Below are 70,383 nucleotides of genomic sequence, written 5' to 3'. Positions count from 1 at the left end.
ACACGATTCTTTGCTTCCCTTGGAAACTCTCCCAAATCCCCACTACCTTCACTCTCTTTCTTCTCTGCTTCTTTCTCTTTTCTCCAATTTCGGATTTTTCTCTCTCTTCTCTGAGATCTCGTTTCGCCGTTTGGGGTTATCTCGGTGGAACCGGAAGCTGCGAACTTTCTCCGCGTGTTGGTTGATTCGAGAGAAGGAGAAGGAGTATGGAAAAGTACGAGCTGGTGAAGGATATAGGATCTGGGAATTTCGGGGTGGCAAGGCTTATGCGCCACAAAGAGACCAAGGAGCTTGTTGCTATGAAATACATTGAAAGGGGTCACAAGGTTTGTCCTCAAAAATCTTCTCTTTATTTAAAAATTATAAAATCATAACATGAAATAGCCACTAGCATTATTTTGAAGCGGTACTTCACATTTCAAGAAGCTAAATTTACTCTAGGAAAGAAAAAGCATGTCAGCATGTGTATCTTGGGCTTTGATTTATTCTGTCAGGTGTGTTTGCTGTGCCTGTGGAGATCACTATAAAAAAAATTGATGCTTTTGCAGATTGATGAAAATGTTGCAAGGGAAATCATAAACCACAGAAGCCTTCGCCACCCGAATATCATTCGGTTCAAGGAGGTCTGTGAGATTGAATTGTGTAGTGTTCATAAATTGTATAATATTCATAGTTCAGGTTGTTTAATAGTGGATTTTAACTTTGCAGGTGGTTTTGACTCCTACACATCTTGGAATAGTGATGGAGTATGCAGCTGGAGGAGAGCTATTCGAGCGAATTTGCAATGCTGGAAGATTTAGTGAAGATGAGGTTTGCACTCTTCTAAAATTCAGAGCTCCATATTTCAATTGTCATAAATCTTAATCTTTAACCATTGTTTAGTGAGTGTAGGATAAGAGCATCAAGGTGTTTGGCCAACTTTAAATCCCACTAAGTATGGGAAGAATCTACGAACTGTTTCTCGTTGTTGTTGACTTGTTGCATCTTTCAAATTTTTAGGCTCGGTATTTCTTCCAGCAGCTCATCTCTGGAGTTAGCTACTGCCATTCCATGGTAAATGAAATAATTATTCTAATTGGTTGTTTGATTTGGTATGTGTTATAATGTTTTGTTGACACCTCTTTGGGGTCTATAGTATTTAACTTCATTACTCTTGCAGCAAATTTGCCATCGAGACTTGAAGCTGGAGAATACCTTACTGGATGGCAGCCCTGCCCCTCGTCTGAAGATTTGTGACTTTGGTTATTCCAAGGTTCAATTATGGAGTGATATCATACCCAAATGTTTTAGATAAATTATTAAAAGCATAAATTTTGCTTATGATAACCTTTCTTTTTCTAGTCATCTCTGCTTCATTCAAGGCCTAAATCAACAGTGGGAACTCCTGCCTACATTGCACCAGAGGTTCTTCAACGAAGAGAGTATGATGGAAAGGTAATCTGGTTGATTAAGATCCAGATTGTGATGGAATGGTTCAATACACATGTGCCTCTCTTTGTCATATGAAAGATAAGAAATAAAATGGTTGTTAATTAGTTCTCTTGGCGCAAGGCCATCAAGCAACATGGTTCATGCAATTGAGTCACAAGTAATTCTTGATGTGCATCAGGTTTGATGGCATGATGCTTCAATATTTCAGTTGTGGAATAATATGGATAAATTTAATGTGTGAATTTGGTAGTTTGGAATGCGAGGTCCTAATTTTATGAAGTCCAAGTGCCTTATGATGAATTCTTTTAATTTTCAAAATGGTTGTTCAAAATTTAGCCATCCAAGGAAAGGGCCATGATTGTGTTTGTTCTGCATTTTGGCTTACACATTTCACATTACCACCTACTATACCCACTTTTACATGGCAAAATCTGGAGCTGTGTTTATATAAAATATTTAGGAAGTGTTGTATAACTTCTGTTGATTTTTTATTGTGGATGCTTCAATGACTCTGTAACCTCTTTTACAAATGTCAGAGCTAGAAAAAAACACTTGACACTGAGAGAACTTTGAGAGAGCCACACCACAAAAGCTATTTATTGTGATTGGACCGAGAGAGTCACACCACAAAAGCTATTTATTGTGATTGGAAAGTCCTATACCTTATAAACCCACACTTCACCAGGATTTAACTCTAGGATTTAACCCTATAAAGAATAAATCTTGCTTGATGAATTTTCTGTGCATTATATGCCAATGGTGTTCATTTTTTTATTATTCTATTCTATTTTGTGTTTGTTCAGTTGGCAGATGTATGGTCATGTGGAGTGACTCTTTATGTAATGCTAGTTGGAGCATACCCATTTGAGGACCAAGAGGATCCCAAAAATTTCAGGAAAACCATAAATGTAATATTCGTTTTAATGGCGCTAGTTGACAGATTTAAAGTCGACACTTCTTACTCATTATATTCTTAATCTTATGCAGCGAATTATGGCTGTCCAATATATGATCCCAGACTATGTTCACATATCTCAAGACTGTAGGCATCTTCTATCTCGCATTTTTGTGGCTAATCCAGCTAGGGTATGTACATACTTTGCTGCTAAATATCATCTGAGGCCGAATTTGCTTTTTTATGTATCTATTGACCGAGATGTATTTAATTAATTTTGTCGAATTTAAAGCTATGCCTTGTTAAATCCACAAGATTCTTAATCATAGTTTTATGTTGTATTTTTTGTTGTAATTTCAAACATGGACTAATAAGAGTCATGCACCAATTTGAGGAGTGTAAGGCTGCTAGGCCAACTCCAGTGGATTTTGGGAAATGAGTTATCATTCTATTGTGATTTACTGCAGAGAATCACCATTAAGGAGATCAAGTCACACCCATGGTTCTTAAAGAACTTGCCTAGGGAATTGACAGAAATGGCTCAAGCTGTCTACTATAGAAAAGAAAACCCGACCTTTTCTCTTCAGAGTATAGAGGACATCATGAAAATTGTCGAGGAGGCCAAAACTCCTCCGCCAGCTTCCAGGTCAGTTGGAGGATTTGGATGGGGGGGAGAAGAGGAGGAAGATGAAGCAAAAGAAGAAGCCGAGGTAGAAGAAGACGAATATGAAAAAAGGGTCAAGGAGGCACAAGCTAGTGGAGAGTTTCATGTTAGTTAAAAGTAAACAGTTTGATTCTTGGATAGTAGAATAGATTCCTGGTTCCCTTTGCTCTTGGTTAAGTCAACTAAGTACAAAAGTGTTTTTGCCCATGTGTATAAAATTCAGTTTTCACCATAGGACACAGTTGAATAATGGCTGTAGAACCCCCCCCCCCCCCTTTTTTTTCTTTCTTTCTTTCCTTTCCCCCTCCCCCTTTTAATATTTGTACAAGGTTGTTAATTATGACCGTGTTATATCTTATGAAGTTGTGTTTAGATTTTTTGGTTTGTTATGAAGTGTCTCCTAGCTTAAAAATACTGCTTTAGTTGTACGATTGGTTTGTGAAAAAATTAAACTTAATTTTCCCCTCAGACACAGCATGCTCTCCTCACGTCAATTAGTCATCTAAAGAGTGAGCGAGTATTCAATCAATGGTGTTTGCAGATACTTTAACTTTAAAAATGTGTGAGTTGTGAAAAGTGATGGCAAGAGTGGGGATAACAAGAAAAGAACGAGAATGTTAGCATGGAAAAGCCAACTAACCTTTCTGCCTTTTGGAGAAGTGGGAATGACAAGGTAGCAAGGGAATGACTCTTTATTTTGTTGAAAGAACAAAACTAGTTTTCTATTTGGTTAGGCAGCTAATTACTTCTCAGTAGTTGTCTAATTATTTTCAGTAAAGAATGCAATTTATGCCACAAATTTGTTTTACTTCCCTAGAACTTCAAAATGTATAATCGGATGCATTAAACTGCAATATTATTCAACCTATAATGGCATGGACATCTAACAAGTAACAAGGACAATTAATGTACCTGCAAATATATATATTGTGTTGGCCCACTATGCTTTCATAATGCGTTTCATTATTTTTGAAATCTGCATTTACAAATTTAGCCTGAGCCATAAAGATTCTGCAGCTATTTAGTTCCATTATAGGTGAAAGCAACTGGGCCCTATTCTAACCAATCCTTTTATACAGAATGCCGTATGTCTTCAGTTTACCGACAATGCTGCCCCACTTACCACAGAGTGCAAGTTCCTTGTCTCGGTTAAAATGCATTCTCTATCGAATAAAGCCGAAACAACAGCAACACCTTTAAGATTTGGTAGACCAAGTTCCATGACATCATGAGCATTTGAAAGACCAATGCCACCAATTGCCACCACAGGAAGTTTAGAGGCCTTACATACCTCCATCAATCCATCCAAGCCTATGGTGCGGTTGTTTGCCTTTGTGCTGGTGGGATATACACCACCACAACCAATGTAATCAGCACCATTGATCCATGCTTGTTCGGCCTGCTCCGGTGTCTTGCATGATACTCCGATAATCTTTTCAGGGCCTAGGAGCCTTCTAGCAAGACGTGCAGGCATATCAGATTGACCAACATGAACACCATCAGCATCACAAGCAAGGGCCACATCTATGCGATCATTTATAAGTAGAGGTACTCCATAGGAATGACATATTTTAAGACATGCTTTGGCTGACTCAATAAACTCCCTTGTCTCAGCATCCTTTTCCCTGAATTACAAAAGTAAAGCCAGGTTTAGGTGATTAGTGGCCATGATCAAGTCCTAACAACTATGCATCAAATGACACTTAATTAAAGAGGGGAAGAGGCCACAACAAACGTGTCTAAATTTACAAGCACGAGCGACCACCAAAAAAAATTGGGGCAAGCAATCTTTGACCTGGAATTTCACCTTACACATATTAATGAAGCCATAACAGAATTACTATGGAGACTGGGAAATAAATAATAACACAGAGGATAGCCTTATGCAAATATTTAATGCTTCCCTTTAGAGGATGGCCTCATGTTGATTGAATTTTGAGACATGGGTAGAAATTATAAGGAACAAATATATAAATATTGCAAGAAACATACTGCAAAAAGAACTTTCATAATTAAAAAAAAATTATATTTGCATTTCTTTAGGATGGTTGGCTTAGCATATCATCATAATACAAAGGCAAGCAAAGGAGATTTTGAAAAAACAAACCTTAATTGAATGATGGTAGCACCTCCTTCTACAGCAGCTTTAACGGCTTCAGCAATGGAGCGACCCCACTTCTTATTCATGTTTGAATCCGTTACAGCATATACTAACAAGTCATTTGGATTAAACAACCTCTCCTGCCTATAAGAACTTCGATTGATATTCTTAAGTGCCAAAAGAGGGTCAAAAGGTCCTTGGGGTCCATTTCCAATGACCAAGTCTTTACTGTAATCCAAGGCAGTCTCAATAAAACGTTTAGCTACCTGTCAACATCCATATATGTAGATATCTTATCATATTAGCATATGTCATCTATATGTTCTTTTATATATTTTCAGTTTCTGCTTCTTAATTTTATCTACAAAGGAAAATAAAATGGAGAAAGGGATAGATGGATATTGTCAAATGAGGTACTATTAATGTGAACTCAGACAGCTGGACAAACCTTAACTGCTGACAACATTGACGATCCTTTAGCCAGCTCTGCTGCTATGCATGATGCCAAAGTACAACCAGTACCGTGTGTATTGCAGGTTTTTACACGCGATGAACACAGCTCATAAAATTCCTCACCTGCAAAACTCAAAACCAAGATGGAGCTCATTTTTAAAGTGGATGGAACATACATTAGGAAGATGTAAAGGAAACAAGTTGTTGAGTCTTGTATAGTTTAGTTTTTATTTGGCTGTTACGTAAATAGATTCAAAGACTTAATCTTACCATCAAAGAAAACATCAATAGCATCTAATGAAGCATGAAGATCACCACCTTTGATGAGTACATTCCTGCAATGAAAATTAATTATCAGAAGTTCACTTAAGTTAAACACTTCAATAACCTAAATTCTCAGCTCAGATATACCGCTCAGGCTTTCAGGGCCAACCAGATATTCAATTAAAAATCACTTTATTTCCCACATGCAATGCAATTTTTCAGAAGAGTTTGCAAAAAAAGAACTCTCTAAATCCATATTCCTGATACAGTATGAGTCATTTAGATAAAAATATTACCAAGTGTATGTTTCCCTCCAACGAAAGAAATCAATGTAATGCTACTATAATACAATCAGATGTTGTTACAATTATGTCTGGTGTAAGATGTTTTGACTATGAAGGTTCACCTTCAGCCCAAAATTCATAGCCATACATACAATTTCTGGATGTTTATCTCACTATAAATGAAATATAGGCTTCCTTAAGTTACTTAAAGCATAGGCAAATGAATGGTAATCAGTATGGGAGACAAACCACCATAATGCAAGTAAAATATGATTTTACTTTGCTTGGAAGTTCAAACAATAACAAACCTCGGACCCATATCATGTATCAGTTTTGCAGCTCTACGCATATCAGAAACTGATTTCAATGGCACATCACCAAGTAAGACTGATGCCTCCTTTATATTTGGGGTTACAATATCAGCCATGGGAAAGAGTTCCCTGCATACAGAAACCAAGCAATAAAAGGAAATCAAATAGTGATATTCATTTGAAATCTTGTTTTGAATACAAATGACTGTCCTAGGATGTTTCATACTTCAGTTTCTAAAACACATACCGAAATCCAGCAAGAACAGAAGGACCGACAAGTACATCTGCACTGGTAGATACCATGACAGGATCAACCACAATAGCTGCCTTCAGCAAAAAATAGTTAGAATGGCAGTTATTCTCATTGGCAATTGAACACACATTAGATTTTTGCTACAGGTGCATACCTTTCACTGGAAATTTCCTAAGGCTCTGACATAGGACCTTCACTACACTAAGGGAAGGCAACATTCCAGTTTTGACCTAGGGACATGACAATAATAATTAGCTCAGGAGCAAAAAAATACGTTAGCAACTATTGAGAAGCAAAACCTCAGGGTATATCCAAGAGAACAACATGTAAGGAGGAATGATAATGAGTGATATTTGCCTATTTCTCCACTTTATAGTAATACATATATAAAATTTTCACAATACCACAATCCAGGGCCATCATCTCTCCCTAAAAATTGAGCACGTTTCAGTTCCTCACATTAATAACTAGCACTTGTATTCAGATATTATTTCATGAGATGCGGATTCCTATTTCAACTTACCACGTCAACATGCATATCAGAGAGCACAGACTTCAATTGCTCAGCCACAACATCATCAGGCAATATCTCCACTCCCTGGCAATCGTCACATATATGAGAAATGAGAAGACAATCACCAAAAGGAATGCAAAGCTCAAGTAATCATTAGCATTACTGTTAAAATCAGAATGATAATTGACTATCCATGAAAATAAAAGTAGGTAAAAGTTCATTTTCAACCTAGAGAACTTAATGCTTTGTTTTGACCAAAATAAAAAAAATTAAAGTCAACACCCTAATAGAGATAGAGTCTAATTAAGATTAGTTAGTGCAGTGACTTGACAATCAACTCCATAAACAGAATCAGTTTTCAGGTTGTTGAGATCATATATGATAGTGACTTAGTATAACATAATACATAAACTTAATTGGACTCTATCTCTATTAAATTCATTCAAGACTGTTATATGAAAATGAACCTGGACTCCAACAGTGTTTTGTGCAGTAACAGCCGTTATGACAGTTGAACAGAAGACATGGCGGGAGGCGCAAGCTTTAAGGTCCGCTTGGATTCCGGCACCGGCCCCTGAATCAGAGCCGGCGACAGTGAGCACATGCGGAATTTTGGCGTCAGAAATCTGCGTGGTTCCACTCCCGATCCCAGAAACACACTGGGAGTGCTGCATGTTCAAAAAAACGTGCCTTTGATTCTTTCTATCCAAATCCGAAAACAGAGGAGTCAAAATCCTAACTTGTTTGAAACCTAAAATTGGAGCAACCTGTGGTGAATGCCAAGAGTTCTACACACAACAAAGTATAAAACATTTCAAAAAAAAAAAGCAGCAGAACAAAGACGAATAGCGTGAATGCATTAATAAATTAGTAGAAGGAAAGAAAGTCAGTCAAAGTTCACAGATATTTTATTGATACTTTGAGTAATATGTGAGTGAAATTAGTAGGTGGATAATCCGTGAAGATGTGGTGTGTTGTAGAAGAAGATTGGTTGAGGATATATTGAATAACAAAAATGTGTAGAATTGTGTTGAATCAAATGAAGAGAGGAGAGAGAGTAGAGTGTACCACGAAAGTGCAGGAAGCCATTAACGGCAAAACTTCAACATGCAAGTTGCAAGCTATGTCAGCTTAGCTCTGTTTCTCACTTCAACAACCCGACCCGATCGGAACCAATTGGCTATTTTTTTTTTTTTGTTAAGATTGAGATTCGAATTTAAAATTTCTAGTTAAAGAAATGAGATTATATTATTTGAGTTATAATTTGTTGATTTTTTTAATTTTATTTTAAATTAGTGTAATTTATTATATTAATTTGTTTTTTATATGTTAAATATATAAATTTATAATAAATATATATTAGTTAAATTTTAGAATAAAATTTTTAAAAGTGTAAAATATTCTTCTAGTATAAGCTAAAAAATAAATTGAATCTTTAATATTTATAAAATAAGTAATATAATCAAAATAAAATATAAATGTAATAAATATATGGTAGCTGATTTTAAGTTTACGAAAAAATTTATTATGTTATGGTCAAAAAGTTTGATTATCTTTTAAAAAAAGTATAGTTGATTATTTAAAAAAAAAATATATATATATATATATATATTGTTTAATTATTCTATTAGTTTCTATAGTTTCACCAAATTTTTAATTAGGTCTTTATATTTTTTTTAATTAAGTCTCTACACTGCTTTTAATTTTGTAATTACGTCTTTTTTATGTTAAAAATGTTAAAATTAACACAATATTTTTACCAAAATACATGCAGTCAACCTTTTAATTAAGTTTTTATTTATAAATACATTCAATTTGCGAAGAAATATTCAATTAATTCTAATATTTTTTACACTAAAAAAGACTTAATTACAAAATTAAAGCAGTGTAAGAACTCAATTGAAAAGAAAAAAAAATATAGGAACATAATTAAAAATTTAATAAAACTATAAAGAACAACAGAATAATTAAACCTAAATATATATAAGAATGCAATAATTTATTCTAGTATATATATATATATATATAAAATCAAAGAAAAAATTTATTGATATGATTATATGAATAACAGTTTAAGTAAAGACCATTTGTCAACAAGTTATAGTTCAAGTAACATAATTTTTTTTATACTTATTTAAAAAATTGTAAATTCGAATCTTCCTATTTTCGATAAAAAAAAAAAACTAAGGGCCATTTAAGCCAATAATAATAGCAACAATGAGATTTTTCATCAAAATTTAACTACAAGTCTACAACCAACTTTTGAGATTCTAAATCTGACAGAAAAATATTTAACAAAATTTCTATTACGAACAATGTAAAATAACATTTTTATTAAAAAATAGTAAGAAACTAGTAAATTTTTACTTTTTATTTTTCTATGAAATGAAAAGTTAGGAATTTCATAGCAAGGAAAATGAGCAAATATAATTAATTTGAATTGGTGAATTAATTAGTTTGTTCGTCTATTAAAATAAAATAAGTGTAAGAAATTTAAATCTTAATCAATAATAAATTTTAAATAAATTCTATAATATGTGGGCATGTGGCAAATTGATCTTTAACTAAATGGTTGATTAAATATTATTAAAGAAGCCTCAATCATTTACCGCAATAATGAGTTAGCTCTCACTTTAAAAATGGTTAAACCTCTTTCATGGGTTGAACTCTCCTTTGGCTGTAAAACTTCATAGAAGTTAGGAAGTATAGTTACCATCCATTTAACACGAGAGCATAATATACCGTATATTAATCATAAGAGTAAACATTAATATTGATTTTAAAGAAATTTTAAATTAATTAAAAAAATTAATTTAAAAAATAGTTTTACAATAAAAAATATATTTTTATATTCTTCTTTACTTCTCTTCTTTTCTCTCGTATCTCTTCTTCTAATTCGAATTACGGCTATTTCAACTTCTCAAAAATCAAGAAACTAAAAGATACTTATAGATATTTAGAAAGTTTTATCCCTCTTTTTGATTGTGCCATTTTTTCAATAATTTTATATATTTTTATTTATTTTTAGATTTTTTTAAAAAAATTTAAATTAATTAAAAAAATCCTAATTTAAAAATTAGTTTTACAATAAAAAATATATATTTTTTATCGTTATCAGTGGCTAAGAGAAGGGGGTCGAATCTTAGCCCCTTTTTATTGAGAACACTTTCTATCTTTTTAGAAAAACCTTAGGAGATATTTTTGCTTTTTGTCTCGTCACTGGTCAAGAGACATTTTCTTTTTGTCTCGGTGAAGAGATATTTTTTAATTTTGTCTCCTAAGCAACAGAAATAATAATGGAGTAGAAGAGAAAGAAAGAATCACACCAAGATGTATCCTAGTTCAGCTGCTAAGTGCAATGCAGCCTACGTCCAGTCTCCATCACAACAGTGACGGAATTTTACTATAATCAAACAGATTACATACACCAATTTTTCCTGGGAACTACCCTTCCTATCCGGAACAAGTTCAGAATCTATCCCTAATCCTGAACTTGACTTGGTCACCTACCAAGCTTTCAACTGCTAAGTGCTAACCCAACTTGTAAGAGAATTCCCACAGAATTATGATACACAATACATATATGTACAAAGGACTTCTAAGACACCTATGGCTTTTTCTTTAATTTTGTACACTCTGTCTTTTTTTTTCTCACTGGCTTTTTCTTACAAACCTCACTGTTTGCCTTTTTTCACCATGAGACTCAAACGGACAAAACTTAAAGAAAATACAAAATGAAACACATTGAAGGAGAATAACTTCTGTTAGTTTGGGTAGATATGAGAACTCTATGCTTTTTCTCCTTATCTCAAACCTTGGCCGTTCACCCTTATTATAGAAGGAGAAACTTCCAAGGTTGAAACAGTTCAACCGAGCCTTCTTCTTCTTTAACACCAAAAATCAGTTCGGACAAAGAGAGGAGAGAGGAGAGAGGAACCGAAAGCAAAAATCAACATGTAATTACCTCTCTCTCGTCCCTTCTCATCAAATTTCATCTTGACTTGGTTTCCTAGAAGGATTTCTGACCCTTGATGATCACTTGATCTTTGACAGCTCTATCTGCTCTACTTCTGCTTCCTCCTCCACGTAGTACAGTACCTGCCTTTTGTGATGGATGAACAAAAAGTAGAAACGAGCCATACTACAGGGATCTTCTTCTCTGACCGAATTGGATTGCTACCATTTTTAGGCATGGAGATCTTGAGGCTTATTCACCACATCTTGTCATTAGTAGTAAAGATCTCAGCCATGCTATACTGTAGATCTTCTTTTTGCAAGAGCCATCATCACTTTTGCTGCTTGCTTCTTTCTAACTTCTGTTTCTTCTTCTGATAACTTGGTTCTATAATCTTCTTTCCTGACAAATGAAGTGACTGAACATAAAGAGAGAAAAGAGAAAAGTTTTTAATGAAAGTAATGAATAAAATTAAAATTAATTAAAATTTATGTCCCATCTTCTCTTTGATTTTTACTTATAGCTTCTTCCATCTTCATCTCTGATAACTTGTTTTTGCTTCTTTTTTGATTGATATATATGACAAAAACAAAGAGAGAAAAAAGAGAAGAGAGAGAGAATAATAAAATTTTTGGTGAAAACTTTAAAGGAAATTAAACTCAATTTAATTTCTAATTTCAATTACCAAGAGGTAGAGTAACCTATGGAATTTGTGTTACTTGAGAAATGTGTTACTTTAACCGTGGAAGTAATTAATTGAATTGAATTTTGAATTACAGAAACCAAGACATGAAGACTTTTCAATGAGACCCAAGAATTTGAAATCACCGTATGGACTTTTGGTCTCTTGAAGAGATTGCATTGTGATCATTGAAAGGCTTCCTCCAAGGCTTTGAACTACTTTATTCTTTCTTTAATTTATGATGGGTTTTGATGGATTTGGGCCTCCTTGGATTTCTTTCTTTCTTTAAACAAACAGCCACTAACATTTGAGTTATTTTTGCTCAAAGCTGAATTTGTTCAAAAATTAATTTGGGCTCGTGTAACTTTAACCCAATAGAAAACTAATTTTCCTTCCTGCACACTAACAAATATATCAAACAATCCTTTGGAAGCAATGTAAACAAATAACAATTTAATTAATATTTTAATAATATTTGATCATCATTTTAATTAGATATAAAATTTTCAAACTCAACTGTTTTTACATTCTTTTTTACTTCTTTTCTTTTTTTCTTTGTACCTCTTCTTCTAATTTGGATTACTACTATTTTCACTTCTCCAAAATTGAAAAGCTAAAAAATATTGACAGAGATATTAGAAAATTCTATCCCTCTCTTTTAATTGTGACATTTTTTCAATAATTTTAGATATTTTTTCTTATTCATTTTTTTATATTTTTTTAGGTTTTTATTTGATTATTTTAATAGTTTTGGATTTAAAAAAAAATAACATCCAAAACTTAACAGAAAAAACATTTAAAATTATAGAAAAATAACATAAAAAATCTAACAAAATAAAACATCTAAAATTATAGAAAAATAATTCTCAATCTTCTAAAATTTAAACATTTGAAATTTAAAGGTATTGTTTATTTTTCATTATTTTTTAATGTACATTCTCATAAAAAAAATAAAAAATCTCTAAAATATAAACATCTAAAATCTAGGTATAAAAAATATATGAAACGTGTTTTCGTTTCTAATAATTTGCTTTCATTTAATTTTAATTATATACTCATAGAAAAATATTCAAAATCTCTAAAAATTAAACATTTGAAATTCATATATAAAACCTTCCAAAATTAAGCTTTTTTCTCTTTAAATAGTTTGTTACTTTGCTTTTATTTACTTTTAATGGTATATTTTTAGAAAAAATATAAAATCTTTAAAATTTAAACATCCAAAATTTAGATGTAAGAAATATCTAAAAGTAATGTATTTTTTTACCCTAATTAAAATAGTTTTTATTGTATTCAAATTTTTGAACATTTTTTAGTTAGGTTTTAGAAGTTATTTTATAATAATTTCATATGTTTTTTTTGTTATATTTAGGATACTTTTTTATTAGGTTTTGATTATTCTTTTTATAATAATTTTAGATGTTTACTTTTTATTTAGTTTTAAATATTTTTTTGGTTATATTTTAGAATTTTTTGTTTGGATGTTTCTTTTTTTTCTTTAAATTTTAGATATTTCTTTTCAATTGATTTTTTTTTTTTAAGTTGATTGTAGTCCAACTAATAGTTTACTATTGCTTTTTTGGTTACCTAGCATGATTATAAAAATAAAGAGTTAAGTATAATTTTAGTTACTAAGGTATAGACTAAAAAAATTTTTCATCACGAATCTTTTTCTGCATATAAAATTCATCCTAAGATCTAACTTGGTTTTAATATCGTCCTTACCTAGAGACCAAAATTGTATGGGGGTGGCGATGGAAGTAAAAGAAAAGGTGGATCGTGGACAGTTTCTTTTTCTTCTATCCTTTTTTCTTCTTCTTCTTTCCTTCCCCTTTATAGAAACACTCTCTTTTTCTTATTTTTTTATTTTATAATTTTTGTTATGAATAATTTGTCCCAAAATTTTAATATTTAAGTAAAAATAATATTTTTAAAACTTGATTTTAAACGGATAAAAATTTTTGTTATGGAAGATAGAGGTGTGCAATCCAAATTTGTTGGGGTGCATGTGATTTTATTTTGATATGGGATTAAGTAATCGCAGGGTCGATTACTTTGTAAATTAAATTTTAAAAATTTTTTAATATCAAATCGGAGGGTTCGATTTGTTTGTTGTGATTTAAAAAAAAAATTCATAAATCGGATGGTCCGATTTGTTTGTTGTGATTTAAAAAAAAAAAATTCACAAATCGAGGATCCGATTTATTTGTTGTGATTTTTTTAAAAAAAAATTCATAATACTAATAAATCGCATGGTCCGATTTTTATTCCCAAAATAATCGGAGGGTCCGATTTCCATATTTTAAATAAAAAAGTTCCACATTTGAGAATAACACCTTTAACATCCATACTTCTAAAAAACACCATTTCTACTCCAATATCAAAAATAATTTGCGATTTTAAATTTTAGGGACAATTTTGTACGTAAAAAAAAATTGGAAACAAAAAAATATTTGGCCTATATCTTAGGTAGCGTTTGTTTTCAGAGACAGGACACGGAGACATGGACAGCACATTCTTAAAAAGCGTTTGGAAGCAAAGACATGAACACTGAACATATTGTCTCCGGGACAGTTTTTTATACTTTTGTGTCCACTCTCTTACGAAGGACAATGATGGACACGGGATTTGGAAGATGGACATAGACTGTTTTTATGAATTTTTTCTTTTTTGTCCATGGTGCTATTTTTTATTATTCCACTGTTACCCCTTCTTATTTTTCCTATTTTTCGTTGTTCTCAGAAAGTATTTTTTTTACTCCATGCTCTTTTTCTATCTCTACGTTCTTTTTCTTTCTCTTTTTTTCTCAAGTACTCTCTCCTTTTTATAAAATTTTTTATTGAACTGGATAATTTCTTTTTTTTTATCATTCTTACTTCAACATCATTTTAACCTTATATTATATTATTTGATTTGTAATAAAAATAATAACAAAAACAATTAGAATGGAGACTTTTAAAAGATAAATATTATAAAGGTAAAATTGATATTTTAAAATGCTAAAAAATAATTTATAAATTGTAATTGATTTTATATAATTTAAAGAAAAATTAATTTTTTGAAAAGAAAAATAAAATTTTAGATAAAAAAAATTAATTTTCTAAATAAAAATAGATTTTTATGTGCAAAAATTAATTTTTTTCCATTTAAAAATGGATTCTTTTTTTAAAATTGATTTTGTATTTAAAATTAATTTGGCTTATTAACCTAAATGAAATTTTTTATTAATCAAACTTAGATTTTTTTTGTTAATATTAACCATATGTATTCCTACATATTAATAATAAATTTTAAAAAATAATTATATTTATAAATTTTATTTTAATATAAATACTATTATATAATTTTTTATTAAAATTTTTTACTGCTTCAAATATTTTTTTCAAGTTCCCACTGTCTGTACTCTTATTACGTACTCTCATTATTTATTAAATTAGTTTATACTAAAAAATTTGGAATCATATGGCTATTTTAGTCATTTTATATAATATTTTAGTCTTGTCCATGTGTATCCAAACATAATACTGGACATTACATTAGTGTCCTATCCATCGTATCCAAACACGATACACAAAACATAATTTTTAATGTCTCTGTCCTATTGTCTTTGTCTCAGTGTCCTGTTCTGTCGTGTCTCTACAAATAAACGCTACCTTAGAGACTAAAATTGTACTTAATCCTAAAGATAAATATATTTTGTATTAAAATGATACACATAAAAATAAGAATAAATAGGTATGTTTTGTTTTTAAAATAAATGTGTATTTATATTGAAATGAATTATGGATGTGCTTTTCTACTAGTACAAATGGATGTTTTAAAAATAATGAAATAGAAAATCCCGCCAACGCTGAACCGGCGGGCTACAATTCGAGCAGCGCGATCTCTTTCTCCCTTTCCCTTTTCCGCCGCCTGTGGCTGTTGCCGCTGGGATTCGCCGATCTCATCTCTTCATTCGTCTCACAAACATCACTTGAGCTCAGCTTCATCACTTCCCCGCTTGCATTCGGTTAATTTCTCTTCTCAATCTCTCTCTCTTCTCTCTGTTCATTTCTAGGGTTTTCATATTCCACTCGCCCAAACCTGCATTACTACACTTTATCTTTTCAATACAGAATGGTGTTTCTACTGCAATGACATTATCCTCTGTTATTTGTGTTTATGTCATTTCAGCTTCGTGCTCTCCGTTTCCAGTTCTAATGATGTTCCAATGGACGCTCAACAAACTACCAACAGAATGTGTTCTATAACTCAAATGAAGCAATTGTAATTTCTACTTACTTTTCTCACCCTTTCAATATGCTTGATTCATCATTTTGTAGTTAGTCATTAACAATGCTTGAGTTTAAAACATTCACAGCCAATCAAATTCTGCGGGTGGTCTTCATTGTCAAGGTAAAAGGCCAAGTGTCAATTGGTCGCAACATGCCGAAGCACATCAAAACTTTTCCTGCCAGCTCAAGTTCTTGAGCTCCAATTTCCTATTCTCTTTGCCAACACAGAAGCCTCAAAATGGAGAACCAACGGATGGGAGGTAATCCTCTTGTTGCAAGAGACATTTTCCATCTTATTTTGGTACAAATATAATAACTTGATGTAATTTCTAGTTCTTAGAGAACGGATCGTAGGATTTTACCTACAATAATTAGGAACGGAGGCTTCATTATATCTTATGTGAATGTGAATATACAGTTCTTCTTGGAGAGAGAGAGAGAGGGGGTCGAAATTGCAAGATAAGCATTTTTGTCTGTCTGTCTATCATTTCATTTGCTTCAGTTCAGAGTTATTATCTTGGTACAAGTTGTTTTTCATCCACTTCTTAATCAACACAGACATAGTTTGGTGAATATTTCCCTGTTTCTTTCATCAGCTGTAACATTCCTATTACTATGGAACTTGGTAGATCACTGGTCTGACGTCCAAATTTGACTACACTTTCAACTTGGTCTCTAACACCTTTTAATTCTTTCAGGTTTGTAATCAATCAGAATCCAAATATTCAGACTTCACAGAGGGCACAAGTTGAGAAGGTATAATTGTAATGAATGCTATGATAACCTTAGCAGTCCTTTCAGATTACTCGGACTGAACCTGGATTTGACTATCTTTTGTTTAGACTTAGAACCCATATACAGTTTTTGCATCTGATATTTATATAATTCAGCAGTGACATCAGTTCAAACAAATCTTGACAGGCTTGGCTTGCTCTTTCAAGTCTCCAGAATTCTAGCAGGAGCTATCCCCAACCTGGAAAAACTGTTCAAGTTACTCCTCGGCACCATGAAGACAGGCGAATGAACCCCTTACAAAGGACCCATGAGAACGATAAGCTTAAGCCTCCTGATGTTACCACAACTCCAATTGTTACTAATCATAATTCACAAGTTTTGGACAGTTCAGTGAACAAGCATATCAAGCATGCTGGCCAAATCAACGAGGCATCAACAGGCATGGTTGTTGACATTGATGATGATGACATACTTGAGGTAATATAGTAAGCCAGTCTAGTTGATCTAAACAAGTTTAATTATTATTATTTTATAACAAAGCTTGTATGTCTAACAGTATGAAATACCATTGTGTTTTGACATGGTTGATTTTTATTTTTTATTTTTGGCTATTGACAGGATTGATTTTAACTTGGTAGAAGGAAACAACTACAATATTGAATGTCTTACTAATGTTATTAATTACATGTAAAGATTCAATTTGAGTTACTTTAACTGTCAACTACTTTACCAATGAATTTTATTTGATATAGTCTATACAATTTTTTCTTTCCAAGTGGAAACTAGTTAGGAGGTTAGACAGTTCTAATGGTTTTGTGGTCCAGATTTTATTCTCTTTTGTAGGTGTTCTTGCTGCATTGTTTCCTTTTCTTTCAGTGTTTTCCCCTCAGTCCATTAATTAAATTTATCTTTGCTGTTCCCCAACATATAGATGCTGAATTCTCACTTCATTTATGTGCTGCTATGTTTGTCTTTTAGACCATTGATATTGATCAAATAGTGGAGAACTATCAGTCATCTTCCACACCCAAACCTCCAATTTCCAAATTCCCTCATATTACACCAACTGCAGATACAAATAATTTTGCTAGAGAGGGGGGTAACTGTTTGCCACCAGAACTGTGTATAGATTGCAATCATGGTTACAAGGTATCCACTGGAAATTTGTTCTTTAATGAGTATCTCATTTTTATTTGTCAGATCATTATGCCTAATCCTGAATGTTCCATGCAGTTAGGGCTTTGTCCTGAAGCAACAAGTCATTTGCAGGAATTTAAGGATAATCTGATTGCTATTTCTAATGAACTACTTGACAATGTTGACAACCTTACTTCTTTGCAGTTGGCAAAGCTTCGGCAAGATAGGTGTGACTTCCTCTCCCACTTGGGATTATTTCCTGCTTATGACATTTTCATTCTCAATATACAATAATGCAAACATAAGGAAAATTTTCAAAACCTGTATCTTTTGTAACTTGTTCTACTTGCTGATGCTAGGTCACAGCTGAATATGAAAATTCAGCAGCTTGAAAAATATATTCATTCCAATAATCTTGAGGACAGGAAAAAGTCAAATTTGTTTGCATCCACAGCACCTACATCATTTGTATATGAAACTCCTCAGCAGACTCTCCACAGTAATGCAACAAAGACATATGAATCTCAGGATTATGTGGGTAATGGGACATGTGGGTCATTGTTCCAGTCTCTTTCATTCTCTTGTGCAGATACATATGGCGTGTCATCAGGTCCAGTGTCGAGGGAAGCTTTCATCCCAAAGATTATTGAAGTAAATTACATTGAAGGTTCTGGAGACAAGCGCTGGAGCAGTAAGGATTTTCCTTGGACAAAACAGTTGGAGGTGTTTAACTGCTTCATTGCCTGTTCCCACTGCATATACCTTTATAGCTATCATCATTATAATTTTCCTTTTATGTTCAGGTTAATAATAAAAAAGTTTTTGGAAATCACTCATTCCGCCCCAATCAAAGAGAGATCATTAATGCCACAATGAGTGGATGTGATGTTTTTGTTTTGATGCCCACTGGTGGAGGAAAAAGTCTGACCTATCAGGTACTTACAATTTATCAAGTGACCTTTTGACTTATGGCTTTTTCAAGTAGACTGCGGATACCTTTTAATGATAGATTCTTTTTATAATTTTCAATTACAATTTAATTTATTTGGTACAGTGTCTATAACATATTGTATGACAAATATACAATATCACTTGTGTCAAATGGCTCAGTCAAAGTGATGCTATACAATATGAATTTCCGTTATTTTATATACTTCCATTTTGTTCTTATTAACTTACAACTTTAGATGGTCTTGTTCGCAGCTGCCAGCTCTTATCTGTCCTGGTATAACATTAGTAATTTCTCCCCTTGTGTCCCTTATTCAAGATCAAATTATGCATCTACTACAGGTGCTGCTAATTTTCTATTAACGTATTCCATTTTTTTATTGTGCTTTTCTGATAGATATATGCTTACATTCTCCTTTTTACTTGCCATATAGGCAAATATATCCGCTGCTTACTTAAGTGCTAATATGGAATGGACTGAACAGCAAGAGATCTTTAGAGAACTTAATTCCGAATATTGTAATTATAAGTTGTTGTATGTAACACCAGAAAAGATTGCCAAGTGAGTGCCATTATGCTCTCCCACCCCCTTAAATTTATTTATTTTTTCTTGATAAGCAAATATTGCTTTTTAATTGAGAAGCATATTCTTCATTTTCGATTTTCGATGAAGTTCTTTAGTTTTTAATGTGACTGCAGAAGTGACGTGCTTTTACGAAACCTGGAGAGTTTACATGCTCGAGAATTGCTTGCAAGAATTGTAATTGATGAGGCTCACTGTGTGAGTCAATGGGGGCATGATTTTAGACCAGATTATCAGGTTGGAGCTAATTTTACCTTTCAAATTGATGTTGCATGATATATCATATAAATTTTAATCGATGTTGTGACTTGCACAGGGACTTGGCATATTGAAACAGAAATTCCCAAATACTCCTGTTTTAGCTTTAACAGCTACTGCAACAGCTAGTGTCAAAGAGGACGTTGTGCAAGCATTAGGACTTGTTAACTGCATTATTTTCCGGCAGAGTTTTAATCGCCCAAACTTAAGGTTTGTCAAATGGAGACCTACTTCTTACTAGACTTTGAAAGTATGAATCATTACTCATTTTGAATGTTGCAGGTATTCTGTCCTTCCCAAGACCAAAAAGTGTTTGGAAGACGTTGACAAATTCATTAGGGAAAACCATTTTGATGAGTGTGGCATTATATATTGCCTTTCTCGAATGGACTGTGAAAAGGTTGCTGAAAAGTTGCAGGTTGGTCATCTGACTGCACCTGTATTGTTGCTTCTCTTCCATTTTTCTTCTCTGTCATGCTTATTGTTTGTTTATTATTCTTTCTGGATGATGATGTTATGGCTACATGATAAACCATAATTGGGCTCGCTTTATATTTTCTATAAACAAAGTAAAACTAGAAGTCAACATCTAGTTGAATTGTTGCAAATACATTATCTAGTTATGTTTATTGTCCAGGAGTTTGGACATAAGTGTGCATTTTATCATGGTAACATGGATCCTGCTCAACGTGCCTTTGTTCAAAAGCAGTGGAGTAAAGATGAGATCAATATAATTTGTGCTACTGTGGCATTTGGAATGGGTAAAATATGCTTCTCAGATACTAGTTATTGCATTGATTTGCTTGAGTAGAATCATAATTTAAGTTAAAATTTCAGGTATTAACAAGCCTGATGTTCGCTTCGTAATCCATCATTCCCTTCCAAAATCTATTGAAGGTTATCATCAGGTATGGCAGATAGCGCAGACAATTAAAATATTATTTTGGCATAGTTTCTGAATCTGTTTCTGTTTGCTAACATGTCTTCTTGCTTTTCATTATCCTTCAAGGAATGTGGACGAGCTGGTAGAGATGGTCTACGTTCTTCCTGTATATTATATTACAGCTACAGTGATTATGTTAGTATCAGATAATTGAATAGTAAATTGTATGGAATTGGAAGATCATTCAGAATTTATATTAGTGGCAAGTTATTTGAAATAAGTAATAATTGATATCCAGATCTCCCCATTTTGTTGGTGTTTTCACTGCTGATATCTAGCTGTATATAATTTATTTATAGATTCGAGTTAAGCATATGATAAGTCAAGGAGCAATAGAGCAAAGTTCAATGACATATGGATACAGTCGCTCAAATATGACAAATTCAGGAAGGATATTGGAAACAAACACTGAAAACCTTTTGCGAATGGTAATTCTTTCTTAAATGGGATAACAAAAGGCTGGTTGAAGTTTCTATATTGGCTGTTGCTATATTGTCACCCTTTTTATTGTTGATTTTACAATATGTTTTCCTTCAACTGTCTCAGGTCAGTTATTGTGAAAATGACGTTGATTGTAGGCGTCTTCTGCAGCTTGCTCATTTTGGGGAGAAGTTTGATTCTTCAACTTGTCAGAAAACATGTGATAATTGTTTGAAGAACACAAGTTTTATTGAGAAAGATGTCACCGAGATTGCAAAGCAATTGGTTTGAAAGCATCTTCTTTCTATAAAATATACTGTTTTCATCCTTCCAGTTTAAGGAATTATGTTAGTTTCAAACTTCCAATATTTGAGATAGAGACTTTAGTTCACTATTTCTCAGTTCGTTTGATTGCCTCTTTTTAGGTTGAACTGGTTAAGCTAACTGGGCAGAAGGTCTCATCATCACATATATTAGAAGTCTATCGTGGATCCTTAAGCCAGTTGGTATGCCACTAAGATAACTTGTTTTATTTCTCCTCTCTTCACTGTTACAAATATTTTCTTGCCCTATTTAGCCATTAAATATGTCCTCTAGTTATATACTTTTAATGTTAAAATCAGGTCAAGAAACACCGTCATGATACTTTGAGCCTTCATAGTGCTGGGAAGCATCTAGCTAAGGGTGAGGCTTCTCGAGTATTGCATCATCTTGTTGTAGAGGATTTTCTTGTGGAGGAGGTTAAAAAAAGTGATTTTTATGGATCAGTATCATCAATATTGAAGGTATTGAAAGAAATAGTCTATGTTTGAATCCTGCAATTTATTTTCAGAAGTTTCTTATGTGCTTGTTGTGCTTCTATAGCTGTTGTTGCAGCCTTCATAGTTAGACTTTAAATAATAGTAAGCTGTCCAATGGGTTGAATTGTTTTGCAGGTAAATGACCCCAAGGTCCGCAACCTGTTGCTCGGGGGCCAGAGAATTATACTGAGGTTTGCCGATCTCATGAAGCTATTTCTTGATTGAATCTGTCAGTTAGCGCTCAGATATTGTTAGCTTGATACATTGAAGTTACTTTGAATTCTTGTCTCAACATTCTCTAGCCTCATTTTTAACATCTACAACACACTCTTTCTCAGTATTATATTCCTACTTAATAGCATCCTGAAATGTTGTAGGTTCCCATCGTCCATAAAAGCATCAAAATTAGCGAAGTTCGAGTTCACTCCAGCTAAAGGATCTCTGACATCTGGAAAACAAAATAGTCATCAAATTGATACTCCTGCTCAGCCCCAAACTCAAGTTGACATGGTATATAATGGGTTTTCTTTACGGTTCTTTTTGTTCAATTTTCTAATCTGTCTTGAATTGTCTTTGATAGAACTTTATTTCAGAATCTTTCAGCAAAGTTATACTCAGCACTGCGGTTGCTGCGGGCAACTATTCTTGGTGAAGCTGGAGACGATGTCTTGGCTCACCACGTATTCTGGTTAGTTATACAAGTTCTCTGTATAGAGCTCATTTAATCTTGTGCAGTAATGGATTATGAATAGTTTAATTCAATTGAAATTTTGTCTCTGAATGCTAAGCATCTGATGAGCTGCTGTTTCTGTTATATAGTAATTCTCTGTTGCAGCTGATGAGCAAGAAAGTACCAAGAACAAAGGAAGAACTCCTTGAACTCAATGGCATGAGCAAGTAAGTTCATTCTACGAGTTAATCAAATGTACTGGTTAACTGAGTCGGCATTCACAGATGTTTCTGTTTAACACAGGGCCAAGGTAAGCAATTATGGTGATCAGATACTGAAAACCATTGAAAATACCATTAATGAGTATTACAAGTTGGATAAAAGCAGCAATGGCAGTGCTGATTCTGCAAAAAGGAGACGAGATGCAAATGGAGGCCTAGATAGAAATCTTGAGGATGATGATGAGTTGACTAAAAGTACTGGTCGCTCAAAGAAAAGGACAGTGCAGAGAAATAATAAAAAGGCTGAGATATACCATTCTGAAGAGGAAGATAATTACTATGGATGTCTTGATGAGGACCTAGATTTTGACAATATAGAAAATGAAGCACTAAATAGAATAAACAGTAGGAATGCTAATGGAAGAGTACTGCCTCAATGGACACCATCTTGAATTTGTATTATTATTTATTAAGGGCTTTTTCTTGAACACTTGGTGGTTGGTGCCAACCTAAAAATTAAGAGGAAATTGTATATAGCTCCTCACTCTGTCATGGCCATCAATAGTGTATTCTGGGACAACACGGCATTTTGAGTAATGCCGTTGACGAATTGTTAATATGTATTATTGGTCGCAATTACAAATTGTCAATTATATTTCTTCGGAATAGGCGGTCCTGTATCTTAAGTTAATTGATGAGGAATAAATTTAAGAGAAACTCCTTATATTTAATGGTGGAACAAACATGTGCTGGTCTTATGTAGTCAATTGCTTTTAATAATTATATTTATTTGGTAATTTTAATTGGTAGGCATTCTATTCAAGTGTATTATATTTGGTTATTTATGAATTTAGTTTTAATATTTAGTTATGCGAATAAATGACTATTTGTACCCATGAAAGATATAAACGCTAACAAATGTACTAATGTAAGAATAAAACGACAATTATAATCACGGAAGATGTGTGCTAAGTGTATCCTAATGGATTTCAAATGGTAATTTATTCTTAGTTATGCATTAATATACGAGAGTATTGTCACATTCCAACGTTACTGTGTCTGTATTTGGATTTACTCAACCTCTTAAGTTAAGATCAAATTAGCATAAATCTTAAAATTTAGCAAGAAAGCTAAAAATACAAGAGAACTCAAGAAAAAGGAAGCTTTTGTGAAAAAAATACTTTATTACTCAAGTATTTGTTACAAATGACTCATACACCCAAACCCTAACTCTCACCCCTATTTATAGTCATCAGTTAGGATTAAATCTAATCAACAGTTCAAATTGATTATTTAGAACCTTCATTACAAATATCTATTCTACCACATTTCTCCAAATATTTTTAGATTATTCCATACTACTATTCATACTTCTATATACATCCACATTCTTATAGATCTATATACATCCACATTCTTTTAGATTACTCTATGACATTCCAAAATCTTTTAGAATTTTCTAGAATATTTCATGACTTTTTAGAACATTCTAGACCGTTTTGGAACTATCTAAAACATTCTCAAACACTCCAAAATACTATACAGAGTTTACCCTTGAGAGTTATTACAGAGTTTACCCTTGAGAGTTATTTACGTCGTTTTAGAGTCTAGACAAATTGACCATTCGATTCTTCAGCATGGCCATTCAAATCATATACAAATGCCTCCTCTCTCGATTAATTGTCATAAACTAGGGAGTTTGTCGTGCCCTTTCGGGTGAAATACAACTAGTTCATTATATAGACAATATTCCACCACAGGAATAGAACTTCCGAAATCAACAAATACCAGTAATTAAAATCTAGACCATAGATACATACCTATTTACATATCTGTTCGTTACATTCAAAAGAATTCACTACAAACAATCACTTATCTTTACAGCAACCTAGGATAAACAGCTGACAACATTTTTCTTTTCCCGGTCATGCAGCTGACAACTTTTAACACACTGATATATACACAAATGTGTGTCTATATTATTATTAGTGTTATTTTTGTACTTAAATTACATTCACAAGCTATCAGTGTTATTTTTGTACTTAAATTACATTCACATGCTATCAATCAAATGCTTGTACCAAGGTCCATGAACACTAACTGATATGTTGGCTGCCACAATCAAAACACCGGCAGCTTCCACTACTTTGTCAGTCAGAACACAAGCCCCAACCTTGAGGAGGGCCAGCTCTGCTAATTTTCTGCCGCATGGTCCGCTTCCGCCAAGCACAGTACCACGCAGTGCTGAATAGACAGCATTGAACACCCTCTCAAACACAGCATCCCCAGCTTGGAGGCTCTTGCCTAGCATCCTCCCAGCAACCACCTTCCTTGACTCAAGTTTTCCAGCATCTTCCTCACCTGTGCCCAAGTTGCATATGACTTCTACAAGATCTTTAACATCAGCATCCTCAACGCTGTCGACGAGGTCAACAAGTCTTTCAGCACATTTAGTTACAATGTTCTCCATATCTGTAGAGCTAGATACTGCTTTTTCACTCAGGAGAATCTGGCGACATATAAGAATGCTGCAGTTTCCAAAATAAGATATTGGTAAATATACATACATACCATTGAAAGTGAGACACATCACACAACATTATCTCCAGCATTTATTCAGTTAAGGTGTAACTAAATTACCTTGTAGATATCACAATAATCTTCTGAATTTGAGCCTGAACGGATCTCAGCCTCGACAAGTTAAGAGATAAGGTCTCCGGTAGATCATCTTGTTTCAAACCAGATATTCCGCTAACTAATTTTAGCAAACCAAGCTTCACAACTAGATCAACTGGTTCTCCTTGGCATTCAGGCAGCTGGTTACCTGATAAAATCAAATTAAATTATATACAAGCGGCAACCAAAAATAGGCATCAGTGAAATTAGAGGTAGAGAAGATTTCTCAACATTGTACCTGTAGCATTAACATCAGGAGAGGATGCCGTTTGACTACCAGTTGTTTTAAGCATAACATTTCCCCCAGTTCTGAGTGTAGTGGGAGGAAGACATTCTTGGGAAGAATTATCACCCAACGCTGAACAGAAACCTACATGTTCATCCCACTCCCGATCTTTGCAATTCCAGACAGATGAAAGCCATCTAACTGTTGATGGCAAAGAGGTATTGGCTACAGATGGAGATCCATATTTGTTACTGAAGGCATTTCTAAGGTAGTCCAGACCAGCAGGCCCCTTAATCAAAGGCTCCATCAGTTTTATACGTGCTTTGCTTATCTCTTTCTTAAGAATCTGTCATAAAAACATTTAATATGTCACAATATAAAACAAATATTTACAAGCTAGAAAAGCATCCATGCTGGTGCAGTTTCTTCTTTTGTTTGAGCTCAAGCTGCTCAAATGTGTCTCTATAACTACTCCTCACACTAGTAACAATAAATTCATTGAAGGAAATAAGTAGAGGAAAGATAGGCAAACACACCTGAATCTGTTCAAGGACAAATCGCAAACCCTTGATCAAGGCTATAACACAATTGTTTGCCTCATCCCTTGATTGACATATTTCTCTCAACTCAGAAAATAATTTCTGGTGTGTAGCCTTCATTATCTCCTCATTGGCTGGAGACGAGAGCTTTCGTAAGTTGGACAGCGAAAACTCGAGGATTTGTCCAAGGTAATCAATATCCAGGTTACCTGATGTAAGCACCTTGAGATACACAAGAAGATATATCAGAAAATGAGAACTAAATTAAATGTTAGATATGTCAATGCCACATTTAATAGTATCACATGCTGCTGCAACCTGAGAAAGAATTTCTAAATCAATTGCTGCAAAAATATCTTCCTTCCAGCTTTGTGGAGCAATGTCACAAATCTCATCCCTAACCTCTCCCACAAGCTGCATAATCCGATCATAATTGGGCTCTTCCTGCTTAACAGACTCCATGATACCATCCCAAAAGGCCTTCTCCATTGTCTCTTTTATTTTCCCCTACATTAATTAAAAAATGTTTGAATTTTAATCGATAATCAGAATTTTATGCATGTCATCAGTTGAAAGCAATTTTGATAAATTATATTTTGAAAAAAAATAAAAAGATGGATTTTAGATTAGAGAATTTAATTTTGAAGACTTTAACTAAAGCACCAACCAAAATGACCCAACAATGCAACATGACAAAAAGATGCACTGACCTCAATGTTATTCTGAATGTGATCAGAGACGTCAAAGCCATCAGCAAAGCTACGGTGACACTCATGAAGAAATTCATTTACAATAATTTCATTCTCTGTTATTGACATTGCAGATGACAGAGAGTCCATCTGACTGACTGAATTGGTTCTAGGTGCTGAGAAGCTTGCCCCTCCAAGGGATGTGTCACTCTCCTTGAAAAGAGAGCGAACTACTCGGCTATGCCTGTTATTTCCCATATCTGAAGTATTTCTTTCACTTGAGCTAGCGACAGTAGAAAGAGGTGTTGGGCTTTGAGATGTTGGTGGAGTTAGTCCGGACCTCACTTGTCTTCCGTTGGCTTTCACTCTGAAGTATCTAGATCGTGTTTGAGACAATGCAGATTCCATACGTTCAACCCCAGCATCTCCACTCAGATGCTGCACCTTTTCTCTCAACAGCTTTTGATCTTCAGTGACCTGCAGTAAAAAAGCTATAAGATTAGGTAATGCTTACTTTATTGCAATAAATAAGAAAACAATCAAAGGAAGAAAACCGGATATTGAAAGATCATCCAAATGACTAATGAGCAAGCAAAATGTGTGTAAAATTTATTCAACAAAATAAGCAAACTCCGTACACATCTGACAATATTTCACTGCCGCATCCAGTATCCAGAGTCATTAATGCTCCTTGTTAATATTACCAGAAGTTCACCAAAATCACCATTCAGCAAACATTCAAAAAAAAAAAAACTCGCAAGTAGAACAAGATGGAGAATTACCTGATGCCGAACAGCTTTCATATCATGGCTAAGTTGCACACCATCACCATCTGACGTTAACTTACAAGTTTGAATCATAGAAGCCTCAAGCTGGCATGCAGCTCTTACCAAATCCTCCTCAAGTGATTGAGCATCCCTAACCTTCCAGACGACAAAACAATTCAAGTACGAGCACCATGCTTTATCAAAAGAAGCAAGCTGAGATCGGAAGGTGCAGCGCTTTACAACTGCTGTGTCAGTCTCTTCATCAGAACTCTGTATTGGTCCATCTAGTATAATCTTAACCAGCAGCTCAAACTTCCGAATGAACTCTTGTGCAGACTTGGCCAATGCAATCTCACGTTCTCCCATTCCACTGAAGACAGCATCTGGATGACCCAATATCATATAAGCACAAAGAACAATTCTCACTGGATACCTTGATAACCTACTTAAACTCTTGTTCGACTCCTTGACTGAATCTATTTTCTTTGCCTCCCTGTTTCTCACAGAACTCCTGGGTGTAGGCCTTTTCTTAGGGGTAGCAACACGCTTGAGAAGGTGATCAATGTTATCCAAGCTCAAAAAACGATTCACAGGAGAAACCATTGTGGACACTCTGAGGCGGCTTTCAATCCGATCAAGTAAAGTTTTGACAGTTTGAAGCGTAGAAGATGATTCAATCAGAAGAGCAAGCTGTTCAAAAGGCATTGACTTGACAGATTTCTCATTGATCCCCAATGAGTCATAAGCTGTTGCCAGGGCAAAGGTTGTTCTCTTCTGTCTTAGGAACCTCCTCCAGCACCTTAAAGAAGAAGCAAATAAATGACATACGTTAGGTGAAGTCCCACATACTGTCAGGCTTAAAAAATCCAATATTCATTGTACTTCAGCTTTAAGAAGGGTGTAAATTCAATCCAACAGATAAACAGAACTTCAAGTACATGATTCCTATGAAAACACATATTAGCTTTGAGCACAGACCTCCTCTAAAGTGACTACAACCAAGTAAAGAAGTGGAAACAGAAATATTGAATGAGGATAACCTTGCTAGTTTTTTGGAAAGATATTCTGCTTGTTGTGGCATTCTACCCCAGTTCTCTCGTCCGTAACCCCTTCCCCTATGCCTGAGAAATTCAGCTCTTTGTTTTCTTGCCTGATCAGTATAAATTCAGAAGCTTAGTCTTAGTCATAAAACAAGCACTGATAAAGACAAGAAGAAGTGAGAGTTTTGAGATGGAGAATGAAAGAGATAGAAAAACAACAGCTTCAAAAGTCATCATGGTACCCTTTGTAATCGATTTTCCAATTCATCCTTCTTTTTCCTTCTCTCAATCTCACGCTGGTGGGATACAGACTTCGCCACATGTCTAACCTGAGAGACTCGAGCATGTGCTTTTTTCTTCTCAGCTTCCAACAATCCAAGTCGTTTTGTTTCAGCAGCAGCTCGTTTTTGGTGAATTGCTGCACGCACACACTCCTTATATTTGTTCTCTCTAGCCATCCTTCTCATCAATGACTGAGAAGATCTTTCTCTAAGAGACGCCCTTCTCTGTCTGTGAGCCTTGAGGATACGCATCCTATTAGCCTCTGCCTGCTGAACACGTGATTCAACTTTTGTCCCAAGTTTAGCGCGTTCACTCTCATAGCGGATTTTAACTCCAGTTTTTGCTGCTTGGCGTAATTCATCTAGCCTTGCTAGGCGCATTTGGGCCTTTGTCAAAATGCTCAACCTGTCAAGGAAAGCAGTAAATTATGTTAATTAAGTCAAATAATATTATTGGAAAAAAAAAATTCTTCTGCATTAAAACCAATTTTAGAACTCATATAAATTCACTTATCAACAGCCAATGAGTTATAACTCAAATGACATAGTCTCCCCATACTCATCTAAGAGGTTGCGGGTTCGAGTCTCCTATCTTTGGTAAAAAAAAAAATTCACTTATCAACAGAACAAAAAGTCTAAGAATCTTATATTAAATGTGACCATGTCATTTTAAATATCTAACTATTCATGAGTAGAATAGTACAAGGCAAAACTTTGAGAACTATATTATATTACATTGAAGATGTATGTGAAAAAGTGCCTCATCTCTAACTCAAAAAACTAGCATTGACCGAGTTCTTGAGGAGTAAACTTCTCTGGAAAAATGATATATAGCTTGAAAAACAATTTGAGTAATTAGTTATTATACAAAATAATTGGCAAGGACAACACTGGCCTCCAACTAGGATAGCAAAAATAACCGTTCTTACAATACTTAAAATCACAGCGCTACAACTAATTGAACTTAAAGTTTAGAATAGACTCAAAATAATTGAACATAAGTAACCCACCTCTTCTGTTCAGCAGCCTGCAGCTTTGCTTCCAGTCGTTGACCAAGATCTTCATCCTGAGATGAACACCGTGAGGGGCTTCTTGGCTTTGCACGTGCCTTGCTTGAGAGCTTCTCATAGTATTTCTGCAGTCAAGAAAATTTAAATAAATAGAGAGACCCAGGAAAAATATAAAAAGGGAGAGGGGGGATTTTAAAAATTGAAAAACATATAAAGAGAAGAATCAGTCAGTAACTATTTAAACGATGAAATGGGGAAACCATATATGCTACATACTAAAGCATATTCCAACCAATTCAAAAAGCGATCAGTTAAATGCTTGCAATTCGTATAACTAACCAACACGAAAGTTATCACAGAAAGTCAGAGCCATGTGCAAAGGTACCACCAAGGAGTGCGAATCAAAATTCGAACAGAATAAAAAACACCCTCCTGCTCTCTTACCTACCATATAAAAGTCTTGTAAACAAAGCAAGGACGTGGAAGAAACCAGCCAAAATCATGACGTAATTAATCAAAATAATTTCTTGAAACCGATGCCAAAAAAAAAAAAAAAACTGGGATTATGTAACGCCAGAAGAAAAACAATTTGCCAATAGATATTATCAGATAGTAATCTCAGTAAAAGTTCCATGTTTCTTCCAGAAACCGGCTTTAAAAAAAGAAAGAGAGAAAAAATTACACGTGGTGATATTTACGGCAAGAAAATAGAAACGCCTAAACAGGGAAAAGAAAAAATCACTTCGATTTTAAGTCCCTAAACTTTCTCACCAACTAACAAAATACTGTTTAAGAAATGGAATCATAAAGACGTAAAGACACCTGTCTACGGAGATCAGCGTCGCGAAGCTTGGCTTCGATTTCCTCCACCGTGCTCGGAGACTTGCACTCCGTGTCTAGGAGCCTTCGTCTCAGCCTCTTCGGCAACCTCGTCGGCGACGAGAAAGAATCTTCATCACCGGTCGGAAATTCCATCGCAATTCCTCCGCCGCCGACGACTCTCCCCTCCGGCAACTCCACTCCGGCAGCCATCTCTGGGAAACACGACGTCGCAGAAACCGATCAAACCCTTAGTACGACGGCGATGAAGGCAAGGCAACGACGTCGTACTGTACGAAACGCACCACACAGAAGATAGGAACGGTGAATTCAATTAAAGATCACAACGAAGAACCGATTCAATTATATATATCCACGTAAAAATTCAGAGGAAATAACAGTAACAACGGAAAATTCAAAACGATTCAAACGGAAACGTTGCGCCGAGTGGACTCAGCTTCGAGGAGCTTCGTTTTTTTGGTTTGGGAGTTTTTAGAGAGAGAAAGTTGAGAAATAAAGAGAGTTCCTTTTTCATAAATGAAAATGTGAATGCCGTGTTTGGGTTTATAATGCGAATGGGTTTACGTGACGTGTTTTGTATTTAACTCTTAATCAGCAGGATTATAAGGGTATTAGCCACGTCAGCATGGCCCCTCAACGGCACTCTCCCTTGTGCTTTTTTCGGACTTAAATGCCCCTCGTTCCTATCCTTTTTGACTATATTGCCCCTATCTTATCGGCCCCCTTCTCGATTTGACAATTGACATATTTCCCCTTTGTTGCAAAACAGTAACACCATACACCAGACTCCAACACCTGTCCATTTTTTCAACTATTTTTCGCTCTTCTCCAATCGACACCTTCCTTATTATTATTATAAAAATTACAATTCTATCCTAAATATAGATTGGTTATTACAAATCTTTTTTTTTCTACTGTTGCAAGTTTTTTTTTTTTTCTGGCACAAATATAAGAGACAGCAATTCCCAATGTCGACGAAAATTCTTATTTGATGGAAGATTTTTGGAGGAGTCATTTGTCCACTAGGTTGTAGGAAGTGAATGATTTTCAAAACCATCATTTAGTGGAAAAAAGTGAAAATATTAGCTTCTAATTAGATGATTAGAGTAAACAATAGATTGAGAAGTCATTATGTCTAATAAAAAAAAAAGAGACAGCAATATTTTTTCTGAAATTCTAATGTACCTCTTTTTATCTATTGTGCTTAGCGCATGTTAAAATATCAGTAATCCCAAAACGATAGGATTAACCACTGATAGTTTGTTCTAATTGGTTGATTGGACTACCCAACATGTTTTAGTCGATTGAAAAATTTAGTACGTTAGTTTAAGCGATGATCTAATTTTGGCGCTACTTTGCAAAATTTAAAACCAGTATAACAACTTGTCCTGACATAGTCTTTATATATTGAAAACTAGTATCTCACCATCCATATAGATTAGATTACTTCCTGTCCTCCGTATGGCTCTAACAAATACTTTTACTCAAAAGGTTGATCGTGTTGCAGACATTAATGCAACAAAACTAGCTTAGAATTTGGTTGTTAGAGTTGTTCATTTATACGAAATTCCTAGTTCATGGAATCTCACAGATGTATGCAGCTTAGAGTTGGTGCTCCAGGATGAAATGGTGTGTATCCAACTATTCATTTTAAAATTGATCATATTAATTTGTGAAGTTTATGCATGTTAATTGTGTGTGTTTGTATGTGTGCCTATTTGGGATGATTATATACATTGCTCCATTCCAAAGACAAATGTGGTGGTCTTTAAGACAGTTGTTCGTGAGTTTAAAATTTACTCAATGAAAAATTTCATTGTTCGGCCAAATTCAAAAGGTGTAAGGACAATTACACACAAATTCAAGCTGAGTTTTTACATGAAAACTTCTGTTAGTGCTCTCTCTAGTGAGACCTTTCAACTGAATCCTTTCCGATTCGTCTCTTTACGGAAATTAAAGCATCCTCCTAGGTAATATATTGATCAAATGATTTATAATTTGGCGGTTTATTTGGTTTCGTTATTTTGTTTGTGGATAACTGATGCTGTCTTTGTTGGTTTTTATCTCCACTGTGGTATAGATTGCATTGGTCACGTTGTTGGAAAGGAGGATGTTAGACCAATGGTTACAAAATCAAGTCAAGAAAGTAAATGCATGACACTATATTGGGAGGATCTTTAGTAAGTTATTTGGCTGGTTTCATTGGTGTGTCATTAAGTAGTTGTTTCTGTTGTGGCTATTCTTATTGTTGTATGCTTTACAATATAGTAGGAAAAACAAGATTAAGTCCACTATATTTGGTGAAACGATTGGCAAGTTAACTCTGTTTGTCAATAAGGATGATGGTGAGCTACTGATTTTGATCGCTCAACTCTTCAAGCCAAATCAGTACTTCAATCAGATTGCTGTTCAGAATAATCTTTATGCCTCAAGAGTATTTCTGAACTCTGATTTCCCTGATGTTGTTGCATTCAAGAATCGATATGTAAACACTGAACGTTAAGTTACTTTTGGGAGAAAGATTGTATATCTGTTTAGGCACAACTGTATATTAGTGACAATTTTTTTTTTATCGGATTACTTTGAGTTAGCCTATTAAAGAAGGTGACGTTGGCTCGCAACGAATTAATCATACGGAGATCCAACCTCAGTATTCAGTTAGTGATGAACTTTCGGGAGTTTTCTTTCCAATCAATACAATTGAAGAAGTTTTGAACATGACTTATCTAAGTTCATTTCCCACATTTTTATATTAACACTGATTTCGTTGCATTGCCTTTAAATGTCATTAAGATGAGAGTCCATGTTGTTGCAGGAAGGCTCCACTTGGGTTTTAGCTAGTATAGTGTCTGTTGATGTTGGCACCGCCTCGTGTAAGAGTTGTCCTAAAAAAGTTGTGGAGAATTGTCGAAAAGTGGGATTTAATGCTCCGTTTAGGTAACAGTTCTTTGTTATGAATTTTATTCCACCTCTTAACAGTAAACTTCTTTATATGACCATGTTTTCTACGTATAATGCTAAAATGTCAAATTTGTCACTGTTGATTTTGGAACACCTTGGTGATTATAAATAACACATCACTTCCTAGAGTAAATGAAGTTTCACTTATTATGGTGATCTCATGCCAAAAAGTTCAGTTGGATTTTACTAAATGTGAAGCAATGTAGTGTAATTAGAAATGGTGTGTAATTTGTTGTCATGTTATTATTTTGTTACAAGTTGTATTCTATTTTTAAGGAAAACACTAAATTGATAAAACTCAGAGTATACGATATACCATATAAATATAGCCTAAAAGTTGTGGAGAATAAGGGTCGATATTTTTGTGATCATTGTCAAAAAGTGGGATTTAATGCTCCGTTGAGGTAACAGTTTCTTTGTGATGAATTTTCTATAACTTTTTAACAGCAAACTTCTTTATGTGACCATATTTTCTACGTTCAATGCTAAAATCTCAATTTTCTCAATGTTGATTTGTTACACCTTGCTGATTATAAATAACACATAAGTTCTTAGAGCAGATGAAGTTTCACTCATTAGGGTGATCCTATAGCAAAAAGTTCAGTTGGGTTTTACTAAATGTGAAGCAATGAGGTGTAATTAAAAAGGGTGTATAATTTGTGGTAATGTTATTATTTTGTTACAGAATTCTATTCTATTTTTAAGAAAGAACACTAAATGGCCAAAACTCTAGGTATATCATATAAATAAAACCTGTGTGTTTATAGTTTTATCTAAATTTCACACACAACTATAAACATGAGTCAATCTACTTAACTAATTCTATTTTAAGGGAAAAAAAACTAAATGGATAAAACTCAGGGTATACTACATGAGTAAGGGTATTTGACTTAGATTACTATTCAGCGCTTTGTATTCTTACTGATAATAGAACTTGAATAAGTTTGCCTCTAATTGAATTATTTTATCTATTTCAAATAAGTCATGTGGCCAACTAAGGTATACACATATTCTTTTAAAGTGTGATTTTTGGCTGTTGGAATGGAGTAAATGCTCTAAATGTAACCTTTATTAACGCGTTTAATTTCAAGATTTATTTACACTATAAGTTTCGTATCCATACTTATCTCTCCCTTGAACACTTTTAATTCAGTTTGGTTTGTTTTTCCTCAGGTATCGACTTAATGTTATAGTCATAGATGAGACTGGATGTATTAATATAATGCTTTGGAATCAAGAGGCTGACATAAAGGATCTAATGGTAAAATATTATGTATTTTACGGAGCGTATTTGGTTATTTATCAATATTAGGACTATCGATGTGTTAACCAACAAATGAAGCCTTTTTTCATGTGCAGAAAGATGCTAATGAGAATGCCTGCCCAAAAGCTTTTGAACCTATAATTAATAGGAAGTTCCTTTTTAGATTGTCTATTTCACACAAAAATCTAACTTTTGTTGACCAAGCTTATAATGCTATTAAGATTAGTGATGATGAGGTATTCATTGGTCTCTATTCATCCCACAGTTCTTCCATATATATTGGAGTTCGTATTTAAATTATGACTCATTATTAAACTGTTTATTGCAGTTTCCATATTCTTAAAGGTGTATTCGTAACTAAATTTGGAATTCATGTGGTGCAGGGTATTGAATAAGGCCTTTCAAACGTAGTGCCTACAATTGGAAATAATGACCTTGACTCAGATGGGAATGGAGTTGCTATTGCTTTTCTGTCAAAGGTCAGGATTCCATTAGATATTCTTTGTCACTCATGTTGCATTGTAGAACCTAATAATTGATATTGCAAATTCTGTTGCACTCATGCAGGATTCTGGCACTGAGAACATCTTTGAGAGTGGCTTAGATACTCCTGGTAAATGTGTTATAGCAGATTCCGCTCCAAGCATGGGTGTTAGTGGACTTACCAATCCGGAAGACCAGGGATCCAATAACAAGACTTTCAGACGTGGTTCTACCAAGAGGAAAATTGAGCGATTCACTAAATTTGGGATATATAATGTGATTGTACACATTTGTTGGTTACAGTTTAGTTGCTATGGGTACTTACCCTTATCAAACTTGGTGTTATCAACTTATGTATGTTGCCGTAATGATCTTGGGTGTCCATAAACGATGTAATATAAATGTTTTAATGTTTTGTAGTTTATTTTTACTCTAGTTTTTCTTTTTTTAATCGAGTTTCATAAGGCAGTAAACAAAATGTAACTTCATGCTCTAATTAAAATATGAATTGGACTCATTTGTTTATATAATTTTTTGTGTCTTTTATTCTAAAATATTAACTCTCTGAATATTATTTTGGGTTTAGTGAATGTCTACTTTGCTGATCAGAACTAACCCTTCACCTCTTATACTGGATGTCGCTTCACCATTTTTTTTTTGTTATTCCATGTAGGGTTGGCAATCTATACCCTATCCACAGGTACCCAACTCAGACCAACCCATTCGGATAGGGTTGTCTACCCGATCCGCTGCGGGTAGGGTAGGATGCGGTGCGAGTTTGCCTATGGATAGGATAGGGTACGGGTTCAGGGTATACCCTACCCTATCCTACCATACCCGCACCCCTAATATATTATATAATATATATGTAAAAGTTATATATGTAGTAAAGAAAGTGAGCGTTGAATCCACAATCTTCCTTTTATAAAAATTTGAAATAACCACTAAACTAGTTGATTATCATATTATTTGTAATTTTATGTTAGATTTCTTTAAGATTTTATTGTTAGTTTTTTATTTTCTATTTTATTAATATGTATGAATTTTGGAATGGTTGAATTTTATATTTGCTTAATTTTTTTTATTTTTCTGCAGATAGGGTAGGGTAGGGTAGGGTCTAGAACTTTAGGGTGCGAGTAGGGTTAGGATTGAGAAATTCTCAACTTGTGGGTAGGATAAGGTAGAATTTTAAAAAAGTTTTCAACTTGAGGGTAGGGTTAGGATAGAATCCAAACCCTACCCTATCCTACCTTACTCTACCCATTACCAGTTCTAATCTCATGCTAATACTATTTTATTTGCTTATGCCTTTTGTAAACTGTTCTGCACATTAAAAAACCAGCAATTTGGAGTGAAGTTGACGTAAAAAGGAAAATTAAAATAGAAATATTATGAATCTTGATGGGATGGTTTTGCGGTTTGATAAGAAAAAAAAAATTGAAACTATTTACATAACAAATTATACATAGATTAAATACAAAAAAAATATTATGTAATTTTTATTCAATTGGATTAATAAGTGTCCAGTACCATTGTTACGATGCTTTATTTTAAATGTTTAATAATTTTTATCAATTTTTTTTAATTAACTTTTGTATACTAAATCTCAAAAATTGAAAAAACAAATCATTTTGTTTGACTTCTAAATTTAATATTTTTTAGTCAAACTTTTTAGAAATATAACAAATAATACATGAAAACAAAAATAACTCTAGTAATTCACTTTTTAAAGTTCAATTTATTTTATACTCAATTCTTTATGTTTATTATTAACAAAATATACAAAATCAACTTATTTTTTAAAGTACAAACTATTTGAATTACCATTATTATGAAGCTTGATTTTAACTATTTAATATTTTTTGGTAATGTATGGAGTTAAATTCTGTATACCAAATCTCAGAAACATATAAAAAATATAAAAAAATTTACTTTTTAACTTAATATTATTTAGAGTAAAACCCTTCTCCGGTCCCTAACCATTTATGAAAAAGATCTGACACCCCCTGACCATTAGAAAATAATAACACAGTCCTTATCCATTCTCTCTGTGGGACCGAAATGCTCTTATAGCGCCCCCTGACCATTAGGCTCTTTCGGTTACTTTTTACCAAAAAATCGTCAAGAGGGTCCTTTCGGTCACACGGAGAGAATGGATATCGCATTGTTATTTTCTAATGGTCAGGGGGCGCCAGGTCCTTTCCATAAATGGTTAGAGACTGGGGAGAGGTTTTACTCTATTATTTAATCAACTTTTTTATAAACATTATCAATAATACATGAAAAAAAAATATTTATTCACTTTTGAAAGAAAAAAATATTTTGTGCTCAATTATTTATGGTTGCTAAAAGAAAATATACAAAATAAGCTATTTTTTTAAAATACAAAATATAAAGTGCAACTTTAGATAATAAAATAAGGTGTATAAAAATATTAACGAATCTTGGACTAATTGGTCGATTATTTGATAAGAAAAAAGAATTTCGAATACATTTCAACTCAATCTGTATAGACTCTTAAGACATAATACCCAAGACTCTTAAGACATAATATATTATTAAGCTATATAAAAATGTGGTGAATATTCGAGTAATTGCTCTTCTATTTGATAAGAAAAAGGGATTTTGAAAACATATACATAAACCCTTATATAAAAGAATAAGGAATTCTAAAAACTCTTATATATACCGTGATTTTTATCCATTTAGTATTTTTTCTTAAAAATAGAATAGAATTCTGTAATAAAATAATATCATCACTACAAATTATATACCTTTTCTAATTACATTATATTGGTAATTAGAAAAAGTAAGATTTGTAGTAAATTTTCTTTGATGGAGTTGATAGCTGCCAACTACCATTATGTCTACTCTTTAGGTTGATATCAGTGCACTATATGAAAATCAGCAGCAAATTTCTGTTTCACAATTTATGCAGTTTTTCAACATAAGCAAACTCCACTCTTCATTTTCTAAAGAGTGTTCAAATTAAAGTAGATAATGCATTATACCATAGTGAATGGAAAATCAATAGATATGCTGAGACATAAATGGTGGTTTATTAATTATAATAGATACTTTATGTACAATATATTTTTAGGTTGCCATTGTTTATGACATTCAAAATAAAATATATGACATACTTATAGATCACACGTCAAAACATGTAAAATACTATTTCTCATATAGTGCAAAATATATGTTATCACAGAGTAGCAGATAATAATCTAATACAGTTTACAGTTTAAAATCTTTCAATCAACAACTCTATATAGTAGTTCTGCAGGGAATTCAGCTTCAGTATAATGTTGCCTCTTACCTTTAGTTTATACACTTGACAGCACTCTGTCCATTCAATCCCAAACTTTTATTCTGAGCTTTTCCCTTCACTTCTTAGTAGGTGAAAAAAAAATACATTATTGCCTATACGAAAAGGTAATCAATCTGCCAAACTGAACCATGTCCAAATGGTTTAAGGTATGCAGCAAATTACAATTAATAGGTAGGTACTGCAGCGAATAAATCATAGTTAGTGTTTAAGGAGAATTTATCGATGTTATCAGCGAGAACTACATAACCAATATTTCACAACTTTACTAAAAATGAAATGAATTCTTTAAGATCAACTTGCTAATCTACTTGCACTCAAGTCTGAGTGTGTCAGAGCCTTTTTATAGTAAGCATATGGAGTGTATCTGCATTTGGATACTTAAAAATATTAGTCACCATAGTAAAATATGTATATGACCAAATCCTTCAAGCTGTCAATTCAGATTGCGGTAAAGTTTTCTTTTTATATGAGTACGGAGGTACAGGAAAGACTTTCGTTTGGAATACTGTCTCAGCTGCTCTTAGATCAAAGGGTCAAATTGTCTTAATAGTTGCTTCAAGTGGAATAGCTTCACTCTTGCTACTTGGAGGAAGAACAGCTCATTCCAGGTTTACAATCCCCCTAACTTCTGATGAATATTCCACCTGTAATATAAAATAAGGAAGCCCACTAGCTGAGTTAATTTTGGGAACCAAAGTTATTAGTTGGGATGAAGCATCAATGATGAATAAATTTTTCTTTGAAGCACTAGATCAAACTATGAGAGACTTAATTCAACACGCTAACCATTCAAGTTTACGGTTGCCATTTGGGGAAAAACAGTCGTTTTTGGTGGTGATTTTAGGCAAATCCTCCCAATGATAACAAGACAATATATTGTTAATGCATCAAATAATTCCTCTTATCTATGACATGAATGTAAGTTATTAACTTTAACTCAGAATATGAGATTAAGGTCTTCAATAGAAGATGAAAGCATCAGAGAACGAAAAGAATTTGCACAATGGATCCTTGATTTAGGAGATAGAAAGCTTGCTCATTCAGAAGATGGATACAATGTGGTCTCTATACCACCTGAACTCTTAATTACAAATTTTGATGATCCAATTCATGCAATCGTTGAAGCTATATATATTAACTACCTAAAGGATCCCACAGAGTTCAGGAATTTGCATGGCCATGCTATTTTGGCTCCAACAATCAACGTTGTTGAACAGGTTAATGATTATATGCTAGCTTTAAATGAAAATGAAAAAAAAAAATTATCTCAACTCCGATTCACATTCTTTTAAAGAAGGAGCAGCAGACAGTCTGGCATCAATGCACACTCCAGAATTTTTGGCAAACATTAAATCTCTCGGACTTCCAGCTTTAGGCAAGGCAGTCCTATAATATTTATTAGAAATTTTGTCATTCAGCAGGCCTTTGTTATTATACTAGATTAGTTATCACAAGGCTTGACAACAAAGTTATTGAACCAGAAGTCTTATCAGAATCTAATATTGCTGAAAAGGCTTTCATACCTAGGATGACATTAACTCCTTCGGGTACAAAACTGCCATTAAGTTTTAACGAAGGCATTTCTCTTTGATGCTCTCATATGCCATGACTATAAATAAAAGTCAAGGACAATCATTGGATTATGTTGGGTTACTCCTTAAACAGCCAGTATTCACACATGGCCAACGATATGTTGCGGTCTCAAGAGTTAATAACAAATATGGACTGAAGATTGTTATTTCTCATGACAATTCAAATGATTACACTGAAACCAAGAATGTCGTTTATCATAAATTTTTCAGAAATATTTGATTTTGGCATATTGTGTCACACACAATAAGTAAGAATTATATTCTCAACGGAAATGTTTGGTAACCAAAGAAAATCAGCCAAAAACAGCCATAACTTGCCTTATTTAGTATTCATTAATTGTTGCGACAATTAATGAATGCTAAATAAGGTAAGTTCTGGCTGTTTTTTTTTTGCTACCTAGCATTACCCTATTCTCAATTCCTTTGAATTCTTTCTTTAACCATTTCTTCCTTATTTATGTCTCAATATTTTCTTTCTAATATTTTACCAAGTTTTACCCTTATCATTGTATCTATATGTTGCACACATTATTAATTTTCAAACTCAATTGGTATTTATGTAAACAGCACAGCTATCAAATTTAGAATGGAAAATGTGCACTTTTGCTTCAACAATCAATCCTTCTTTTCTTGCCATGTATTTATATTAATTAACCATGTTTAGTTAATGCATGATCCAGAATTATTATCTACATCACTGTCATCATATTTCTAAGCTCAATAAATATACATGACAAACATATCTTTATCCAATTTATATGTTTCTCTCTCATATATCTTTGTTATTAATTGCTCAAACTTAATCACCCACCTGCGCAGCCTCTTGCTAGTTCTTCTATAAATAGAATGTGCGAAATAATAGAAAAGAGTAGGATCTTTACTCTCAAAAAACACTTACAAATCTAATCCATCTCGTGGAAAAAAAAAAACGATTTACAAGTTTACTGGCTGACTGAGTACGTTCCATTGTCGAATTTATTTTTTTGTCATTTATGTTTCCTTCATCCTCTATCCTAAGCCATTTGTACTTTGTTTATCCAATCTTGTACCTTAAATCTTTGAAATTTTGTGAAGATTAAGGCATGACTTGAAATTCTATAAATAGTAGAACATTTTCAGATATCAAAACAACGTTTATGCATTTGTTTGTACATGAAATATGGGATGATTAATCATTTGATATATTTCTTTTCAACATGTTTGTATGGATTAACTTTATGATTGCTATTGTTATTCTTTGTATTTTTTTTTCTCTTTGATTCACTTCTTTGATTGATAGCCATAAGAGGAGTAATTCTGATCTAAGATATTAGAACCTGAACACAAAATTACACAAAGAATAACCGTCCAAGGAAAACATAAAAATTGGTAAAAACTGTTAACAACTTCTGCATAAGATTTAGTGGAACAATTATAAACATGTATGGAAATAGTAATGATTTAGAATCTTGCCAGAATAGACAGAATGCTGGAGAAAATCAGCATGGAACTAACACACAGAATTCAGGAACTGGTTATCATATCATTATCATATCATAGCTGTGAAGTTGGCGAACACTTCTATCTCAGTTTTCTAAGAAAAAAATCCATGCCAACTCAAGAAAGATTTTGCATAATTCACCAACCTTCTGTGCAGTAGAAATCGCCCTTCATTCATGGCATATGCTGTATCATGGCACAACAGAGGTTGGAGTTCTTATCCCGAATCAATCTAATCAAGTTTCTGAATCTAGATCTCACCATATTCTTGAAGTATTGAACTTTGAATCCTTATTGGATACCAGACGAAATTTGGCTCTTGAACGTCCAAAATTGTTCTTGTGTTGAAAAACAAACCAGAGAAGATCAAGCCAACCTGTAATAAGTTTGAGACAAAAAATTTCCAATCCTCGAAGAATTACTCAGATTGCTTGCATATGAGATGCTAATGCTGACACTTGCTCATGGGTTATGACTCCTGAGAATCATATTGACCTTTCCAACCAAAAGAAGAGTAAAGATTTATTTGCTACCATCAAGTCAAATCATAAATAAACGAAATGGGGCATTCTTTTAATCATACCAAATGATATTTACAATATAGGCAGAGAAATTTGGGGGGATAACCCAGTTCCTACTTCCTAGACAAAGAAACAATAAACAGAAGCTACATCTTCAAAACTAGTTTACTAAATAAAATTGTAATCGTACAGAAGAAATCAGAGAATTTACAATTCAAAAGTAACCAAGGAAATACTTTCTGCCAAAAACATGGAAACCTCTTCTTTGTAAGCTACTTACAGATATCTTTCTCGTATGACCATGCTGAAGAGCCTAAACCTAATTAATGTCATTTTTTATTACCCTTGCACTGCCAATACCTGCAAGTGATCTAAAAATACTTGCAAGCTCAAGTCATCTGTAAAGACAATGTCCGAACCATCTGTGTATGTTGAATTTTGAGTTACGGATGGATTCAACTTGGCAAGAAGAAACCTTGCCTGACTGCTATGCTGGTCACATCTTATAAACTTTGGCACTGGCACCCGTTCCATCACCAATTGCTGTGCATCCAATTCTGGGGCTTCCAACAGCTTTCTGAAGTTCTCATGATTCGGATCCCTATCATAACCAAGCTTTCTCCACTGAGTAATCTTGGACCCATAATGAATCACCACATGGAAGTAGGAATCAAAGAGCAAGATAACATCTGGATAAATGGAACGAATGTCTAGAAGTACTGGCACAGGAGGCCCATCAAATGAATATTGGAAAAGCGTAGGTTGAATCATTATAAGAGAGCCCACTACTCCTTCGCGATTTAGCATTAGTCGGAAAAAAGCAGTTTCATCAGGTGTAGTGTTACAGACATCAATAAATTGAGATCGCCTTAAGTGGAACATAAACTGGGGATAAAGGGAAAAGTTGGACGAAAGCCGGAATGTGGAAGGATCTTCTGGCACATAATCCCCAAACTTTGAAGCAAAACGGATAAGTGTGTCATCCAGCCATCTAATCACATCACGGGCATAGCATGTCTCTGCCCGGAGAATAGCAAGTCTTGCCATAACCGAAGCTGCGGCTTCTTGATCAAACCCTGCAGCAATATCGGTAGAATAATTCCCAACCCATCGTCTTGCAGCTGTGGTCACCCTCTTCCGGATTCCCAAGTTCCCTTGTCTGTATCGTGTGATAAACTGAATTAAAAATGCAGAACCAGGCTGGATTTTCTGTTCGTTGCTTACTTGGAAGAAAAAAGCAATACAAGTCTTGTCGGTCAGAGTATTTAACTTCCACATACAGGTACCCCCTTCTCCAACCTCACTCTCACTTACTAAACTATTCTTTTTTCGAAGAGACACACAAGGACCAAGTGCTCCACAGATTTTCACATCTTTCGTTGTCACTACTTCAATGGTAGCATCGAAGTTCATCTTCAAATAGCCACCATCATCACGTTCAAATAGATGCCTCAAACATTTCCTGAATTGATCTGATTCGAAAGACTCGGCCAGAATCATAAACCCACCTGAGCGCTCAACAGGTTTTCGAAGCTCAGCCGCTCCAACTTGGTCAAGAGAACAAGCAAACAGATCAAGAACAACAGATGCATCACAGAGCCTCTTGGAAACTCGTTTGTAGAAACTACAAGACTTCTCATGGTGTCTTGCATGCCCATTCATGATGTGCTGGTGGGTTCTCATGGCTTGGGCGAGATCTGAGTCCACAACCACACCTGGTCCTAGAGTAGCAGGTCCAGATGTGAAGACCATGATCCTCGACCCAGTATTTATTAGGCAAGACTCTAAAACTCCAAGTGCAGCTGATATTGCAGCACCCGTGGACCTTAGAGGACGCCTTCCTGAAGTGTACTTCCACATACAATGGATCTCTTCAATTGCCGCGGTGATGCTGAACTCGCATTCTGAAATTGGCAACAAATATCCCTGCTTTGGGACAACAGGTGTTTGTCCATGATGCAGCTGGTGGTGGGCGTGACTAATATTGAGGAACTGTCTGGTCTGTGAACAAAGAAAAAAAAAAACCAAATATTTTTAGGGACAGTGCAGATTAGATTGTTCTGCAACGAAAAAAGTAGAAACTTAATCTAGCTGATGATTATGACATTTCACAGTAAATGATAATAAAGCAGCATAGCATGTAAGTCCTTGAAAAAGTAGAACTTAAAACAAGATTGAATGAACTCCTACCAACTAAATCTGTGATTCTCTTCTACTTCTTTACAACTGTCACAACCAAATTGCGAAAACTAATTCAAACCAATCACTAGTCAGCAACTATCTCAATCACTAACTTAAGCTAGCCCTCACACTTTAAGCCCCTTCAGAGTGCTAGTCAGATTAATTTGAATAACCAGATACAATGCCAAATACTAAAAAATGAATTAGAATTAACTATCTATTGTACCTGATTAGACGAAACTTCACGATCGCCATGGAATAGGATAACCTTTGAACACTCAGAATAGCCAAGATCATGAACATAAACCATGGAGTCAAAGGTAACTAATCCAACAAGGGTGTTCTCCGGCAACTGTTCCATGACCAGCAGCAGCTCCTTCTTAAGCGCACGCAACTCGTCCTCCGCAGAGGAGAGATCCACAACAAACACCAAAGCAGGCCCAGGCCCAAGCCCAGGCCCACGCGGATCAGCAGCAGCAGCGGCGACACTAACCAGCGAAGACGAAGAAGAGAAAGACGAAGACAGCACGCGAGGAGGAAGAGAAGAAGAAGAAGAAGGAGGAGTGATAGGCGCACGTGAGAGGAGGGAGTTAGAACTAGAAGGCACGTGAGCGGGGGCGTATTCGACGGAGCTATAGGTAGGGAAGAGCTTGGCGGGGAGATTGGTATCGGCGATGTCGGAGTAGGAGCGAGGGAAGGGGTTACGTTGGGAGCAGAAAGGGCAGTGCCAGATGCGAGACTGGTAGTCGAGACGAGCGTAGGGATTCAAAACGGCGTCGCATCGAGAGCAGTTGAGAGGGTCGCAGGGTACGATGGGAAGCTCGGGGGGTTGCATGAGAGGGGTGCACATGATGGAGAGGGGGATTATGAGAGACGAAGCTTCGGATTTCGAGGTTGGCCATGAGTTCCATGACCACCTCAAGCCTTCCACTGCCTCCAGTTCCAAGAAATCCATTTCGATGGGGATCGCCCGCCGCCCTCGACGACTTTCCTAATTGCTAATTGACCGATCCACCGTAGCCAACGGCAACGCAGTTACTTGTTAGTTGTTACTTCCTTAATACCTTGAAGATTCCTCTTTCCTTATCGATCTCCACACTAAAAATCATTTCCGGTATATAAATAAATTTTTATAATGGTCCCTACCATTCACCCAATTACTTATAAGTATTTGTTCTCGAAGTTCTAATTTTTTTTATAATAGTCCTTTATATTTAGTTTTAGACCCTATAGTAGGTTCTCAGTGTATTTTTGGTGCTAAACTGCTAACTGACAAAGTGTTGATGTAACTATTTTTATTTCGCTAAAAGTTTTCAATAGTTAGATGATGTGATAATATTATAATTGGACCCAATTTAATTTTTATTTTATTAGAATAAATAACTAAAATAAATTATTTTATTCTTAAATTTATTTAAATACAACTTTTATAAAATTGTATATGTAAATATAATTTTTTATTATTTTATGTAAATCGTAAGAGAGGTTCTATGTAATCACCCATTTTTCAGTATGTCTAGATCATATTGGAAACTGAGAGCTATCAACTTGTCTTCTTAATTATTATTTATTATTTATTATATGAGTCTGATTCGTTGTTAAAACGTTGTTAATTTGCGGGGTAATTTCTTTTTGAAAACATTTAGATTAATAAACAAAATCTTTCATAATCAATTCACAAAGAATAGCAGATAAAATAGTTATAAACAACCACACTTATATACACATATACATTTTAAGCAGTTAACAACATTCAGTTATCCAGCCTTTATTAAAGTGAAGAACCTCTATTAGAACACCCCTAAACACATACGGCATCTCAGGCCCTGACCTGTTTAAAAAGTCCCTAAACTGGCGTCCAGGCTAGCCTAAACTCTATACTCACCTAATCCCTCTAAACTACTAAAGTGAGGGAAAGTGTTATCTAGGTCTTTAAGACTCAAGTCCGGTGAAACGACATCAAAAGGTGGAAGATCATCTACCACTCTTCTGCACGATCATACATTGTCATATGACGTCTCACTGGTACTCCATCAAGTAGTCATATAACAAGAGTCTCGTACACATGATTTAGGTTAAAGTTCACATACAAACGGGATACAGACGTAAGCTGGCCTCACAGCATATATATATTAACAGAGAACGAGATTCACCCTAGATTCAGAAGACTACCTAGAGCGGAATTCTCTTTGCGGAATGGTCATCAGTGAACTACGAAAAGGTACTCATGCTTCCATCTGAAGGGGAAAGGGAGAGAGAATGGATAAGAATTGGGGAGTTCTTAGTAAGGCTGGGGTTATTAGTTAAGTTCATTAATTCTATGTTATTTAGCAGACAAATAGCAGAAAATAGAAAAGTAGTAAACAGAAGATACATATAATTAGAGAAGTTAAGAAATCAGGAAGCAAAGCACAAACAAAAGAATACAAGAAAATAAAACACAGACACAGAGAATATAGTACAAACAAAGAAAGCATACATTCATACAACAACCATAACAGAGGAAATGCACAACCAAGTATGATGCATGTTTGTCCTATGCAGGCCATGAGCTCACGTGTCGGTTTACACCCTGCAACCCGACATTATTTAGAAACTAGTCCTAAATATGGCTTCATCTCTGTAGGTGAACTTTGGCCTATAGAAATGGCGCCCCTATAAGTGAACTTCGGCTTACAGGAATAGTCTAAACACAACATAACAACTTTCTGTAGGTGAACTTCGGCCTACAGAAATGGCACCTCTGTAAGTGAACTTCGGCTTACAGAAATGGCGTCCCTGTAAGTGAATTTCGGCTTACAGAAATCACAACTCTCTGTAGGTGAACTTCGACCTACAGGAACAACACCCTGAGATACACAATTGATATTCACTGTAGGTGAACTTCGGCCTACAGGAATAACAACTCTCTGCTTATTCTGTGAGGTCAAACATATAGCTATATAACTTTTAACTCTTTCCCTTTCTAACATGTTTGCAAGTTTCTAAATCTTTTTTCATTACTTGACATACCTCAATACCTTCTCTTATACTTTTTCTTAGGTGTTTAATAAAGAGAATTAAAGAATTTTGGACTCAAAACTGCTTTCTTGAGATTTTTAGAAAAAACTGCCTTTTATTAATATTTTATTATTATTAATAAAATAATATTAATAATAAAATAATATTTTAATATTAAAATAATAATATTTTATTCAACTTTCAAAAATTGCATTTTGACCTCTGAACTTTTAAGAAATTGCATTTTGACTCCTTAACTTTTAATATTTACACTTTGGTCTCTTAATTTTCCTTAATTAACTTTCCACCCCAAAATCATCAAAACCAACGTTTTTCTTGTCCTTCGAAAACCAAAAATATTTTTTCAAAAGTTCATCAGATTTCAGCTTGATTTTCAACCAATTTTTCAATCTTTTCGGTAGTCATTTTTTACCTGATTTTGACCAAATCAAAGAGCAACGTTTCAGCCATCAAATACACATCAAAAATACATCAAATATCATGAATTTCATGGCTGAAAAGCCACGTTTTCCAACAGTAACAACAGCAATTTCATAACCATCAATAACTTGATTTTCAAGTATTAAACAACAAGATCTCTTGTTCAAACCATCACATAAACACTCAGAATCAAGTCTCAAGCAACAAGATCTGATTTCACACTTCAAGAACACAGCCAATCATTAATTAATTTACCAAACCTTACCTCCTTTGCTGCTGTCAAAAGTTGAACAAAAAAGAAGCTTCTAAAAGTACTTTTACGTCTATTTTAACATCAAAACAACTTTAGAACCATATGAACCATGAAGGCTGAAGGTTCATGATGATGAAAAGAAGGTTTTTCTCACCTCAAGGTATCTAGAAATCACGTTTTCTTAGAGCTTATGGTGAATGAACAAGAGATCCTAGGAGAAAACATGAAGAAAACATCATTAGCTTGATTTCTCCACCATGGCCGAAACTTCAAGGAGGAGGAGCAGCCATCATACCCATGGATTTCAAATGAACGTAAACCACTACACCCGACTAGCAGTTTACATTGACAACTGAAATAGCTAAAAACTACGACAGGAGTCTCACAATTTCTATATTGATGTGAAATATACATAAACCGCGACAACGGTCCAGCGGTTTATGCTTTAGTATAAATACGCGAGAAGGGAGTCGCAGTTTATTCAATTTGAGCCATTTCTGTCTTTTTAGAGAGAGAAAGAGACGTTGTAGAGAGAGGAAGAGAGGAAAGTGTGATGAGGATTTGGCCATTTGGATTTTGCTGGGACCGGGACTATAGCAGATGAACGTAGTCTTTATCGGCTCAACAGCGTTGCGCACGTTGTCGGTAGCATAAACAAAGAGGTAAGTTTGTTTTCTTTTAGTTATTAAATTTCATATAACATAAAATGTAGTATTCAGGTGCAATAGTTAGAACATATAATTTTGGGTTGGCTAGTTTAGAATTTCAAAGTTAAGATGTAAAATTTAAAAGTAGGATCAAATATAGGGTTTGTATATAAAAACTAAGATTTAAAATTATAACTTTTAAATATGTAAATTTAATTTCGAATATTATTGTTTTAGTTGTTTAGTGTTTAGAATTTAAAGATTAAATCTGGTAAAAAGAACCTAATAGTTGCTATTTTACATCCTTAAATTTTAAAATTATAAGTTTTGTAGTTTAGTTTTTTAAATTTAAGATTTAATTTTTAAAATCATAAGTTTAGTAATTGATTATTTTAAATTAAAGATTTGAGTCTTTATGTTTAAGTTTTACTATTTTAAATTTATTATCGTAGGACTTATGAATTTGAAAGTTGGACCTTTATTACTTGTTGTGTGATACATTTAGATACGTTTCAAACTGATATGTAGAAGTTGAGTAATTTTATTTCTCCAACATAGTAAAATTAGTTTGAAAAATATGTAATTCTGAAGTATATCTGAAATGTTAGTTAAGTTTGGATAGACAGTATACTTATAATGTTTGTTTCCGTTTATAATCTGTGTTAAACTTGTTAGTGACGGAATTTCATTTGGTTCGGTTATTTCTCTCACATGCTACAGTCAAGTAGGTGTATTTATAGTGTCTGGAAGCAACAAAACCTATCTCTGCATGACAGAATCATACCTTATTTTAACTTATGCCTGTCAAACAGAGTAATAGTAAAGCACATTGGATCCAACTATATTAGTCTATTTTATGTTTTTGTTAAAAATAATATGTAACTATTCATTCTAATGCTTGTAAATTTATTTAAAATATTTGTAATTTTTTTATTTAACTAATTTCAAATTTGTTAGGCTTATTAAGAGACAATTTTTTCTGAATATTAGTCACGGTTCATTTTGGACCGTGACATAATCGCCTATGGACTTAAGTTTGATCACATTCCCATTTGATGTGATAATATAAGTGTTATTAATTTAACCAAGAATCCAATTTTGTACTCAAAAACTAAGTACATTAAGATTAGATATCATTTTATAAGAGACTGTGTTCAAAAAGGAGATGTAATTGTCAAATTTGTTAAAACTAATAAGCAACTGATTGACATTTTTATAAAATCTTTAAGCAAAGAAAGTTTCTTTTACATTCGTAATGATTTTGGTATTTTAAACAGGATCTATCTTTAGTAAAGTCAAGTGTTTTGAGATTTTGTGATAAGTACAATAAATAATTTATAAATATAACCCAAATAGGATTTAATAATAATTGTTAAATATTTACCTTTACCACAAATATTTTTAAAATTCATTTAGGTAACCCTAAGTTTACTACTTTCACTTAGTGACTAAACCCACTAACACATTCTCTACTCTCTTTCTCTTTCCTTTTCACAGAGCCCACTGTCATCAACAACAATCCCTACTCACTGCCATTAGCCTCTCTTTCTCATCCCTTTTCACATAACCCACGTCTATTGCCAATTTATTTGTCAATTCCCTTTTGAGTTTCAGAGTATCGTCGTTCTTTCTGCCTTTATCGTGCACCGTGTTTTTCTGTTGTCTTCAACGCTTTCTCTCCATTCATCGCTACACTTCAAGAGTTTTAATGGAGCCTCAATCTCAGGTATGAACTTGTTTCATTTAACTCATTTTTTTTATCCCTTTATGTGTTGTTGCATGAATCTATTTTGTTAAAGTCATTCAATCATTTTTTTGTTCTTCTTATTTCATTTAATTAGTGATTTTGTTCGATTTATTTGGTTGTTTAAAATTTCTGAGTTAGGGTTAAAAAAATTTGATATTTATTTTTATGATTTTGATTTCAATTTTTGGATTTATGTCTTTTTTCATGATGTTCTATTTTTTATTTGCTATTGCTATTTGATTTTTGATCATAGTTTCAATTTATAGATTTATGTTTCTATTCAAATTTAATAATTATTTTTATAATTTTGATTTCAATTTCAGGAATTATGCTTCTGTCCATACTGTTCTATTTTTTATTTATTATTGCTGTTTGATTTCTATTCATGATTTTAATTTATGAATTTATATTTCTATTCAAATTTGGTATTTGTTTTATATTTTATTTATTAATGTTGTTTGATTTTTTTAGTGTGTTTATAAATTTAGAAATTAGTATTGTAATTCTTTTTTAAAATTCAATGATCATCGGTTAGTTTTGTTTATTTAATTATAAATTATATCTAATTTACGTTATTTTTTGGATAATATTAACGTTAGTCACTATAAATTATAGAAAGTATCAAATAATCAAAAATACACAAATCATAAAAATACTCATAATGTTAGTGAGCATGTAGATAAAGAGTAAAGACATAACTTTTGATGTAATAGATATGGATCAATAACACATAAATTCTTGAGAAAAATTGGTAAGATCGATTTCTGTTTGAGAATGTTAATTTTTTTTCTTCAAAAACCTATAAGTCTGCTATAAAAAGTTTTTAAAATTTATATATTTTTTCTTTAAACACCTATAATCATATATAAGAATTGTTTAATATATCTTGTCGTTCTATATATATATATATATATATAACACGAGATAATTTTTGTGACTATTTTAAGCAAGTGCATTTCCCTTCTCCCGAAGTCCAAAGACGACCACTGGATGAAAAAAATATATTATATATTAAAATATAAATTAATTAATATATATTTATATATAAATATATAAATATTATTAATTTATTTTTAATATATAATAAATAATTTTTATCAATAATATAAAGGAAAAGTTTAAGAAGCTATTAATTCTTACTAACATGTAATTAACAAAAAAAATTATTAAATAAAATTTTATATCAATCTCACAACATTAAAATTATTATTGATAATTATTTAATGACTACAAATTATAAAAGTTGTTCATTCCTAGCGCTCCTCTAATATAAAAGTAACATACTTGACAAATCAATATTGTGTAGCTAGTGGCTACCTCGCAGGGCACTCAAAAAATTTAAAACTCCAACATCTAAATCACGCTTAATATTTTGCTGCATTATTTATTTCGCTACTTTCTTAAATTTGAGTGTTCCCACCTTACTTCACTGATGAGCATGAGTTGTTTGACCCTTCTTCTTCTTCTGCCTCCTCTTGGCTTCCACATAGAGTCTCTCTGCCCTGCCTCTATATATTTATTTACTCAAACTCACACATGAAAAACTCATTTGAACTAAAAATGGGTTCGGCTTCGGTGCCTTTCATTATTGGTGTAGTTGTTTTAGTAATGAGTCCGTTGTTGAAAGTGGATGGGCGAGTTCCAACGACTCTTGAAGGACCCTTCGAGCCAGTGACGGTTCCACTTGACAAGAGCTTCCGTGGAAACGCCATGGACTTGCCAGATACAGATCCTCTTGTTCAGAGAACTGTTCAAGGTTTTGAGCCCGAACAAATCTCTCTTTCTCTCTCCTCATCTTATGCCTCCCTTTGGATTTCTTGGATAACAGGTACTCAATTGATAAATACGGCTTCTTTTTTTTTAAGTTAATATTATTTAATAATTTTTAATTATTAATTTTATATAAAGTTAATTACACTTATCCATCTTATTTATTTTTAGTCTTGAATATTGTTAATTTTTATTATGAGTAATGTTAAAGAGTCAGTAATTTTGATATCTTATAACTATTAATTAGCTATTAATAATATTTTTAATGGTGTAAAATTATATCTAATAATAAAAAATTACTCACTTTTTTTTTATGGTTAAGTACTGGCCAAAAAATATAAAAATTACTGGCTCGTAGACTTTTTCTTCTATTATTTATTCCTTATTGAAATAGGATGAATAGTTAGTAGCCATTTATTTTTTTACATATTAATATAATATTGATATAATACTCAATCATTAAATTTTATGATATTTTTTAAAATTATGAGAATAATACAATACGTTCCTCTTGTATTAATAATATACTCTTTTATATAAAAATATACAATATAAAAAAATATATTATCAATACAAAAAAATATATTATATTATTTTTATAATTTTAAAAAATATCATAAAATCTAATAATAATTAAATATTATACCAAAAAATTTTCAATATACAAAACCGCTAGTAGCGATGCGAAGATTTGTATGAAAATGATAACATTAAAAATGATAAAGAATGAAATATATTTTTAAATAAATAAGTAGCTTAAAAATATAAAAAGAAAAAGCAGTGGTTATAGGTGGAGAGACGCCGTTTTGGTGGGTCCAGTTCACGTGAAGTTTACATAGTTATTGGCGTCACAGCAGACAAGTACACAAACTGACTTTGCTTTTTTTGTGGCGTTGCCGAATGCAATCATGTCTTTTTATTCATCATTTTGGAAGCATTTCAACTTTCAAGTATATTATGGATCTAAACATTTCAGTATTTTTAGCCACCTGAAACTATGGTTCATTTTAGGAAAAAAAAATTAGTGTTTGAGTCCTAGTTTTGTAAGCATTTTTGTGTGTGTGATAAATTAATTTTTTTATATAAAAGTTATTAGGAATGTATATATTTTATTAATATTAATCAATGTTTGATCAATATCTAATTTTTATACTTTTAAAATTTAATATTTAATATTTAATGTTTAGAATATTAGTCAAATATTAATTATCTGAAAACCAAAATAGAGGACCAATTTAGAGTATATATAACTATATATTACTAAGAGTTTTTGTGATTTTCTTTAGACAGTTATTATATTATTGCAGTATTTTTTTTCTTGTTTATTTTCTATAAGGATAAATTTAATTTAGTAGGGGTTTAAAATGTTACGAACCTTTTAACGTGCAAATAAATATCATTGTTGGTTTAGAGACTGAGATGCATAAAATGCTATTTGGTTGGTTATGACCAAATAATGGAAAAATAAAAAAATAAAAAAAGGACATGCTTTTATGGTTTAAAAATTGAATTTAATTTTGATATATTATCAGTGTAAAATAATTTTATATGTGTATTTAATTATGTAACGTTACATCAATCAAAATAACTATTTTTCATATTTAATGTATAAATAATTATAAAAAAATAGATATAATTATACGATTGTATAAAATATTTTATACTAACAATACATCAAAATTAAACTCTTAGAAATAATAGAGGTTACTTATTTATTTATTGAAATATTGGCATAATGCAAATAGCCAAATTCCAATTATAGGACTTCTGCATGCACATAATAATAGAAGTTATTTATTTAATGGGGTTAGCTTGTTTCATAAGTTTAATCCTTGATGAGGTTGCTTGGAATAGAAGAGTTAGTAAAAGAATATTTAGGTTACGCATACAATATTATTATATAGATTATAATAATATGATACAAACTAAGATTTTTTTTATGTATTTTTAATGATATAAAGTAATTTAGATAATTTTTCATATTATCAATAATAATTCATATTTTCGAAAATATTTTTTAAGCTATAAATAAGATTAAACACACCGAAAAGTGACTATTTTTAAGTATATTTAAACGTGTTTGGAAAAATACATATATATTATTTGTATGAATAAGAGACACAAAAATATGTTAATTTTATATATATTTTTTTTTGTTAGAAATGGAAACATAGAATATATATAACTTTTAGATATATTTATAAAATTTTGATCTTTTATTAATATTAAACTATAATAACTTTTTTAAATGATTTTAATATTTTGTAATTATATAATGCCTTTATGATAACTTTTTGTAATAATAATTAATAATATATTAGAGCTAAACGTAAGAAAAAGAAAATGAAAAGTATTATTTTTATCTTTTAAGAAAAATTACATAAAAAAACACTTATGTCAAATGAATGTAATGTCTAAAATGAATTTTATTTGAAAATACGATAACTCAACAAAGTATTATGATATATATATAAAATTTAATTTTGATACATTATTAATGTAAAGTAGTTTTATATATGTATTTAATTATATAACGTTACATCAACAAAAATAATTCTGTTTTATATTGATTATGTAAATGGTTATCCAAAGTATAAAACGATTTACACGGCCAATGCATTAAAATTATATATATATATATATATATATATATAAAATGAAGAGAGTGAATAGAGTTTTACTTTGATATTATAAAAAATGAAGTTTTACAGAGTTAAGAGGTGTATTATTCTACGCAGTTTGTGTATTTCTAATATGAAATTTGTATATTGTAATTTTAATATTAAAATAATACAAGCTGTGTATTGTCTTTATAAATATTTCTGTTAATCGAGTACCACCGAATTAGTATCTACATGTAAACTCAACAACCAAATGAAAGATGGTGTTAGTTATTAAATTGTTATATCTTTTGCCAGGGGAGTTCCAAATTGGGGACAATATAGAAGCATTAGATCCTGAAAGTGTTGGTAGCATAGTTGAGTATGGAAGGTATGGAAGGACTATGTCCCACAGATCGAAGGGTTATTCCCTTGTTTACAGTCAACTTTATCCTTTTGAAGGCCTTCAGAATTACACTTCTGGAATTATACATCATGTTCGCCTCACAGGTATAATACAATTTGTATGTACAAGCCTCACTTTTCTATGTTTTATGCTAATTAGCAGGGTTCTAATAAGTTAATCAATTAAATTATAGAAAATTAGTTGGAGTAAATATTTGTTTAGGTGTCATTAAATAGATAGAAAAATATTTTCTAATATTTTTATTTTTTTAACGTATATAATAACTTTTTAACAGTAAAAATAAAAACAATAGAAAAATAAAAAAATATTTTTTAAAAAGTTATAATTTACGTTTTTTGAAAAGATATTTTTTTCCAAAAAATATATTTTTTACATAATAAATAAATAAAAAATATTTTTATATTATTGTACCCAAATATAATTAATAAATAAAAAGATATTTTTAAATGAGATATTCAAACATAAAATTACTTTTATTTTTTAAAAAATTCTTTTAAAAAAAAGATAACTCGAAAAATAGATTTTTTCTCAAAAAAAAATCATCCAAACTCTAAGTTAATTAACAAATTCCCTGAACCAATTAAAAAGAAAATCAGTTGGAGCTATATTAATCGGTTCAATTCAATTCAACTTTAATTATCAAAACATTTAGATTTATTTAAAAGTTATTTAAGATTTTTTTTAGCTAAAACTGCAAAAAACCTATTCCATATTAAAAATAGACATTTCAATAAATACTTAATATGCAAAAAATAAACCTAAAAATCTACTACTAAAAAATAAAGTATTAAATCCACTAAAATGGCAATAAAGTTAACAATTATTCGATTGAACATAATTTTTAAAAGACTCGTAACATAAATTATTCATTGGATTTAATTAATAAGACAAGATAACAAAGATCCGTGCTTCATATTTCATAGCATAGCAGAGTACTCTACATTCGTGTACAAATAATAACTTAATAAGATAGTAGCTAAAATTGGGTATATTAAATATTTTTGTTTAAGCCGATTAATGATGAATGTATTTATTAGAGATATAATTATTCATGTTACATCTTCTTATCAATTTAAGTGTTTGTAATCAGTCTTATAATATAGTTTAAAAGTTCTATGTTCAAACTTCGAAAAGTTTAGAATTGGATCCTTCATAAACTCCAAAAATAAAAAATATTACAAGACAAATAAAAGAAATAAAAAAGGCCTATACAAAAATTAATCAAATCTAAAAAAAATTCTTACTTAAGATTTTATGATAATATTTAATTGCAGGATTAAAACCAAACACACTATATCAATACAGATGTGGAGACCCATCATTGTCAGCAATGAGTGAAGTTCACTATTTTAGGACTATGCCAGAGTCAGGGCCAAATAGCTACCCAAGCAGAATAGCAATAGTTGGAGACTTGGGTCTTACATACAACACCACATCCACAGTTGATCACATGATTAGTAACCATCCTGATCTTGTTCTGTTGGTTGGAGATGTTAGTTATGCTAACATGTATCTCACTAATGGCACTGGCACTAACTGCTACTCTTGCTCATTTTCTGACACTCCTATCCATGAAACTTACCAGCCTCGTTGGGATTATTGGGGAAGGTATAATTTTTTTATTTTTTACCTTGAGTTTTTCACTTCTTAATTATAGGTTTGCTCATCTATTCAATATGATAATTTGTCTGCCTCAGAAGAAATTATATGACTTGCCTTTGAAATTTCACGGTATTAAAATTTGTTTGGGTGTCATTAAATCTGTTAAAAAATTTTTGGATAAACTATTAAAATTGCACCTAAGTTTTTGAAAGACGGATAAAAATAATTCTCGCTTTTGATAATGACAAAATGTTCTTAAAATATTATAAAATATGATAAAAATAAATAACAAATATTTTTTTTACAAAGACTTTTGTATTTAACAAACTACTTATATATTTAATTTAAAATTTTATAGAAATATTTAGATAACTATTTAGACAATACTACCAAAAGGGATAAAAATTTGGTTGCTAGTATATTTTTCATTTTTCAAAAGTATTCTTGGTCATTTGCTAACAAAATTAAAAAAAAAAAATTGCTTATGGTAAAATCACCAATTTTTTAAGATAAAACTGTCTCATTTTCTAATCATGTTTGAAAAAAAAATTCACATCAAAATCCGATTTCTAAAGTATTTTTTGAATGTATATATTTAACATTAGATTTTTTTATCGCATTTTATAATATCTTGAGAACATTTTTATAGTTATCAAAAGTGAGAACTATTTTTGTCAGCATTTCAAAGAATCTGATGTAGTTTTGGTAGTTTATTCCAAAAGATTTTTTTTAACGAAAAATATCTTTTTTTTCAGTATGTTTGGTAAATTTTTAATAATAAAACTAAAATATTAGAGTAAGAAAATATCGTTTTTTAGAAATTATAATTTATATATTTGATTTTTTTTAAATTATTATATTTGAATATAATTGACTAATAAAAAAATTTTTTGACATTTATATTGGAACACCAAATTTTTTAGAAAACTCACTAAACAGACCATTATTAGATAAGATCATTATTAGATAAGATGCTTTTACATATAAAGGGTAAAATATATTTTTTGTCTCTAAAATTTGTAATGTTTTTTAAAAAATATTTCTAACGTGTAATTTTATTCAATTTTATCTTTAACGTTTTAATTTATTAAATTTTGTCCTTAACATTTTGAATTTGTTGCAAAACTATTCCTAAACGCTTTTAATTTTGTCCCTAATATTTCAAATAAAATTAACATTTAAGGATAATTTTGATACAAATCGAAAATATTATGGACAAAATAAAATACAATTAAATGTTAGAAATATTTAAAAAAAAATTACAAATGTTAGAGACAAAAAACATACTTTATCAGTTTATCCCGTATAAAATTATGTGCTAATTTATTTCAAGTTTTGTTATATAACATTGGTATTGTATATGTTGTAAAATGTGATATCTTTGTTGGCCAATGCTAATAATTTTACGAGAGTTTATTAATTAGTGTAATATAATATGAATTTAATTTTGATGCACTGTCATTGTAAAGTAATTTTATACGTGTATCTAATTGCATAATGTCATATCAGTAAAAATAGTTACCTTTTAAATTGACGGTATGAATAGTCATCTAAAAGAACAAATGTGATTGTACGACCGTATAAAATCCTTTACACTGTCAATACATCAAAATTAAATTCATATTCTACCCTTCTTTCTATTTATTAGTAATTTAGTATAACTTTTTTTTTCTTTTTTTTTTCTTTTGTCTTGTTTGCTAAATTAGTAAACTAGTTTCTCAAAGCAGACCGAGCATCAATTTAGCTCTTTTAACCTTAGTTTAGTCTCTAAAAAGTTTGCGATATTAATTTAATTTTTGAAAAATATAGGCAATATCGTTTTAGTCTTAAAATATATATTTAACATCATATTTGAATCACATAATTTTTTAAAAAGTAAAATTATGTCATAAAGATGAAATGAACGTCACAAGATTTTCTGAGTCTAAGCTGATATGACTGCTTCTTTAAAGATTATTTTGATAGTTTTAGTTGATAATGTAGCCAAATGAAATTGTAGACGGATGTTTCTTACCCTACATGGCACGGCACTAGCATAAGTATTAATTGAACCTTGAATGCAACCATGATTGCTGAAACATTAATAGTCAATGATAATCTTAAGCTCCCACCACTACAAGAAATTAGTCAACTGATTCTGGTAGTAGCTAAAACTTTAGTCGCCAAATTTGAAACAGTAACCGATGTTGATCGTTAATTATTAGCGACTAATTTAGTAACCGATTTTCAACCCAGAACCTTCTTTACAAATATCTATCCTACCACAACTTTCTAAATGTTTTTAGATCATTCCATACCACTCTTTATACTTCTATATACATCTACACTCTTCTAGAATACTCTATGACCTTCCAGAGTCTTCTAGAACTTTATAGGATATTTCGGGACCTTCTAGGACATTCTAGAACATTCTGGGACTATTTAGAGCATTCTCAAACACTCCAGAAAACTATACAAACACTGTTAAATTTAACCTTCTAAAATTTAATGTGACATTAAGACTATCAAACCCTCACCAAACATTTTATGTGGTGAAAACATTGATCCAGGTACATGCAACCTCTGATCTCCAATGTCCCAATAATGGTAATTGAAGGTAATCATGAATTAGAAGAACAAGCAGAGAACAAGACATTTGTTGCTTATAGTTCTCGATTTGCATTTCCATCAGAAGAGAGTGGATCATCATCCACTTTATATTATTCTTTCAATGCTGGGGGTATACATTTCATAATGCTTGGTGCCTACACATCATTTGACAAATCAGGTTAACCCTTGCTTCATCCTTTTTCTTCTCTTGTCTTCTAGACTTTTGACAGCTTTTCATATTGACACTATGCTAAAAGGAAATGTTGTTTAATAGGGTTAATTTCACTTTATCCTCTTTTATATTGCAGGGGAGCAGTACAAGTGGTTGGAGAAGGACTTGGCTTCTGTTGAGAGAGAGGTAACTCCATGGTTGGTAGCTACATGGCATCCACCTTGGTACAGCACCTACACCGCACATTTTAGAGAAGCAGAGTGTATGAGGGTTGAGATGGAAGACTTGCTATATCAATATGGTGTTGACATTGTCTTCAATGGACATGTAAGCATATTCTTGTCTTAGTTGCACATGATTCATCATCATTCATGCGTAAAGTAACTATTGGATTGTGCCAACATTAGGCCAAAAGAATTGTGCATGCAACAATTCAGTAATAGAATTCAGTATAGCAGCGGATTAGTCTTTAGCTTGTCGGGCTAGGGATACCGTGGAAACAAAAAAAAAACTAACATTTTGGGTTAAACATCTTATTTTTATATTATTAAAATGGATCCGGCTAGGGAGACAATGGACTATTTATACAATGTGTACAATGGGTTATTGAGTTACAAAATGAACATCTCCTATACTATCTAGAATAATCATCCGAGTATTAGGGATAATAAACATCTTCCCAAAAAATTAAATTGATTTTGGGATTCACCAAGAATCAAATTTTTTACCTTTTGAATCTAGAACTTTAATATCATATCATGATACCATTCATCCCAAAAGCATATTCTTGTCTTAGTTTTGAGCACCTGTAGTTTTCAAATTTGTGACAGGTTCATGCATATGAAAGATCAAACAGAGTATACAACTACACATTGGACCCTTGTGGTCCTGTTTATATCACGGTCGGCGACGGTGGCAACCGGGAAAAGATGGCAATCACACATGCAGATGAACCTGGAAATTGTCCAGAACCATCAAGTACACCAGATAAGCTTATCAATGGTGGTTTATTCTGTGGATTCAACTTTACATCAGGTCCTGCACAAGGTCAATTCTGTTGGGATCGACAACCCGATTATAGTGCTATCAGAGAAAGTAGCTTCGGCCATGGAATTCTGGAGGTCATCTCTCTCTCTCTCTGTCTCTATCTTATGCTAGTGTACATTATAACAAGTTCTTGTACTGATCTGTTAGTTGACTGACAAGTTATTAAAATGATAAATAAATCCCTGAAAATTTATTTTTCGTACAGATTAATCCCGAAAGAAAAAAAAGTACCGATGAAATCCTTCACAATAGCGAACGTGGATAAATTAGTTCAAATTAAAACCTTCTATCCTAATAATAAAAGTTAATTTAAATGTAATATATCTATATTTGCTATCCGAGGGTTGCGATTGTTTTGAGGTACTGAGACTGAGGCTCTGTATCATGTTTGTTGGTTCAGAGATTGGTATTAAAATTTCTGACTTTATCCCAAAATTTCAGTATTTCAGTACCTCCAAAAAGTAGGGACACAGGGAATTAAAATTTAGAGATAGAGATTAAAATTTTAATAACATTTTATATTTAAAATACCTTCATTTTAATTAATTAATTCCAATTTTATCATTTGTATAAATTAAATTAGAATTTCATTCTTGTTTCAATTTCTGTCTCCCACTTTGCACCAAACAGAATATTAAAATTTATTTCTTTTTCTGTCTCTCAGTCTCAATTTTTTCGTCTTTGTCTCTCCACCAAATCCTATTGGTACTTTTTTTTTCAGGACTAATTTGTTTGAAATATAAATTTTCAAGAGTTTATTTGTCACTTTATTCTGGTATTTATAAAAACTAACGGGTTGAGACAATGTGCATGCAGGTGAAAAATGAAACACATGCCTTGTGGATTTGGCATCGTAATCAAGATTATTATGGCATTGCTGGAGACGAGATTTATATTGTTAGGCAGCCTCAAAAATGTCCGGTCAAGCCAAAGGTACTTAAAAACCTGGATATGGCTCCAGTAACCATATTTAAATATTTAAAACAATTTGTTTATTCTAAAATTTTGTAGGCCAATCATTTTTTGTGAAATAGTTAGACCTGAATATTCTAAATTTTTATTATTCTACATGTATACATATATGAATCAATATATTTTACAGTTAGTGCAAACGTTTAATGTATTCTACTAGTGTTAACCATATTTTGGTCAAAATAAAAAACTGTTAAGCACTTAGCAAAACTCGCTTTCATTGATTTTGTAGGATCCTTGAAGACGAAAACAGAACACACCAATTAATTTAAGTTGCAGAAGCGTTAATAATCATAGGATACCAATTTTTTCAAGATGTGGGGTCACTGGGAGAGATTTTATATGGCTTCTATCTCACCATGTCTTGGCTATGTAATGTGTGTATCAAGAAATTTAATAAAGTATTCATGAGTTTTGGAGAGCACGAGAAAGAGAAATTCTATTTTGAGGTCAATAAACATTTCGAATTGTACTATTGTTTTAACATTGTATTCCCTTTCAAAAAATACAACAAAAACATTGTATACATATATAGAGTTTTTTAATTTTTATATAGAGGGGTTGATGGAGTATAGCAGCAATATGGGGGTTTAGGGTATTTTACCGAGATGTGACGGGTGTATAGAAGAAATCGAATGAACCGATTAGGAGGACGGAAATCGGATGGACCGATTTCAGGACGCGGAAGATGTACAAATCGGTGGGTCCGATTTAAGACCCCTGTCCACGCGTCATGCATACACTTGGGCTCTTTGTTGGCTCGTGACTCTATCTCCAAAAGTAGATATTGTCTCCTCCCCCCAACCCCACCAGTATTTCTTTCACTCTCGTATCTCTCTTTTCATGCTCCCAACTCCACCATTTTCCTCATTCTTCACCATTGTTAGACCACAACAAACCTTCAAAAAAATTTAAAGAAAATGCCAAGAAGACAAAAAATTAAAGAAGTAAATCAACCAGAGCTTTATATTGTTAATTATCTTGGGTATCCAAATTATGTAAATTTTTATTTTTTAATAATAATAGTGATAATATTTGATTTTATTTGTAATATATATTATAATGGCACTAAGTAGAGATTAATCATGTATGTGTGTATGATTTTATTGTTAGGTGGTTAGAAATAGAAATTAAAATAGGAATTAATCATGTGAGTATGTATGTCTGATATGGTTAGTTTTACCATGGAGTTGGATTTTTTTTATGATTATTGGTTAAAATAAAACGAAAGAATGAATGAATGTGATGAATGTAAAGAATGAATGAATGAAAGAAGAAGGAGAATGAGATCTGTACATATTAAATTAGAGTAGATATTGATATATTATTGTTGTTATTATTATTTGTATTAGTAATTGAGTTTAATAAATTATTATGATTAATAATAAAAATTTAATAAATTATTTTATTTATGATGATTTATAATTAATAATTGAATTTTAATTCAGTAAAATTTAGACAATAAATTAGTAATAACTAAAGTTAGATTAGAAAATTAGTATGTTGTGTTATGAATAATAATAATAATAATAATAATAATAATAATAATAATAATAATAATAAAATTAGTATGTTGTTTTATAAATAATAATAATAATAATAATAATAATAATAATAATAATAATAATAGAGGTTGAAAGAAAAAAATATTTGTGCTACGAATAAATAATTTATCAGTCGTGAAATTATTCCGATTAGTTAGTTAAGGTTAATTATTTTTTGTTACAAGGTAATGAATATGATTGAAGGATTTCTGTATAACAGATTTACTGTGTATGTTTGAAATACAATTATGCTAGGAATTAGTTATAATGGACATGTTAGGATAATTGTGTTTTTGATAATATAGTTATATTATACTGTACTTATAACGGAAATGTGATATTGTAGGGTTCATAGATGTTGATTTGTGATCATTTAAAGCCGTCGGATCCATACAACGAAATTGTTGAGTCACACTTACGCGAGACTGGATTTTATTATGTTTCCCATATTGGAGTTATCCAATATCAGTCAGCAATGGTTAATACTCTGATTGAGAGATGGCGGCCTGAGACTCACACCTTTTATTTTCCGGTAGGTGAGTGTGCCATGACCTTGGAGGATGTGGGGATAATTCTCGATCTGCCGACAAATGGTCTTCCGGCTACAGAACCGACCATGAGTAGTTTTGAGACATTGGAAGTCGAGTGCTTGCACCAATTTGGAGTTGCACCGAGGAAGACGGACTATAGAAGGAGCTTTATAAAATTAACGTGGTTTAGGGGTTTGAAAGATTGTATAGTGTTGAATGATAATGTTCACATTCAGATGTATGTAAAGTGTCACATGATGTTGTTATTTGGGACAATTCTGTTTGTAGATAAGTCGAGTGCAGTGGTGCATTAGAAATTTTTACCTTTGCTCCGTAACTTCGGTGGGATCATACAGTTTAGTTGGGGTTCGGCATGCCTGGCACACTTGTATAGATCATTGTGTATGGCAACTCGTGTCGACGACAAGGAGATAGACGGTCCACTGATACTGTTGCTTGCTTGGGCTTGGATCCGGCTTCCATTTCTAGCGCCAATTTCCGACAATCCCCGAGTGTTTTCAATTGCAAACAGGTAATTTTGATTAAAGTATGCATTGAAAGAAATTCTAGAAATTGTATTTTGTTTTCGACAAGATAAGTTAACTAATGGATTGTCTGACGGCAGGTGGCATAACTGGAACCGTGAAAACTATATCTACCGATACAATTCGCTTGTGCACTACAGGAGGTTGTTGGATGATCTACAAGAAGGACATATATGTTGGAAAATACAAGTACCGTTTGTAGCTTGTTAAGTGAGATAATTATTGTGTAATCATCTGACTGGTTCGATGTGTCCAGTTTGTTTGGCAGGCTTATGGCATTGGAGACATCGATCCAGACGTGGTTCCTTTAGATATCCGTTATAATTCGGTTATCTGGAGTGCCACAGTGTCACTTATATCTTTTAAATGCATCGAGTGGCATGCATCTGCTAGAGTTAATAGGCAATTTGGATTGAGACAGGGTGTTCCTAATCAAGAGTGCGATCTAGGTGCATCACACGGCGAAGTTCTAACTGGGCCTAAGAATCAAGATTGGCCAATACCCACTCTTTTTGGGTGATGCAGTGGACCAATCGGTATAGCCACACTCTCTCTGATGACTTGGTGCATTTACATTATCCATTGAAAATTTACATGTATTGGTACCGAGAAGCATTTGGTGACCACTTGCAATTGTCGAACCTTGTATTTGGAGAGAATCCAGAAGGTCCTCCACCACCATCGCCACCGGAACCGCCACAACAGGGGGTTGAGTATTTTGCACCATATGTTCCTGACACGCATCTGTCTGATTATTTTTCAGCGTCAGTCCCGATACATCAACAGTATTGGGGTGGTCCACAGTTTGAGTATGGAGGGCAAATGTAAAACCCGGTTAATTAACGGCTAATTAGCCTATAAATGAGAATTTATTCTAGAAAGCCCAAAATGTGATTTTTGTGGCTAAATATGATAGAGGAGATTGAGACGAGAATTTCGGCACCAATTTTATAGAAATCGGACCAAGATTTGACCGAACAGGCCAAACCGGGCCAACCGGACCCAAAGTGGACCCTTGGACCAACATAACTAGACCAAAACCCTAGTTTTCAGCACTCTCTCTCCTCATTAGCCACACACACACGCTGAAAAAAGAGAGGAAATGGGCGAAGAACACTCTCTCAACCTTCTATCTTTCACTTGATCTTCAAACCACCATAACTTTTGATCTAGAGCTCCGATCGCCGCTCCGTTTGCGGCCACGCGTTCACCACGGAGAGCTCTACAAAACCCATACAATCAATCTTGAGATAAGCCACGTATTGCTGTTCGAAATTCCAGCCCTTATTTTCGAGTTTCATGGGTGAAATGTTGAGATTTTGGGTTCTTTGATGTTATAGGACACAACTCTCTTGAAAGAGAAGGTTAATCTTGTCTCCTTGGACCTTGGGTGTGGTAAGATTCTCAACCCTAGTGTAATTTTTTGATTCTATGATGTTTGAGTATTGAGATGTTGTGTATGGGTATGATGATTGTGGCTTAGGTTGTGTATATGTGAATATTGGAACTTGATTGGTGATTTTGAAAAGCTTAAAAATGGATTTGGTGGTAAAAAATTTGTTCTTGGAGGTATTGAGGCCTTGAGAGCTTGTGGATAAGTGGTTTGGAAGTGCTCCGGTTGAGCTTGGGAAATCGGCTAAGGTATGGTTTCGGTTTCTCGTATCTAATATGTAATGTGGTAGGAAATACTTAGGCTAGAGGCCCTAAGATAGGCATTGAATTGTTGATGTTGTTGAATTGTTGATATATATGATGTGGTCATATATGTGATGATGATTAATGATGCCTTGATGGTATGATGTATGAGAAATATGCATGTTGTGATATATGCTTGATGATTGGTTATGGTTGAATTGTGGGTTGAACCATGTTGATGGTGAGTATGATTTTGATTGTGTACAATGATGATTTAGTGGAATTGATGTTGTTGAGAATTGGCATGAGGAAGAGTATATGATATGTCAATATATTTGGGTTTGAGCCACTTGGGTGAAGTGGGTTAAAATGATGAGATAGTGATTTTGATAAATTGTGGTAAAGTGTCAATGTGTGAGTTGAGGAGGCTTGATGTTGAAATTGATATATTTTGATTGATTTCAAAGAAAAGGGATGAAAATGGCATGTTTTGATTGATTTTGAAAAGAGTTGGAAATGGCTTGTTTTGAAAATGGCACTTTGTGGTTTTTATGAAAAACATTGTTTTTGGGCATACTTTGGTGAGACATAACTTGGACTACGGATCTCTGTTTTGTGCCAAATCTATTTAGAAATGAAATTGGATCCGGGATGTCCATGCCGTTCGAAGAACGGGTGAAAAACGATTTAAAATGAGAAAGTTATGTCCGTTGAAAGATTGGGGTTTAAATCTGTGAATTCTGCAGCTTTTAACTTAGAAAATTTTTAGCAGAATGACCCCTTGCGCGTGGGCGCACCTGGCGCGTACGCGCCGTTCTTTCAGAAAATGCCATCCACGCGTGCGCGTGATGTGCGCGGGCGCGCCGATGGTGCTGCACCCAATGCCCAGCCATTTTCCAGAGAGTTATGCCAGAACTGTGCCAGTGTTGTGCCTGGGGCACGAGAACACCCACACGTACGCGTCAGTTGGCAAATTTTTAATCCACGCGTTAGCGTGCATGACGCTTGCGCGTCGAGGAGTTTTTGAGGCCATCCACGCGTGCGCGTACGCGTGGTCCTGTTTTCATCCCAAAGTTGATTTTTGAGTTTTAAAAGCCAAATCTCATACTTCTAAGCCTCCGATCTCACTATTTATGTCTTAAATCATTATGACATGCCTAGCTATTAAAAAGGGGCTAGTGAATGAGGTAACTTGCAAGTGAAGCAAGGGAAAAATGAATGATCATTTAGGATCAAGCATGATTATGTGAGATGCGGAGGATGGTGGTGGAAGTGCTTGTTATGCCATGGGCCGAAAGGCCGTATTTGTTAATGAGATGGATGGTTATGGATTTAACTGTGATGCCAATGGGCTGGTTATGGATTTAACCGTGAGCCGGATGGCTAGATTATTGCCGAGTTACGGCGGAGCCATGATTATGGCCATGTATAAATGCATATATGCTATTGAATGAATTGTGAATGTTGCACTTCCACTGTTGGAGATAAGAGTTTCCCTGGGAGGAAGCAGTGGCTAGCCACCACGTGCTCCAGGTTGAGACTCGAAGCTCTTTTGACCCTATGTCATAAGTGTGGCCGGGCACTGTGAAAGACCCGGATGAGCTCGCCCCCGTAAATATTCACCAGTGAAGGTGATGGATATAGATCATGATTATGATCAAGTTTATGACGAGTATAACTCGAGTTGGGGATGCGTGACAGAGGGACAGTCCAATGGTTAGCTACCAGGACTTGTCGGGTTGGCTCTATAACCGACAGATGATATCATCAGCCACTAGGGACAGGCATTCATCATATGCATACTATATGAATTGTTTGAGGTTGCCTATTTAACTGCATATTACTTGCTAATTGTCTAAATGCCTTAATTGTTCCTATTTGCATATTCCTTGTTTGATATAACTGTGTTTGCTACATTATACTCTTGCTGGTGGTTGGGAGGTTTGAAGGAATTGGAAAGGGAAGTATTAGTTAGACTGAAGAATCTTTAGTCAGATACCCTTATATGGTTTAGCTTGTTTATAAGCTTTGATATTATCTGGAGGAAGTTCTAGGATTTGCCTTCGGCTTTCCTCTATTATTATGTATTATATATGTGGAAGCTGTTACCATGCTGGGGACCTCTGGTTCTCACCCATGCGGATTTTGTGGTTTTCAGATGCAGGACGTGAGGTTTCCCGCTGATGCATGCCGGAGACTTCTAGATTTGCGAAGATCCTTTGTTCTCGGGACCATGTTTTGGTTTATATGTTTTGCTTATATACTTTTATCTCCATTAAATAATACAAACTGTGATGACTCCCCTTATGGGAGATTTTGGAGATTTGATTTTATGTATTTGTGTCCCTTTGGGATTTTCCTTATTTTATCATATGTATATATTGCTATGCTCGGACCGGTTATCTTCGCAGCCGGATCTTGAGTCTTGATATTCCTGTTTTTGACACTCCTTTGTATATATATAAACTCGCGTTGGTTTATCCTTGCTCGTTACGTTATCGATCGAAGTGTTGTGCTTTAGAGTTGCGATTTTTGTTTACCCCTTTTTCTACACAGGCTCCTAGTTATAATCAATCATTCATACTACTATACGTACTAATTTTTATTTAGAGGTCGTAATACCTTACCATCCCTGAATTATGACTTAAGCATAAGACTCTGTATGGTAGGGTGTTACAGCAAACTTCATTCAGTCAGCTGAGATTGAAATGTCACTGAAATTTATTCTACAACAATGAAGGAGAAAGAAGAATGAGAGCAGAGGAAGAACAGCGGAGACCGACAATGAAAAAATGGGACTTCTGTGATATTTTTCCATTTTATGTATGTACTTATACGTAAATCGGACGGACCGACCGTATGCTATCAAATCGAATCTTGTGCGCATCACAAATCGCTGGGTCCGACCAGTGCATTTCCGGATTAAAAAAAAATTGGGCACCAGAAATCGGTGGGTTCGATTACTGCACTCGTCGTTTTAGAAAGTTAGACAACCAGAAATCGGTGGGTCCGATTTCATGCAAACAAATTTTTTTCCTCACACAAATCGGTGGGTCTGATTTGTGTTCCTTCCGCTATCTACTTGAAATCGATCGGTCCAATTTCTTCTCCCAAAATTCCTAAAAACAACGCCATCATAACAGTGTAATTCACCCCTAATGATCATAACCCAACATAACTCACATCACTAAATCATATAAAAAAATCAGCCTACATATATAAAGCATATAAATTTTTTGTTACGATGTATTGAAATTTGAAACCACCTAATCATGTCCATAGTTAATAAGTATTTCCGAATGTGCTTTATTTTGGATTTGGATCCTCTAAATTTTGAATTTTTACTTTAGAAGGTAAAGTGTGATCTTCTACCCTTGAATAGTTTCTCTCTCATATTTACTCTTGGCCCCACCTATAAAATAAATGGTGAAAGATCACACTTTACTCTCTAAAATAAAATTCAAACTTTAGAGGATTCAAATCCTTTCATTTTATATATGGCTAATTCACTGGTGCATTTTATTTTATTTTGATGTCAAACTTGTCGAACTTATCCTTTAAAATAAATATCAAATATTTAAAAAACTTTGTTTCTTTGTTATTAATAGTTTGTTTTTTATTTTTTAAATTAAATATTGATTTTAATCTTTTTTTGACATATATATATATAATTATGTTATATGTACACTAAAATCAACTATTAAAGTTAGCTATTTGTATAAATATATATTAAAATATAAATACATATTAAAAATAAATTAAATTACACATATTTATACACAATAGATTAATAACTAATTTTAATAGTTAATTTTCAAAGTGAATACCCATTCGACCCTAACCATTAATTATCTCGAAAGGACAACAAAGAAAAACACCCAATCCAATCCCTCATCTTTTTTTTGACTTATTAGTCTTTGTACCAAAAAAACAACATTCTCATTGTCTTTTCTAAGTAATTGTTAGGAATCAGATTAATTTTTTTTTTTGTCAAAAACTTTGTTGTCTTTCGAAATAATTGTCCAGAACTATTTTGAGTTTTTCTCTGATTTTAAATGGGTTCAACTTCGAGTAAAACTGCTCCACACTTTCTCTGCAATAAATTGTACTCGCTCTCTCTTTGTTGATTTGCTTTGACGATTTTAGAGAGAGAGAGAGAGAGAGAGAGTGTGTCCAATTTGGCGGG

At 33.0% G+C, this 70,383-nt stretch overlaps 7 protein-coding genes across 13 annotated transcripts in view; 4 read left to right on the top strand and 3 right to left on the bottom strand.

Annotated features, from left to right (window-relative positions):
- The window catches only part of LOC112795726 (serine/threonine-protein kinase SRK2A), a 3,689-nt gene extending 310 nt beyond the window's left edge, over positions 1–3,379 (top strand). Inside the window, exons 1-9 of the mRNA XM_025837864.3 lie at positions 1–326; positions 549–623; positions 709–810; positions 1,000–1,053; positions 1,160–1,252; positions 1,342–1,434; positions 2,235–2,339; positions 2,419–2,517; positions 2,794–3,379. The exon at positions 1–326 is cut by the window's left edge and continues 310 nt beyond it. Of these exons, the coding sequence (XP_025693649.1) occupies positions 207–326; positions 549–623; positions 709–810; positions 1,000–1,053; positions 1,160–1,252; positions 1,342–1,434; positions 2,235–2,339; positions 2,419–2,517; positions 2,794–3,105 (1,053 nt within the window). The 5' untranslated portion in view covers positions 1–206 and the 3' untranslated portion in view covers positions 3,106–3,379. The remainder of the gene's footprint in view (positions 327–548; positions 624–708; positions 811–999; positions 1,054–1,159; positions 1,253–1,341; positions 1,435–2,234; positions 2,340–2,418; positions 2,518–2,793) is intronic.
- Positions 3,380–3,829: 450 nt separating this feature from the next.
- On the bottom strand, positions 3,830–8,375 carry LOC112795725 (thiamine biosynthetic bifunctional enzyme TH1, chloroplastic). Of its 3 annotated transcripts, none has more exons than XM_025837859.3 (10): positions 8,239–8,375; positions 7,638–7,958; positions 7,180–7,254; positions 6,811–6,886; positions 6,651–6,726; positions 6,401–6,532; positions 5,815–5,879; positions 5,540–5,667; positions 5,098–5,357; positions 3,830–4,615 (listed from the first exon to the last, which is right to left on the bottom strand). In XM_025837859.3, the coding sequence occupies exons 1-10, from the start codon at positions 8,257–8,259 to the stop codon at positions 4,084–4,086; spliced, it is 1,686 nt and encodes a 561-aa protein (XP_025693644.1). In that variant the 5' UTR covers positions 8,260–8,375; the 3' UTR covers positions 3,830–4,083. The 3 variants fall into 3 exon arrangements, with proteins under 3 accessions (XP_025693644.1, XP_025693646.1, XP_025693647.1); XM_025837861.3 differs by having other exon boundaries at positions 7,638–7,838; XM_025837862.2 differs by having other exon boundaries at positions 8,089–8,266.
- A 7,194-nt stretch (positions 8,376–15,569) lies between these two features.
- On the top strand, positions 15,570–23,539 carry LOC112795724 (ATP-dependent DNA helicase Q-like 4A). Of its 3 annotated transcripts, XM_025837858.3 has the most exons (27): positions 15,641–15,816; positions 15,981–16,073; positions 16,168–16,341; positions 16,780–16,837; positions 17,003–17,293; positions 17,795–17,965; positions 18,050–18,180; positions 18,313–18,452; positions 18,543–18,676; positions 18,757–18,888; positions 19,157–19,243; positions 19,336–19,463; positions 19,601–19,721; positions 19,801–19,952; positions 20,025–20,160; positions 20,380–20,503; positions 20,580–20,650; positions 20,752–20,820; positions 20,985–21,113; positions 21,232–21,390; positions 21,531–21,611; positions 21,729–21,890; positions 22,041–22,096; positions 22,283–22,415; positions 22,499–22,593; positions 22,725–22,802; positions 22,879–23,539. In XM_025837858.3, exons 2-27 carry the CDS (start codon positions 16,018–16,020, stop codon positions 23,246–23,248), a joined length of 3,438 nt encoding a protein of 1,145 aa, XP_025693643.1. In that variant the 5' UTR covers positions 15,641–15,816; positions 15,981–16,017; the 3' UTR covers positions 23,249–23,539. The 3 variants fall into 3 exon arrangements, with proteins under 3 accessions (XP_025693642.1, XP_029153549.1, XP_025693643.1); XM_025837857.3 differs by having other exon boundaries at positions 15,570–15,816; positions 18,313–18,676; XM_029297716.2 differs by lacking the exons at positions 22,499–22,593; positions 22,725–22,802; positions 22,879–23,539 and having other exon boundaries at positions 15,606–15,816; positions 18,313–18,676; positions 22,041–22,134.
- A 1,042-nt stretch (positions 23,540–24,581) lies between these two features.
- Positions 24,582–31,642, bottom strand: LOC112795723 (uncharacterized). Of its 2 annotated transcripts, none has more exons than XM_025837855.3 (11): positions 30,847–31,642; positions 30,025–30,149; positions 28,976–29,420; positions 28,734–28,843; positions 27,709–28,492; positions 26,948–27,403; positions 26,556–26,744; positions 26,235–26,459; positions 25,711–26,044; positions 25,437–25,620; positions 24,582–25,324 (listed from the first exon to the last, which is right to left on the bottom strand). In XM_025837855.3, the coding sequence occupies exons 1-11, from the start codon at positions 31,054–31,056 to the stop codon at positions 24,850–24,852; spliced, it is 3,537 nt and encodes a 1,178-aa protein (XP_025693640.1). In that variant the 5' UTR covers positions 31,057–31,642; the 3' UTR covers positions 24,582–24,849. The 2 variants fall into 2 exon arrangements, with proteins under 2 accessions (XP_025693640.1, XP_025693641.1); XM_025837856.3 differs by having other exon boundaries at positions 29,063–29,420; positions 30,847–31,416.
- Positions 31,643–42,522: 10,880 nt separating this feature from the next.
- Positions 42,523–45,855, bottom strand: LOC112795722 (protein transport protein SEC23 G). Its single transcript, XM_025837854.3, has 2 exons — positions 44,903–45,855; positions 42,523–44,496 (listed from the first exon to the last, which is right to left on the bottom strand). The coding sequence occupies exons 1-2, from the start codon at positions 45,629–45,631 to the stop codon at positions 42,835–42,837; spliced, it is 2,391 nt and encodes a 796-aa protein (XP_025693639.1). The 5' UTR covers positions 45,632–45,855; the 3' UTR covers positions 42,523–42,834.
- A 6,015-nt stretch (positions 45,856–51,870) lies between these two features.
- On the top strand, positions 51,871–62,471 carry LOC112795721 (purple acid phosphatase 15). 2 transcript variants are annotated; one of them, XM_025837852.3, is made up of 8 exons: positions 51,871–52,592; positions 55,453–55,644; positions 56,836–57,169; positions 59,713–59,930; positions 60,061–60,251; positions 60,755–61,045; positions 61,788–61,904; positions 62,176–62,471. In XM_025837852.3, exons 1-8 carry the CDS (start codon positions 52,301–52,303, stop codon positions 62,182–62,184), a joined length of 1,644 nt encoding a protein of 547 aa, XP_025693637.1. In that variant the 5' UTR covers positions 51,871–52,300; the 3' UTR covers positions 62,185–62,471. The 2 variants fall into 2 exon arrangements, with proteins under 2 accessions (XP_025693637.1, XP_025693638.2); XM_025837853.3 differs by having other exon boundaries at positions 51,920–52,520.
- A 7,606-nt stretch (positions 62,472–70,077) lies between these two features.
- The window catches only part of LOC112795720 (protein MIS12 homolog), a 2,903-nt gene continuing 2,597 nt past the window's right edge, over positions 70,078–70,383 (top strand). The window contains exon 1 of the mRNA XM_025837850.2: positions 70,078–70,383. This exon is cut by the window's right edge and continues 125 nt beyond it. The gene's annotated coding sequence lies outside the window, so the exon portion shown is untranslated.

The sequence above is a fragment of the Arachis hypogaea genome, chromosome 4, assembly GCF_003086295.3.
Source record: "Arachis hypogaea cultivar Tifrunner chromosome 4, arahy.Tifrunner.gnm2.J5K5, whole genome shotgun sequence".
Classification (NCBI taxonomy): domain Eukaryota; kingdom Viridiplantae; phylum Streptophyta; class Magnoliopsida; order Fabales; family Fabaceae; genus Arachis; species Arachis hypogaea.
This window is presented reverse-complemented; position numbering and strand designations above follow the sequence as displayed.

What these genes read in the sequence shown, in the direction of transcription:
- LOC112795723 (XM_025837855.3), bottom strand. Translation starts at nt 31,056, where the DNA reads ATGGCTGCCGGAGTGGAGTTGCCGGAGGGGAGAGTCGTCGGCGGCGGA. An exon ending in ATTTAGAAATTCTTTCTCAG is followed by an intron (nt 26,460 to 26,555) that starts GTTGCAGCAGCA and finishes GTGTATCTCAAG; the next exon opens with GTGCTTACATCAGGTAACCT. An exon ending in TTGTCCTTGAACAGATTCAG is followed by an intron (nt 26,045 to 26,234) that starts GTGTGTTTGCCT and finishes TTTTTATGACAG; the next exon opens with ATTCTTAAGAAAGAGATAAG.
- LOC112795724 (XM_025837857.3), top strand. Translation starts at nt 16,018, where the DNA reads ATGGACGCTCAACAAACTACCAACAGAATGTGTTCTATAACTCAAATG. An exon ending in GGAGAACCAACGGATGGGAG is followed by an intron (nt 16,342 to 16,779) that starts GTAATCCTCTTG and finishes TAATTCTTTCAG; the next exon opens with GTTTGTAATCAATCAGAATC. An exon ending in ATTTTAGACCAGATTATCAG is followed by an intron (nt 19,722 to 19,800) that starts GTTGGAGCTAAT and finishes TGACTTGCACAG; the next exon opens with GGACTTGGCATATTGAAACA.
- LOC112795721 (XM_025837852.3), top strand. Translation starts at nt 52,301, where the DNA reads ATGAAAAACTCATTTGAACTAAAAATGGGTTCGGCTTCGGTGCCTTTC. An exon ending in CACATCATTTGACAAATCAG is followed by an intron (nt 59,931 to 60,060) that starts GTTAACCCTTGC and finishes TTTATATTGCAG; the next exon opens with GGGAGCAGTACAAGTGGTTG. An exon ending in ACATTGTCTTCAATGGACAT is followed by an intron (nt 60,252 to 60,754) that starts GTAAGCATATTC and finishes AATTTGTGACAG; the next exon opens with GTTCATGCATATGAAAGATC.
- LOC112795722 (XM_025837854.3), bottom strand. Translation starts at nt 45,631, where the DNA reads ATGGATTTCTTGGAACTGGAGGCAGTGGAAGGCTTGAGGTGGTCATGG. An exon ending in GTGAAGTTTCGTCTAATCAG is followed by an intron (nt 44,497 to 44,902) that starts GTACAATAGATA and finishes CTTTGTTCACAG; the next exon opens with ACCAGACAGTTCCTCAATAT.
- LOC112795725 (XM_025837859.3), bottom strand. Translation starts at nt 8,259, where the DNA reads ATGGCTTCCTGCACTTTCGTG. An exon ending in TATTGATGTTTTCTTTGATG is followed by an intron (nt 5,668 to 5,814) that starts GTAAGATTAAGT and finishes TGAGTTTTGCAG; the next exon opens with GTGAGGAATTTTATGAGCTG. An exon ending in CAATGTTGTCAGCAGTTAAG is followed by an intron (nt 5,358 to 5,539) that starts GTTTGTCCAGCT and finishes GGATGTTGACAG; the next exon opens with GTAGCTAAACGTTTTATTGA.